General features: G+C 34.4%; 3 protein-coding genes and 1 long non-coding RNA gene across 12 annotated transcripts; 3 read left to right on the forward strand and 1 right to left on the reverse strand.

Moving 5' to 3' along the window:
• The first annotated feature begins 1,362 nt into the window (after positions 1-1,362).
• On the forward strand, positions 1,363-6,183 carry LOC105322058 (uncharacterized). The gene is made up of 4 exons (XM_066071008.1): positions 1,363-1,602; positions 1,969-2,262; positions 2,444-2,903; positions 4,541-6,183. The coding sequence occupies exons 3-4, from the start codon at positions 2,482-2,484 to the stop codon at positions 5,334-5,336; spliced, it is 1,218 nt and encodes a 405-aa protein (XP_065927080.1). The 5' UTR covers positions 1,363-1,602; positions 1,969-2,262; positions 2,444-2,481; the 3' UTR covers positions 5,337-6,183.
• Positions 6,184-8,074: 1,891 nt separating this feature from the next.
• On the forward strand, positions 8,075-14,668 carry LOC105322057 (uncharacterized). 2 transcript variants are annotated; one of them, XM_034478057.2, is made up of 8 exons: positions 8,155-8,226; positions 9,029-9,061; positions 10,309-10,411; positions 10,744-10,815; positions 11,351-11,451; positions 11,841-12,036; positions 13,076-13,215; positions 13,522-14,668. In XM_034478057.2, the coding sequence occupies exons 3-8, from the start codon at positions 10,317-10,319 to the stop codon at positions 13,812-13,814; spliced, it is 897 nt and encodes a 298-aa protein (XP_034333948.2). In that variant the 5' UTR covers positions 8,155-8,226; positions 9,029-9,061; positions 10,309-10,316; the 3' UTR covers positions 13,815-14,668. The 2 variants fall into 2 exon arrangements, with proteins under 2 accessions (XP_034333947.2, XP_034333948.2); XM_034478056.2 differs by lacking the exon at positions 9,029-9,061 and having other exon boundaries at positions 8,075-8,226.
• Positions 14,669-15,949: 1,281 nt separating this feature from the next.
• On the reverse strand, positions 15,950-29,519 carry LOC105322056 (uncharacterized). Of its 8 annotated transcripts, XR_010709021.1 has the most exons (7): positions 28,567-29,515; positions 27,088-27,263; positions 22,006-22,240; positions 21,532-21,645; positions 19,628-20,664; positions 19,567-19,597; positions 15,950-19,536 (listed from the first exon to the last, which is right to left on the reverse strand). XR_010709021.1 is itself a non-coding variant. In XM_011420575.4 (5 exons), exons 1-5 carry the CDS (start codon positions 29,246-29,248, stop codon positions 19,733-19,735), a joined length of 2,139 nt encoding a protein of 712 aa, XP_011418877.4. In that variant the 5' UTR covers positions 29,249-29,515; the 3' UTR covers positions 15,950-19,732. The 8 variants fall into 8 exon arrangements, 2 of the variants coding, with proteins under 2 accessions (XP_011418877.4, XP_065926615.1); XR_010709019.1 differs by lacking the exon at positions 19,567-19,597 and having other exon boundaries at positions 15,950-19,566; XR_010709016.1 differs by having other exon boundaries at positions 15,950-19,597.
• Positions 29,520-34,388: 4,869 nt separating this feature from the next.
• LOC136271336 (uncharacterized) lies at positions 34,389-37,591 on the forward strand. Its single transcript, XR_010709254.1, has 2 exons — positions 34,389-34,797; positions 37,534-37,591. It is a non-coding gene; the product is annotated as an uncharacterized lncRNA (long non-coding RNA).
• The last annotated feature ends 17,435 nt before the right edge of the window (positions 37,592-55,026 follow it).

Below are 55,026 nucleotides of genomic sequence, written 5' to 3' on the forward strand. Positions count from 1 at the left end.
GTTATAAGAATTTCTCTAAGTTTACAGCGACGTCACATTTCCGATTGACAGCTTATGGAGCCGTAAACAAAAGTGAGATTATTTTTGATTGGCGCAGAACTTTTAATCAGCCAATGAAGAAGTGGGTCATGCTCTAAGTAGGTTAGTTCGTATTGAAAAAGCCAAAAATTTGGTTTTCATGGCAATAGAATCTAAAATATAATATTTTACCGAGAATACTGGGTGTGTGTGGGTAACTCTGTATAATTCGATGGTCAGTGGAATTATTAATGTAATTTACATCTTCTAACAGGTGTGCTAATCTTAATTACATTCAGCGCTGAAAAGTTTATCTTAATTGATTCAGATAAAACGCAATAGATAAGCATATAATGATGACAAACAACGCACGCTTAACAGACAGGTTTCAAATCAATACGATTCATATCAAAGTGATCCACCTTAAACAACAAATAAAACTAACAAACAAACCAGTCCTTGCAAACGTTTTACGGTGATAACGGACTCTGTTATAACGAATTGACGAATATAGCTAGTTGATTTTTGGTCCCGCAGAAGTTAAGGATAACGAAACTCACATGTTTAACAACTAAATGCTTTAAAGTTAAAAGAACTTAGCAATGCCAGTTACACACAAACATTTGAATGGATTTATTTCCCCATAAATCCATTAATTTATCCTATGACAATATAGGAATTCTATTTCATGCCTCAATAAACACAAAAGAAAAAAGGATATATACCGAATTCGCTATACATTGTAATTATTATTGTAAAAGAATTGTGGATTAGGGGAAGTAACTCTGGTCTGTAGGACTTCGCTCTATCCGCGTTTTACTATATATATATATATATATATATATATATATATATATATATATATATATATATATATAATTTCTTTCATTATAGGTCAACTATGCGCAAAAATGAAGACAGTCACTCCTACCCTTCCCAAAAAATCATTTCTCTAAAACAATGTTGAATTTACGGATTGCATTTATCAATTTAATTAAACTACAGTCGGTCAATACTGGCCACATCACTTACCATAGAAATAACACGTAAGTTACCTGTAACCGAACAAGTTACCGACGAAATGTCTTTCTTGTTCACTTAATGTTTTTAGCTACAACCCACGAATGTAATGTTCTATGAAATATACGTTCTATGAAATATCTATGAAACGTCGAGTGACAAATAAGAATCTGCGATCATATTTTAATGATTACCCTCTCTCTCTCTCTCTCTCTCTCTCTCTCTCTCTCTCTCTCTCTCTCTCTCTCTCTCTCTCTCTCTCTGTGTGTTGTTGTGTGATATGCATGGATTCCTATGAAGAGGAAAAGAAGGTAAAGAATGGAAACAGCACAGTATGTACGGATTCTAGCCAAGTGGTCAGGATGGTAAAGGAAGGAAACGGTACAGTGCAGTACATTAATAACACCGGTGGAGTTGTTATAATTGGCCAGATGATAAGGCACGACCAAATACAGATAGATGCTGGCCCCAACAAAGGAGATGTCTAAGTACAACAGATAGATTTCTCCAAAATTCTCCATATCAGGTAAGTGTTTTCATGGGATATTGGTACTAATACGCAGGGTACTGAAAACAAACTCTCTCTCTCTCTCTCTCTCTCTCTCTCTCTCTCTCTCTGCTCATATGAAGTGTATTTAGAAACCAACAAATACTGTACAGAGTAGCTGCGTGCGAAAGGCAGTCATAATAGCAAACGCTGTATAATGCGTTGAATAATATTATCTGTAAATTCTGATACACATTGACAAGATAACTTTAAACTAAATCTATATATGGATGTTATCAAGATCATAAGTAACACTCCCTTTAAATGCCCTAAATTATTCTTTTTAATTTTTACGTTGCTTATAAGAAAGATAATATTTCATATAATAAGAGGTTTCTGACTCTCTCGGAACAAATTCAATAAAACATTTTTTTCACCTTCAGGACGTAATTCAAGGTCAACTTACAATGCTCAAGGACTCCATAGAATTAGAAACTGAAATGAATATATAAAGGAGAGCGAAACCAAAAGCGAATACTGTAACAAAAAATGACATAACATGGACTTTTTAAAAACCACTCCATATCTTAACAAAATATTTAACCTTGTGCATTGTGTGAGAATCACAATGTCAACGTCTGAACTCAGATACATGTACTGAGGCAGGAGAAGAAAAAAAAGCATTTTATCTGAAACCAGTGGCGGTGGATAGATCTATGTGTTTAAACAGACCACAGGTTAGTGTATTAAAATAAGGCAGATAATATTAATGTTTTTACGTGCTGATGAAAACCATTTAATTAATAAAGTATGTATTTTATGGTTCATGATTTATATAACATCATTATGGACAAATCTATGATGTTTTTAGGTATTCTGAAGATCCAATCCTTTAACTAGCGGTTCTTCATTTTTCAGATTCCTTTTATCCATAGTTTACATTTAGGTCCATAGCCATGGATACGCTGGGCAGCCCCCAGGCCGTTATCCGTTGTTCCTTGTGTCAAGCTTGTATGGCTACCATAAACTGTAAATATTGCCACCTCAATATGTGCAAAGATTGCGCGGATAAGCACATGACGGAACATAAAGTTGAATCAGCCAATCAGAATCGTTCCTCTCTGATGTATCCCAAATGCCAAACACACGTGAATGTACATTGTATGCTTCATTGTGGACACTGTGGTATTTATATCTGCGGGCAGTGTATCTCCTCCAAGAAACATCAAAATCATGATGTTATCGGTATTTTGGAAAACATTAAGAAAGTGAAAAAGCGGGCAATGCAAAGAGATTTAGTGGAGTTGGAACAATCTCTTTTCCCCATATATCGAGAAATTGCATCAGACATTAAAGCAAAGAAATATGATCTACATAGGCAGTGGCGTAGCTGCCGTTAGGCACTTAAGGCACGTGCCTACACATGACTTTAAGACCAAAAATTAAAAATGTTAAAATGTCACATTTAAAAAAAAATTTAAAAAAAAAGCACACAGCAAATATCTTTCTTTTTCCTATTTCATAACTCTGATTGTTTAAGGTCACAAATATGTGACATCGATGATGCTAATTATTGCGCAGTCAATCCGGCAGTGAAAAACATGTCGGGCAATAAACCAAAAGTAAGAACACTGGATGAAATGTTTAAAATCATATTCATACATCGAGGCATATTGCGATCTCGACTATCATTGACAAATTTGCGGCTAATAAAAATAGACGCCTTAAATTAACTTCGTGTAACATAATGTACTACTTTAAAAAAACAACAAAGCAATATATCTGTTTTCTTATTATTATCAAAATTTAAAGTAACCATTATAACTGTTTTTGAATTATGACATTCAATTACAAAGTTTTAATGTTTTCCCTTTAATAGTAAACTAAACTATAGAGAGAGATAACAGCTTTAGTGTAAGAAGATGGGTGGATAAGGCGTGTAAAATATTTATGCACGGACGGAAAAGATACCGAAAAATTTAAATATCAATAAATCTGATTTTTAAAAAAAATATCTAAAACAATAAATATTTAACATATCATCGGTGTTTAACCTTTTTAAAAATATGTTCAATACTTGGTATATGTTGACTTAAACAGGCGTATACGTTTATCAAAACTCCCAATAGTGTCATTTTTTTTACAACTTAAAGGTCTTTTCTATTATGTAGTGAGTCTCTGCTCCATATTTTTCTCATAGACTAATTAAAGTTTTATGAAAAACAAACCGATTTCAATCAACAAAAACGTGGAGAGATGACCCACTATACAATAAAAATACCATTTTGTATCTCAACAATTAAACGTTTTGAAAAAAATAATTCAAGTCCGTAAATTCGTGGCAAAAGTTCAAGGCACGCGTAATATTTAAGCAATCTACTTTGTTGTGTATAAAATGGCTCATAAGTTATAGCACTAGACATTAGCTAACCTTCTATAAGTAGGGTTTTTATGTTGTGGGTTCGATTCCACCAAAATTTAAGGTAATGTATTTTCTCTATCGTTTGTTAAACATAATAAAAACTGAATTTATTTAGAAAATGTGCTTTTGCAAACTTGTATTATGATAAATTTGAATTGATTTAATTGGTTAAATAAATTCAAAATTGTATTTTACGATGAAACCGAATGGGCATTTGCCCTTTTTTTATTTTCCGTTCTTCTTCCCGCCATTCACTTTGATAACGCTTATAAAAAAAGACTGCTGGTGAAAACAATGTTGGATTGTATTAAAAAATGTTTTTTGCCTTTTTATTACAAAAAAAAATCTTTAAAAAAAACTCAAAATTTTATGTGCGAAAAGTGCCTAAAATTTGTTCCTGTGTGTTTTATCAGGGACGTATATATCCCTGGTTCTATAAAACATGAAATCCGTTTTCCGTCGGGGGGCTTCGCCCCCCTGAACCTCCTACGAGGGCGCTGCCCTGGACCCGCTGGGGGCTTTGAGTGGCCCCCAGACCCCTCGCCGTAGTTGGTGCCTATACTTCATTCTAGCTCTAGTTACGCCACTGATAGGAATTCACGAGAGTTGACAACATTTATTGACAAACAGGGGGAGGGCTTACACAGAGAAATAGACAAAATAATAGCTATATGGAAGGAAAAACTCGCTGAAACGGATTCAAATTATCAGGCTTGTCTCGGTAAACAGGAAGCTGAAATCACACGTACAATTTCTGAAATCACACAGAACGTTGCTGATTTAAAGAAAATTTTCGATTCTAATGATGTCCCCCTACTGTTAAGATATACATCCAAGAACGCTGAATTCAAAGAATTACCCCCCAAAATCACAGTTACTTTACCCAAATTCACACCTCGAGAAATCAACTCAGAAAGAATTATTGAACTGTTTGGTTCCCTGTCAGCATTATCATTCACAACAGTAGCAGTAGAGCATTCTTACAACAATTTGACCCAAGAAATTAAGACTTCTTTCCCTGAAAACTTAGATATAGAAATACCCAATCCTGTAACAGTCATTAACACGGGGTACGAAAACATATACAGTGTGTCCTGCTTGAATGATAGGGAACTATGGACATGTGGTGATGACAAAATCATGAAACTCTTCAATCTTCGAGGAGAACTAGTTAAGTCCATTCCAACCAATTCAGGGAACAAGCCATCTGACATAGCAGTGACAAGGAGTGGAGATCTAGTGTATACTGATTTCAAAGACAGAACTGTAAACACAGTGAAGAATGAACAGATACAACCAATCAGACTACGGGACTGGCGACCACGTGGTGTCTGCAGTACCTCCTCTGGTGACCTCCTGGTTATCACAATTAGCGATGATGATGAGTAAACAAAAGTTGTGCGTTATTCTGGCTCAACAGTTCTCCAAAACATACAGTTCGATGACAAAGGACAACCTCTATATTCTTCTGGCCGTTACATTAAATACATTACAGAAAACAGAAACTCTGATATCTGTGTAGCTGACAATGGCGTCCGAGCGTTAGTGGTGGTCAATCAGGCAGGCAAATTCAGATTTGCATACACGGGTCTACCCTCTACTACCAAGGTATTCTATCCACGCTGCATTACCACAGACGGCCAGGGTCGGATCCTAACAGCTGACAAACATCTCCGAATCCACATCCTGGATCAGGACGGACAGCCCCTCCGACTGATAGAATACCTTGATCTCCACGACCCCCGCTGTTTGTGCGTGGACAGCAAAGACAATCTCTATGTGACCGAATGCCGCACAGGGGAAGTGAAGAGAATCCAAAACTATATGTGAGAAACTGTGTTGGTTTTGAGTTGTTCCTGTTCTAAATGGAAAAAAAGAAGAAATAAACATGCTGTTGTTGAACTGTATGCCGACAACCGGATTGTTTAAGATAACAATGTATATTGACTGAAATAGAAAGTAAAAGAACGAGTATCTATAACATATAAACAAATGGATTACTATGTAACGCATGCTTCGTAATGATTTTGTTAAAAGTTGTAATTTACCTGCTATATCCTTAAATCAAAAAGTTATGGTGAGATTTCCTCATCAAAATCGTCCTTTTGTTATCTTTATTGTTCATCCCCTCCAAAACCACTAGATACAACCAAACTCGGCAATAGCTTCTTTGAGTGAACGGTTTTCATCTCCAAACAAAAAACCACGTCTTGTTTATTGGGATACTAGTATATTAGGGAAAATAAAATGAGAATTAAAATGTGTGTTTAAAATTCCTTTCGCCAAGAACCAAATAATCTACGATTATCAGATTATCAAAAAAAAATTGCTTGCGCTGGTTATTACCTGGTTAATTTAATAAAACACTGTTGTGGATTCTTTATTTCGTATAATTCAAAATAAATGAAAAGAAGGCTACATATAGTTTGAAATTTTTTAAATTCAAATTATTGTATTTTCAAACAAAAATTGATCAATGACATAGCGAAACTTCAGTTGATAGAAATAATGTGTACTAGCAGGCAGTTAAATTAATGTAAAACAAAATTTAAAACATTGAATTATGCATAAAACAAACAAGATTTCAATCCCGCACAGAAGATATATGAGCCATTTCTGAGAGTGAACCGGAGTCATATTGTTTTAATTTTAATTTAACTGATATAAAAACAAGCTACATTTCGTTTTGATTTACCACAGCCATGATTGTGGACTGTATGGGGACAAATATGAAAATAACAGAAACATAAAATCAAGCTTGGGAATGCAATAGTAATATTAGGATATATTTGCTAATATACATATATGAAGGGACACAAAGTGATTTAGAAAAACAAAAGCATAAACAAAAAACAACCCCCCCCCCCAAACCATCAACCCCCCCCCCCCCCAAACCATCAACCCCCCCCCCCCCCCAAACCATCAACCCCCCCCCCCCCACAAAAAAAAAACAAAAACAAAAAAACAAAAAAAAAACAAGGCACATATAATCCAAACCAACACAATTTGATATTCTTTTTAAAGAATGGCATTAGTTGTTTTTTTTTGTAAAATTGAGCAAATAAACTAGTATACAGAATCGTGAAAAGATAATATCTTTGAAGTAAGTGCTGTTAATGCATGTTTGGTTGTAAATTTGTTCAAAGTTGGAGCCTAAAAATAGAAGGAAACAATTTTAACTGGCTTTGATTTCCAAAAGAAATTTTCAAAACGTCAATACATTCACACTATTTACAGAATCCTGTTTTAATGTGATGTATGAAATAAAAGTGCCGTATACAGGGAAATACTTGCCCCTGTTTTATTTTCGCCTATTTCGTCTTTGTTGTCTGCGGGCAAATTTAAGACTGAGCGAATTTCATTCTTTCAAATAATATCTTTTTTAACACAATTGCATCTCGGCGAATTCAAGACGGGGCAAATCGTTTGCAAGTGTAGAAGGGCGAAAATAAAACGTTGCGAAAATAACCCTGTATATACATAGATATGGTTCGGCAGCAGTTTTAATTATCACTATCAAATAAGAAAGTTCATCGTGGGAGTTTGTCATTAAGAGTCAGCGAATACACAACAAGGAAGAGTTACAGTTGGTTACCTAGATATATCCGTGTGTCCTAATTTACTAACAAGGTCTCAGTGACTTACCTCACTGTATGACGATAACACAACATTCGCCTACATATGCATTTTAATTTTTCTCGTTTCGTTAAACCGAAACTTTTATTATTCAAACCTACAAATAAGCTTTTGTGAGCTATGTTTCTGCGGTAACAAGAAACTTGATTTTTGACGAGGCTTAAGCTAAATTATAGTAAGATTTTATTTTTAGAACGGTGCTTACATTAGTACTTTTTGAAATACAAGGACAATTAAAAAATATTATTTACAAAGTTGCTTCGCAGTCACGGACCGGAAGATCATTGCATTTTTAAGAGGGTTTGAGTGGATACAAATGTTCAGAGACAAAGTGGTTATGACCGCAAAATATCCGATGTCGTTTATTTTTATCATAAAGTTTAAATTTCATGAAGATTTAATCCATGTCTCTTGGGTCTTTCCGATGAGCAAAAAGATCAAGCTCTGTAAATAAAAACTAGAAGTCGCAATTGCAAAGTACTTTTGTTTGACAAAAATCTAAACATTCAAATGATTCACTTCCAACTCTCCACACGCAACTTCCGGTGTGTCATTTTGAATGACCACCACTGAAGCGTAACCGGAAACCCAGGGTCGATCCGATTGCTCACTCATCATCAACACAACTGAATTGACGAGCACTGTAAGTATATTCCCTAATTTTACTTCAAACGTTCTGACTATCCGTACTTTCCTGTACTATTCGGACTTTCCTATCATTCTAGTTTTAACCCATTGATACAATGTTTTCAGATTCTGATATTTTGGTATCATAACAACACTGCTTATTGTGTTCTGACCTGAAGGATACGGTAACACAGAACCGTATACAGTCTTATGAAATACGCACACGTATATTATTATTATACAAATGTAAATAAAATTTTGGATTTTTAAAATTATGACAGTGGTCTGATTTCAAACAACTAATACGTACGTCTTTCAGGGCTTTTATTTCTATACATCATGCAAGTTTTTAATGAAGTATTTTTTAAAAAATTGAAAAAGAAAATTCTGTCGTATGATTATAGAATGTGTTTATGAGGATAAAATCAAATAAAAAAGAACATATTTGTCGTTATGAATGGAATCAAGCTGTGTAAAGAATATAAATATAATTCATCATTGGTTTAATTTTTATTCAATGTTATAATATAATCTTTATATTTTGCAATCAGTTTAACACTATGTCAACTGTACAGTTATATATTAATTTTTTTTTTTATAAAAGAATTATACGAATCATTAAATAGTACTTGTAACTTCAGTATATCTCTTAATTTCAATGCCAGTTTGGATTTTTGAGTATCAGCTCTATAATACGATTTATATTTATTTCTCTAGTACATGTATGTAAATATGTATACACAAAATGCGATAATATTTACCGAAATGGGTTTTAAACTTTGTTACACATACTGTTTCTTTTTGCCTGTTTGGTACAGACGATTAGGCGTAAAATAAAACAACAACAATTGGTAAATAGTGTATATATATTATATGAATGCAAATAAATAATAACCCCCGCATGTCCTTAACATCGAGATAAAATTTTAATTGATTGGATAAAAGGAAATGAAAACACATTAAAACTCACGGAACTTATAGGGGCAAAGTCTGGGCGAACACGTCACGATTACTGCTATTGGATGTCTGTAGCACCGGTAAGTGTCTAGCTCTTGTGCAGGAACTGTAATATATATATATATATATATATATATATATATATATATATATATATATATATATATATATATATATATATATATATATATATATATATATATATATATATATACACTCAACGATCTGAACTGTCATTGGAGGACTAGATCATTGGTAGGTGTCTGTTGTAACAGGGACTGAATGTACTCGAGTGGAACATCTAGGACATGGTGCTATCAACTTTTTCTCCAGCTCAGTACTCCCTTGAGTATTTCATTCAGCAATTCAATCAGTTCTGTGATATTTTTGTTGTGTCGTGTCATTTAATTAATTACATGTAGTGCTTCATTACAGAAATATGTTTAGAAAATTATCTGCCAACTCTTTCCTCAACATAGTATATCTTTCAGTATAAGATTAATTTTATTTAGTACGTGAATAAGCTATGAGACTCTCTGACTAGTTACTGTGCTTAATTATGGGAAATCTTGCATTATCATTTAAAAACTATTTTTGTTTAAATAAAAGAGTTTATTTGGAGGGTGCATTCTATTTCTCTCATCCGATTGCTTGAATGGCATAACACCCTTAAACCAGTATGCATGGTATGTTACTATTACTGTGACTAGTGAATGAGCGATATTGTTCCACTAGAGTGGTGCATGCACTATACTAGAAATTGACGTTAGTTTTCTGTATCATACAGTTTGGATTTGGCGCTACAAACGTTTCTAGTTTAAATGTTTTTAAGTAAATGGATTTATATTATTGAGTACATTAAACTTTCAAATTATGCTGTTGTTAAAATTAAAGGAAAATTTTGTTTATTTTTTATGACATGAAGAAAAATTCCTATTGAATACCGTGTGCGTTAGTTTGTTTAAGAATCTAATTCAAAAGAGTTCACCAAAGAATCCTATAGACAGTTTATCAAACAGCGTAAGATATGGAACTTTAGATATGCCCCTATATTGATAATCAAAGTTTACCGAATTTACTTCGTGTGATGAATATTACCACTGATTTATTTATGGCAAATAAACCTTTTTCTTTGTTGCAGGGTACATAATGGGGGACCGGTGGTTTATTATGATTCTTCTTCTTGGTATGACGACAATATGCTTATCTCAGACAGGGGATAATGTCTGTACACGCCTCGTGGGGTGAATATCTTAGAGCAAACTCAAATCATCGTCATCATCATCATCATTAAGTTCTTCATCAATTTGTTCATCAAAATCTTCATCATCATTAAATTCTTCATCATCGGCAAATTCATAATCATCATCATGTCTACATCATCCTCCTCCTCTACATGTATCATCATCATAATCAACATCTTCCTCTCCTCTTCTTCTTTTTCATGGTTTTTGTCTTTAATTTTAACAACTGTTAAACCATGAATTAAATTCAACTTTGCTGCTATCTTAAACACATTGATTATTGAAAGTTATCTGGGTTTGATTTCTTAAAAAGTATCGGGCTCTTTATTCAGACACAAGGTCACCTACCTAACAACAAAAACAATATCAGAGAAAAGATGTTCCTCTACCGGTGTTTGCAAAACGTAAGTATACTGAAGAATTATGAAAGACACATCGTCAATACAACAGCGTATGAAGCATAATCATAAAACTGTTTAAAATATTTTGTTTATCGGTTCTTCTTGGTAAAAGGGTTACAATAATTTTAGAAGAAGGGAAAACACCAAGAAAATAAAGCCCTCTTCAGAGGATAATGTATTTTCACGTTTATACAAACAACGCATTTTATTTGATCTATCACCAGATTTATTTGAAGTTCACATGATTTTCTAGTACAAGGTGGTAGCAAGTAAGATATCTTTATTTACGATCAGTAAGTTAAATAGAAGGAAGAGCCAGACTTCCAAATATGGAAGTTACTGTAGTATTGAAAGTTTGGCGTCAGACAGTGAAGTGAAAGTAATCGGTTACTTAGTACTAGTACTTGTGGTTGAACATGCGTCCGATGCGAAGTTGAAAACAGATTTTGGTCAAACATATTATACATCTGCATGCATAAAACATATTGCAGGAAACCACCATTGGTTATGATACCTGGCCCATTTTGTTTTGTTCCAGTGTGTATTCTTTGAAGAAGGTGATTAAGATCCGCCTCCAGTACTCCATACAGAGGTACTGCTGTCCGGGGTTCCAGCTGCAGGACGATGTCTGTGTAGCAGGTATAGGTCAAGCAAAGGTCAACCCGACATACAAGGTCAAAGTCATATATACAAGATTTTGTGTCGTACAATATTGACAATAATATTATAATATATATCATTTTGATAGAAATATGCATATACTTTATATGTATATTTGAAATATATGACCAGAAATTACAAGGGGTATGATAATACTTATTATAATATTATAATAAGTTATTCATTTTACGGGTATAAACCTTTTAAAATCGTTACACCAATATCATTTGGTCTTGTTATAGTATTTATAAAGACGAATATCATACATGACATGTACATCACCAAACCTTGTTTTTTGTTCTTTTTTCTTCAAGATGATACAGGATTCTTTGTATAAAAAATAACTGTCTATTTTACCCACAATTCAGTCACGACGGTAACTTCGACAATAGCGCCCCCTACAACAACTCCTGGGGACGTGGTAGGGCCGATAGAGGGCGCTCTGGAGGAGGGTGATGTCGCCGGCGTGCTGTCAGAGGGCGCTGTCATAGGAGTGGTGCTGGCGGTGCTAGCTGTCATGGCCGCCGCATTTGTAGCCGTCATGTTAGGGATCCGCAGAAATAAGTAAGAAATCTCGGTGTCAACCGAGTCTATACAGTCACAATGCATGGACATTTAAAGTATACTGAGAGTGGAGAATAAAGCAAAAATTCATAACGATATGTGATTAAACCATTCTTAGTTGGTTCTTACAAGAATATAATAACGCTTGTCAGCATTGCCGAATATAAGACAGATGTCGTCGATCAGATCTTGTGTTGCATTAAGACGACAATTTCTTCTGTCGACCCAACGAACATTCTTTTGCTTGCATATAAATTTACAACTAAATTAAAAGCTGACGAAATGGGGTGAAAAAATGCATTGTCGATTTATATGTCACATCTGTACACAGATTCATTGAAAAGTCTACTAAAAGTAGGCAACCAGATATTTTTTTTTTTAACTGGGTCCATATATAAAAAGCATGCAGAGACATAAATAAATTAATGTTATTTATGTATCTGGTAGAAAGGTATTGAATACTGATTTAAAACAACAATTTGTTTTCGCAAAAATAACGGGAATTACAATTTCATGTAAGATTGTATATTAAAACGGCACGCCAATCTACACGAACACATTAATTTATACAGCAACCGCTCATCCTAGTTAGAGTTATCTCTCGTTTGTTTGGTGACTTCTTTGACGAAGAAAGACAATTCCTATGACATTAGTAATGTTTATAATATTGTCTTGATATGTAATATAAGGCTGGCAAATCTGTAAGATATAATAATATACATGCAATACATGTAAATGTAAAACAGTATATAATCAAAAACGTTGTTTAAAAACTTCCTATATCAAACGGAATTGCTCATTATTTAGAATGTAATTTCTATATAGTGGAATGCAGTGTACATGTACATGTGTGTATCTACTGTATATGATTAAATTAAAACTTTTCTTAAACTAATGTTGGTATCATTGTAATCATTGTAATCATTGCAAACGTTTGTATTGTGTTAAAAATGGCAGGAAAGAGCGATCTCTTTTTAACAACTTTTGATATTATCATCCTGGTAATAAAATTTGATTAAATCTTTTTGTTTTACAACAGGAGCAGGGACAAGGAGGCCATAATACAGCGCGAGGTTTACCGCGGTCAGTCCATCAACGATCCCCATATAGACCCCGACATGCCGACAGGGGGCGCCTTCCATAACGATCTCTACTACCTCGAGAACAAGGCCGCTAAAGGTACTGTGTAAACTAATGTTAAACATTAACTGACTTACAAAGATAATCATGAATTGCATAAAACCTAAATGTTATACATTAAGTGATCAAATTGAAATAAGTTATATCAAATGGAGAAATAAATGCGATTCCCATAGCTGCATTTCCTTTCACGTTCTAATTGACTGATATTGCGCACAAGTACATGTACATGTAGCTATATATAACTTTTTTTTAATAAAAAGGGCGCGTCAGCACAACTTTAACCATTTAACCATTGTTGCTGTATGTAGTACAAACCTTTTACCAAACCCTTATTCTTTTCAGGAGAATCTTTCCAACCTGACATGTACGACCAGCTCCATTTATACGGAAACGAGGCTGACGAGGCGTCCCACGACTACGAGTCGCCCGTCAGAGCCCACACGGTAGGTGGCACCCCGACAGCGCTGTACACCAAGGCGAAACAGACTTACCCGAGCACGAAGTCCGAGGGCCATCTAGCTGCCATATATCAGAACAAGAGCGACGTTTCGAACAAAGTGCGAGTGTTCGAACGGCTGGCGTCCCAAGACCAGACCCCCGGGGAGGGGATGGTGTACTCAGACGTGCGTTATTGACCAGAGTTCTATCTCTGTATGGATGCCCTCATTTCTTGTATCAAGACGTGACGTGATGATCAACCAGTGTACTTTTCAAAAGACTACTGAATATTGTCAATGAACCAAGTTAAAGTACTACTTTAGTGTACCTATATTGAAATTCGTGCTTCTTTGTTAGTCTTTGGTTTACTTATCACGGTGGGGTACATAGAGTTTCGTACTCTGCGTACATTTTACCATGCTCTCTCTACTTTCAAGAGTAACGTTGGACAACTCTGCATAGGATATTGACATTGCAGTCTGAGCTATGGTTGTCAGTCTGCGGCAGTGAACATGTTACACCTTAATGCGTACTCTGTTTTGAGGCACTTACTTACAACAGTGCTTTTCTTAATCTGCAGACAATGCGTATTTTTTGTTCCAAACTACTCAGTTTTATGAACCATGCTTGTTAAGATATCAAAAATTGATCTATTATTGCGCTTTATGAGGTCATATAGCGAACTGCGATGATTGCGTTTTATGAGGTCAAAACGATTACCGGTATTTATACCCCCTAGAGAGGAAGTCTTAGAGTTTTCATCGAATTGTAAGGCCAAGGTCAAAATTGTACATGTATGTAATGGGACGGTTGCTGAATCATTGTATTGATCGAGAAATAATTCCTAATAATTACTGTTCTTGTATTACGTTTCGGTGATTTGTTGAAATAAACATATCAAATTTTGTCCCACCAAGCGAGGTATACCTCGCCATTGTTTTTTTATAAATAAATGTAGTTTATTTATGTCTGTTGAAATCATAGCCAAACATAATGAGGGAGGCTGTATTTTTTTGAATGACAAAGATAATAAATAATATATAAAGATTTTTTTAAGTATAAAAAAAATCAAGTGTTATATTTACTCGCATGTGAGGTCAAGTGTAAGTCAACAAAAATATACTACTAGACAATTGTTGGATGTACAGCATATACACATTATAAGATTTCTGGATTGATGAATATCAGCAATCATGAAGTTCGGAGGTTTTTATAAACGGTTTCTTTTTTACTGTTAGAATATAAGATATGCGATTCAGGGGAAAACTATCATAATTCTATGCTATATATTTATGTGTTCTTGATGCACATTTTACTACACTTAACTGCATGTGTTGGACGTTTAATACCACAATACGGTTCTAATAATAAATCTCACTCGGGATACACGAGCGACTGACTTCAAAAATATTCCTTCTTATAATAAGATTATTCCCTCCACTATAACCACTATAATTCTTACAAATTATTTTGTTATAGTTTAGGGAATAATTGTACTATAAAAAGATGATAATTTATATCACCAGGCGCCTGTGTCCAGATGGGCTGCTGTTATAGATCATTCAGTAGAGCGTTTTGTCCATTGTGCGTGTGTGTATGTGGGGGGTGTCGCATGGGGCAGGCCATTACTGACTTAAGGCATCAAGTCAAAAATAATCCCAGTAACGGTCATTACTTCTAAACAAAGTGGAACATTTTCTAAATCCGGCGTCGAACACAACAACATGGAGTCAGGAATTCAGTGGCATTACTAACATAATTCTTACATCGGACAGTGGCAGTATTGCCAAGACGTCTGTGTACGGTTGTTTGTTTTACGTCCTCTTGAGATAATATGTTTCGATTTGAAGAACAGATACCAGTAAAAGGCTAAATGAATTACATAATCTCGCAGAGAGGTTTTCTCCATTTAGGTCTAGTTCAAGATTTCTGGATTTAACGATTCACCCCAAAGATCAACTTTATATTCCAATTTAAGGCGCTTTCCAAAGGAAAAATTGCTGTGTCGGAGTATGTCGTTTCCCCATACTCTATTTTGTCACGTCCGAGGAACGAACCCATGGTCTTTCACAAAGGGCGAGATTTCTAACCGACAGGACCATCGTATAGCCCAACCAGTATAGCAGACGTAATCTAGTCTAAGTGTACGCTAGTAAATCGTTCGGATGAATAAGACAAATTATGTACAATCGCAAATTATTGGACCTTACCGACTCTTCTCGGTTATATTTCCAAGTCTGCCGGAAAGGCCCGAGAAGTAGCGACTGGATTGAACAATGTCGGTCCAGTGAGTCGCTCCATGCCCCTCTCTTAAAATTAAAAACAAACAACATTTCACACTTTAGATGTATTTTAATAAACGATAAATACTTATAAAACAACGAGACGATATTTACAAAAAGCAAGAAAAAACGTCATAACAAAACACGTGACAATATAAAAGTCAACCTCAAAGGTGGCAATCACGTGATGTAACATGTCCATTTGGCCTCGTAAAAAGTAAGATAGGCACCTAAGCTCAGGTTACGCTGTGATTATAAGGATATACACATTACAGCTATAATTCTCAATGAGACATCTCAAGGCCTAACATTGATATCGTCAACAGTGATATCTTAACATCATAAAACAGTAATATTTAAAACACCGTCAAAAACAGGTATCACAATAAAAACGACAGAACATCAGACTGCATTACTTAACATCAGACTGCATTACTTAACATCAGACTGCATTACTTAACATCAGACTGCATTACTTAACATCAGACTGCATTACTTAACATTAGACTGCATTACTTAACATCAGACTGCATTACTTAACATTAGACTGCATTACTTAACATCAGACTGCATTACTTAACATTAGACTGCATTACTTAACATTAGACTGCATTACTTAACATTAGACTGCATTACTTAACATCAGACTGCATTACTTAACATCAGACTGCATTACTTAACATCAGACTGCATTACTTAACATTAGACTGCATTACTTAACATCAGACTGCATTACTTAACATCAGACTGCATTACTTAACATCAGACTGCATTACTTAACATCAGACTGCATTACTTAACATTAGTTCTTAAAATTCTCCAATTTCTTTACTAACAAAAACTGAAGAGATGGTTTCAAAACTAGAGCTCTACTACGGCCAAAAATCTAATTTACCACCTCAGTTTTGCTTCACACAGCATGAACTTAAATTAACAATCTTTTGGCTCTATTCCAATGAAAAATCCATCTTCAAATAATTATATCAATCTAAATTACTAATAAAGCTTAATACGTGATGTTGCGCGACATTTCGTTAAAGTCAAAGATAAAAGAATGAAGTTTCTCAGAGGTAAGATGCGCTATATCTCAATCGTTACTGTGACATCCGAGGAAACCAGATTGGCCTTACACAACACATCCGAGGAAACCCGATTGAATACCAATAGTACGTGTACTTAATTCTTTGGTGAACATTTGTAAAACTTTGGCTGTGAATGGAATACATACCAATAACCCCGTGAAAAACATCCCAACCTTTGGTGCGTTACTAAACCTATTTTCATACTAAATTATCGTATTATCTTTGGTCCATACTAAAATGGGAATGAACTTATTACCTGTGCAAAAAAAAAAAACAACATATTTACATGAAGTCTCGTTTACAGCCAAGTGCTTTTTGGCAGATGGAAATTTATTGTCAGACTGAAAATGGAAACGAAGATGCCCATTTTGGGGTGTCACTGAAGACAATATACGCAGATCTGGGGGTGGGGTGTTAGGGGTGTGGACCCCCTCCTGAAAATTCAAATTACGAAATTAACACAGTAAGTTACCCAAAAACAGGCCCGGACCTCCATGAAAAACAAAATTATCCTTAAACCCTCCCCCACCCCCACTGAATTTTTTTTGATCCGCCCATTGAAAACCAATTTCATTTATCTGAAAACCTAATAAAGAAAACCAATACATGACAGTCATTTTACTAGTAACAGTATTACCAGTTATTTTACATGTTCATAACTCAAAGGGAAGTTAAAAATATTCATCATATTCTTTCTCAACTCCTCTAAACATCTGTCAATGCATACAAAATATCATATCTTTAGCCGACAAAAACATGAAATAAAACAAATTTTAGTACATACATGTTACTCCAATCATGTTCCTAGATGGATTTGCTTTAATACTTATCAATTCAGCAAAATTAGTTTTCTGAATTATCTTACATTTAACTGACTATAGATCTTTTAACAGGTTGAGACCAATTGCCCAAAAAGGATTTTGATATAATAGCTGGATGGGGATATAATATCCCAAATGGGATATAAATCTACAGTGCAAACAATGGGATATCAAAGAATATTTAGTAATTTTTGTCATAAATCTGCACAAACATACATTAAATACAACGACTTTTGGTAAACAGGTTTTTCTGAAACTCTTTAGATTGATCCCTAAGAAATTTTGGATATACTACACGTACCTGATAGATCTCCCAACCTGTAGAGTTACCTGTACCTGCTTATCAAAAGCTGGTTAATTTTATGTACTTTAATGCAGATTTACAATATTTTTTGCAAAATCATTTTTTTTATTTTTTGCACTGTAATTTAATTTCCAACTTTGGACATTATATCCTATTTGGATGAATGGCCCCAACCTGTTTGAGTCCCCTTCCTTTTTTGCGATTATAGTGAACACATTTTCACCGGATTTGTTAGGTATGCATACTTATTAACAAATACCACAGTTACAACAAGAAAATCAAGAACATCTGTGAATTATTTACATAAACAAGATGTATGGAATGTCATATAAAGTTGTTAATCTGTTGATCAAGCAAATAAGTGGTTATGTTTTCATCAGTTGTATATACGTATATAATGTCCTATAATGCATGACACATTTAAATTTAATATAAAAACCAATATTGATATCAAAAATTGAAATAAATTACCAAAAATTTAGAAAACAGTTTCAAAAGACTTTAATTTTAAAAATCTTCAAAAGATTGGTTTGATGTTTTTTTTAAATTAGCTATAAATGTTAAAAAAAGGCTAAAACAATTTTTTTTCACTATGGTTTGTAACAAGTGTATATTCTGTACATTGGACTTAAATCAGTTTATCTTAAATCATCAATATGCTTATCAGCAAATCATTTAATTCAAAAACAGTTATCATCAATTCACATAATCTGTGATGCATGACCAGTTACCAGTCATGCATGACATCACTGGCCTTGGTCCACTCATGGCTGAACTTTGCTCAGACGTCACGCATGACATGCAAAGCCTGGTCCGGCCAATCCTGACCTTTATTCAATGACCCCTATCACAGCCTGCAACAACCATGTCAGACACATTTCTCTTTTTTACACGGAAATACCAATCTTATAACATAACTATGTTGTTGTGTTTCAAACTGGATGCAAGTACACAAGTAGACATCTTTACTAAGGTTATAAAAAATACAAAAAAAATTGTTACATAAAACATGTTACACTTCATAACAATTATGGTAATATTATTTATAATAATACTTTCTAACAAATCATTTTTTTATATCATTACAAATCGTTTATCTGATGTTGGATCTGAACCGTGGATGCACAAGCATAGACTCCAGCAGCTCTCAAAATATCGGAGTGCGTGAGCAGGGCCACATCTGATCCAAACCAGGGCAACAATAACGCTACAGCGTAACTCTTACATAACTACACTAACAAAAAACAATAACAATTTGGAATAGGTTCCTATGTACACCAGTCCCTTAACAGACACGTTTGGCACCACTTCTTCTGAGAGACAACACATAAACAGCACTAATACTTTGATTTCTACGCTTCCATCAATGTTGTTTCACCGGCTAAGAGAGCTTATAATCACAGCTGCTGCTTCTTTCTACTGCACATGACCTACAAACATTTCATTCTACTGCACATGACCTACAAACATTTTCATTCTACTGCACATGACCTACAAACATTTCTTTCTACTGCACATGACCTACAAACATTTCTTTCTACTGCACATGACCTACTAATACTTCTGACCACTTGAAGCAACCTTTAGAAACATGACCTTGAGGTTCTGTCTCCTGGAGGTCGGTCATCACTTGTTGGATGCCTGTCCACCCTCCCTGCCTTCCTCTGTACTACGCAGCACCGAGGAGGCCATACTGTTAGCGAACGTAATGAGAGGACTGCTGTGACTGCGATGGACTGGTCCAAACGGCATGTTTCTGGTGCGTGGGATGCGGTCGTACAGCGGGGAGTGACTGATCATTGGGACGTTGTAAATGGATGTAGGCTTAAACTCAGAGGTATGCTGGAACTTGGGAATTAGGTCGTTCTTCAGCAATGGTGGAATGGTGCTCAAGGCTGGCTGTTTTCTCGGTGGAATCTCGTACTCCTCTCGTGGAATTCCCGCATTCAGGTCCGTTAGGCTTCTCTTTTTGACCGGTTTGTGTTTATCCTGCAGCAACTTTGAGGACACCTCTGGTTTCTCTGTTGCGGACGAAGGCTGCTGAGTTGCCAATTTCATGGTGCTGCTTTTGTTACTGAGAACAGACAACACAGCCACATCTTTTTCATGCTGGGAGTAGAAAATCCTGGACTTAAGAGGTTCTGGAATGACCGAGGGAGCATCCTTGCTGTGTACAAGGACCTGCACATTGTCCATCACCCCAGACAACAAGATGGAACTCTCGTCAGGCACTGTGATCTTCAAGGGAGCAATGGCATCGGAGGAGCAGTGTGTGTGGTTCACACTCTCAAACTCCACCTGTTTGACCGCCACCCCTAGGTCCCCCGCCCTGTCCTCCAACATCCTCTCCCTGCTGTCCTGATGGACAAACCGAGACAGGGGATCTATGTTTTTGTGGACCACCGGGGCTGGGGACCCAGACTTGTTTTTGGGGGGTGGGGTGGGGGAGTATTCCCTCATCTTGTCCCCATTCATCAGTCCTAGGTCTATCTTTGGTTTGATGTCCCCCCTAGCCTCACCATTGGATTGATCCACGGGACTGCACATTACCACTAGGCCTAGAAAGATATAATGTAAACAAATGTAATGTAGTGTAAATATAATGTAATGAAAGGTAATGAAACACTATTAACAGTAGACCTACAGAGATAATACATCACACAAAGTAACTTTTCACCAAATATTTACGTCCTATTATCAACACAAAAAAATTATTGCTGAATTGTTTAATCTTTCACGCATAAAATAATAAAGAAATATAAAATTTCATTAATATAAGAGTAAGTACGAAATAAAAACATGAATTTCAGAATAATCATAGTTATCAAATTAATAAAAATATAATTTTTCTGTTGACAGTCAAGCTTTAAATGCATTATGTTTATATTACACTGGTATATAACCTATGTGTCAATAAATAGCCTTGAATAACTATATATAACTACTTGTATAATTGTATATACATTGTACATATTTATTTATTTACTCAACATCAATATAATAATTCCAATTGATTATAAATACATGTGCATCATTTATTGTCTACACTGTCATCAATAAATTGTATCACAATAAATGAGGAGAGGCTGGTGACACCAACAAGAGACCAATCACAATTCTCCCAGAGACTTTGTCAACCAATCACAATTCTCCCAGAGACTTTGTCAACCAATCACAATTCTCACAGAGCCTTTAATTGTCAACCAATCACAATTCTCACAGAACTTTTGTCAACCAATCATTATTTTTCCAGAGCCTGTGACAACCAATCATTATTCTCACAGAACCTGTAACAACCAATCAGAATTCTCTCAGAACCTGTGACAACCAATCATAATTCTCACAACAAATCATTATTCTCACAGAGCCCATGACAACCAACCATAATTCTCACAAAACCTGTGACAACCAATCACAATTCTTACCTCCACCATCGTACTCTACGCGGAATGTCTTCAGCCACTCCACAAAGGTACGAATGTCCTTGACCTCCAAACTGTGAACCACATCAAGGACTTTCATTTTGGCCTGACGCAATCCTAGTTGACACCAAAAAAACCCCAAAATATACAGCTAATTGTGCCACATACGTTTCACATATGTTTAATGTATGTGGCACATTTTGCTGTATAGATACTTGAAGACATATTTTTCTAATTTTTAGAAACTTTATGCAACAATTTCCTTACATTTTATTGTATGTACAGTAAAACAAGGACTGTTATAGCAAACTCACTTAAAACAAATTGACTCTTACCTTGCTTTACTGACATATTTGATTTCATATCAACTAATCTTATCAAGCATAAATTACATGCATAACTATCAAATGAAATTGTGTTTTACTGCAGTAATTAAAAATATATGCACATTAAAAAAAGAAAAAAAGAGAATCTCACCATCTTTGGGGTCGTCAAGGTCATCTGGGTGGTTGTCCTTGACATCAGAGCACACTGACCCCTCTCCGATCCCGGAGTCAGTGCGGGAAACCTGTCTGCGCTGGTGGAGGAGTGGGGAGTTCCTCCCAGCCTCAATCTGGGCCTTCCTGACTGCCTCCAGACAGATGTTCTCAATGACCGGAATGTAAGAACTCTTGATAGCATGGTTTGTGTAGTTCTCAAACAGCCCTGACATCTGTGGTAAAGTCGGAAATTACCTCATAAATTCACATTCTAACAGCCCTAGTATATATCTGTGGTATAGTCGGAAATTACCTAAAAAATTCACATTCTTACAGCCCTTAGGCTAGTATAATTCTGTGGAAATTATCTTTAAAAAATCACAATCTATCAGCCTCGACATCTGAGCGAAAGTCATATATTATCTTTAAAATCATAATCTAACAGCCTTGATATATATCTATGGAAAAGTAAGAAACTATTTAAAAAATTACAATCTAACAGCCCCGACATCTGTGGAAAAGTCAGAAATCATCTTTAAAAAAATCAACAAATCTATAAATTTTAAACAATTCGTAAGAATTAATCTTACAACCTTAATACACCTTTACACCATTCACAACCATGTAATTCTAAACTTTAAGTACTTCGTTAATACTTACATGTATATCGCATAAAAGTCAGATGAAATCTAAAGCAAGCGATTACTTAGACCAGTCAATTACATAATCACAACAAATTTCAAATACCAATATACTTCCATGTTCACAACAACTTTTAATTAAAAATATTTTTTAGAAATGTTCTCAGGTGTATCTAGCTTTCCCGATTTAAAACAGAAACATGATGAGCCATCACATGCCACTGAGTACCAATAGATTTCTATTTTTTCTGCCAGAAGTGCCCAATCTTCAATACCTGTCATACTTCTGATAAAATTCAATAATACTACTGTGAACAATCCCATAACTTCACAGAAAGTTCTAAAGTGAATTGATTACATCTACTCTACCAGTATGTAATTAATCAATTTCATTCACAGCTAGATGCAGCACAAAATTCCTAGCTTAGGTTACAGTGTATCGAATGAAACATTCCTTATGGTAAAATAGATGTACTAACAGTAGTTGGCAAAGACCAAATCATTGAATATATTTACCTATTTATTTACCTATATATTTACCAGTCTAAGAATATCAACGCATGTATAACATAATAGAGTTAAGCTATGGAGGGGGGGGGGGGGTGGGGGGTGGGGGGGTGGAAGGGGTCATTTTATATAATCTTCTTACAAATTTGTAAAAACCATCAAAAGTTCATATCTAATATCAGGGTTATCTCTAAAAATTGAAGTAGAGGGAAGAAATATAAAAACAGAATGGGGGTCTGGGGGTCTTGCTTATAGCTACATTGTGTTGAAATGCAATAATCATGATAATAGGCGGGTAATTAAGGCATTATGGGCGGGGGAATTCCCCGCCTCCCGGGTCTTAGAGACAACCCTGAATATGGAGGGATCCAAGGGTCCTGTAAACTTCAGTTAACACAGCCCAACCCCATCTAGATTTGGGCATGTCTAATAATATTTGAATTTCAAAAATTGTCAGTACAGAGGTAAAGTTATGTCTGCATGGTACTTATGGAAATTAAATTGGAATGGTGTATGTAAAATTATGACTCTGCAATAGAGGATCAGAGTCTTATTAATGCTTGTCATTTTGTCTCTCAATTTAAATTTGCCTGTATACAAGTACAATAATTGTGTGTTTTAAACCCAGAGTCTACACTTTTATCTGGTCAAATGAAGGTCAGAGGTCAAGGACAATGGTAGAGGTCGAATTCTATTAACTTCCATACTAATGGAATGACTGCCTATGAATGAGACAGTATTTCACAGTTACCATGCATCTTAAAATGTTTTCCAAATCGCTGACAAACTTGTTAAAAATGTAAAAAGCTTTTAAAAGTTTATTGGAATATTTCTTAATTGTTTCATCAGCAATTGCATGTGGTTATTTCTGTAGGGTTTAAGTGAAAGTTTTTATTTCCTGTCATCTTCAAATTTTAACCCCACAGGGACATCTTTTAATTTGTACATATGTAATTACCTACAAGTTGGTTATTTCCTCATCATTCACTCCATGCGTGAGCCTTACTCTTAGTCTTTCAAGCACTTTAGATTGATTTTGAGGAAATATCCTTAAGCTCTATCACTGTAACACAGTACTATATTGGGAGTCAGTGGGTTTCAATGAATTGAACACTGAAATCCTGACTAAAGATTTAGTCAATTAAGGAAATGATTCAAAATATATACTTGTTATAAGTATTACTGTTAATTTTATGAAAAAATTGGTGTCATTATCTAGTATTATATTTCTTTTTAGGTTTCTCCACCCTTGATGTTTTCATGGTTTAATCCATGTAATTGATTTTTAAATGTAAAGATCTTAAATATGTAAACAATCAAACTTAACTACAATATTGATATGTTGCTTACATATTTTTAATGCTGTTGGAGCTAACACAGGCACACAATTAGACTGAACGAGCAATCATAGCATCAATTGCTCCCCAATCGAACATCACACAAATTCTTTTATAAAGCATTTTTACAGAAATTAATCATAATTCTTTATTTCATGTATTTACCACTTTAAGGCCATTTGAACTTGACAGTAGGATTGTTATCACATTTACAGTGTATTTTGATATAATTGTTTAAGTAAACCATGAAAAAACAATTAAGCAACAAAAAATGTAAATTAATTACTGTAAATTCCTAATTAAACGTGAGGAATTAATATCTGCGTAAAATCGTGAGAAGCAAATATCGTGGATTTTAAAACCTCGCTTTTATTTATCGGGCAGATGCAAGCTATTTAACATTGTGATAAAAAATTCTCTGTTTGCGATGTTTTATTTCCGCGATTTGATGCAAACCTGTTGAATTGCGGAATTAAGTACTTGCGCAAAATAAGGCATCTACAGTAATATTTAAAAAGAAAAAGTAAGTAAGCTCACATACAAGTTCCCTTAATACATGTACTTGACAATGATACACATGATGAATGACAAGACTAAAAATTTTCATTTTCTACTTTACATGCTTTGATAAGATATATACATGTATATTGAAAATGTTGATCTTTTATTATCTATAGAATATAAATAGATGCCCTTTACATATGCTTCATATGAAATTTTATTATATGCTATTGACATCCTATCATTCCACAAACAAATCTTAGAAATTAGAATTTTGAAATTTTAAATGCTCCTTTAAGCTATTATACAAGATTATGAACTTGTACAAAGCCACAAACTTTTCCTTAAGTAAAACCATTTGTAAATATCTACAGTGGCATACACGTAATTATATCCACAATTTTCCCCAATGACAATATGCAGGTATATGCATGAAGGTATGGTATTTAATGATATTTTGCAATGTTTAAACTAACATCTTAAATCCATATATTTCATTGGTAGACAACTCATTTTAGCCTGTGGCTGTTTTCTTAGTTACATTTAAATGTCTGAATGGGTACAAAGGAAAATTCAGCTCCAGCACAGGTCCTAATATAGAAATGATCGAAGGGTAACTCCACACAAAGTTAAATAACACACTAGGAAGCCCCTAGTCCTGTCAATAGAGACCTTTTTTTCTAGTGTAGATATGTAATACATTTCCCCTTAAGATTATTGAGTTATTCAGGGCTTTCTTAAAGACATAAATTATTACTCTTGAAGTTTTTCAGATTACATGTATCATTGTTCATTGCATGATTTTTTATCATGTCCACAATACACTTTACCATTGCCCATTACAATACACCTGATGTATAATTATTGCCCATTACACAATGTAGCATTGCCCATATTACACAATATAGTATTGCCCATTACATGATTTATGTCCATTACACACTATTATCACATATACCATTGCTCATTACAGAATTTAGCATTGCTCATTACACATTGCCCATTACACAATGTAGCATTGCCCATTACACAATGTAGCATTGCCCATTACACAATGTAGCATTGTCCGTTACACAATGTAGCATTGCCCGTTACACAATGTAGCATTGCCCATTACACAATTTAGCAGTGTCCATCACACAATTTAGCATTGTCCATCACACAATTTAGCATCATGTCCATCACACAATGCATCATGTCCAATACACATGTAGTATGCCATATACACAGTATAGTCTGACACATAATGAAATGAGGATCTAGACTTAGTTGTATTTCTTACTTTCATATGCTCATTTTTATTTTGTAATTAAATACAGGGTGTTCTTTGATTTGTCCGTTTTGTGTAACTCATTACCCAACTTAAAGCTGACACGCTTTCTGATAAAACTTATTAAATAATGTAACCAAAGTTATTGGGAGATACGAAGCATCACAGACAATTGTATGGGACTAATGAACTACATATGTAGGTTGAAATCACTGGATGTAAATGACATGTAAGATATTGGTATACATGTAGATAGCTGTGTGAAAGAGGATAGGATCAGAAATACAAAATCAAATTCCAGATATGTTATGCTTCTTTTGTAAATTCATTCATTTCGCCATCTACACTACTATATTACTAACCAAAGCTTTCAATCAAATATTAGGGTAACAAAAGGTGGTACAAGAGCATTCAGTGTACTGAAGAACTTATCATACACATGTCACTAAACAAACCATTGATGAGATTCATTGCATCACCATGCTAAAAATCTCAAGATGTAAACCCAGGAAATGGCTCTCTCTAGCTGTCACAGTTGTAGTTAAGTTTCAATTTACAAACAAAGTTTTCACCCCGAAAAATGTTTTGTTTAAACAAAGAAACCCATTGGCCAAACTCATAATATTATCAATTATGAATACACATGCATATAACATATGTGTACATAGATTGCTTAATTTAAACCAATTTTACATACAGAGAAAATGATGACCTTCAATCACATAATACATATGCATACGGCTGTGTAATAATGGTATAATTACCTATCCACTGTATCCTTGACATTCAATTTTAACCTAGTGGATACTTTGACCTTGACCTACCTGACAGGTACGGGTCATGATTTTACTGATGGTGCTGTTTCCGAGGGGCGTGTTGTCGTACCAGACATAGTCCGCCGAGACAAAGTTCCGCTTGGGTCGCTGCCAGAACGCCTCGGTCATTGGATGGAGATGAGACAGGTACTGAAGGAAAGAGGCCACTGGGCACTTAGGGTCACCTGGTGAAGGTACCAACAGAACACAGTTAACAAGTAACTACCGGTATAGAGCCTATCGATTCCTCTCTTCAAAAACTGAAAGTTTTAGCACAAAGATTAGTTTTTAATTCATTTAAATTGGCATTATAGCAATGGCAGTCTCAGTGAAACTACATGTAACTCTTCATTGAATGAATGGCATTGCTATCAATTTGTCCCCCCCCCCCCCCCAGCAAAAAAAAAAAAAAATAATAATTAGAACCTGAAATTTATATCTAATGACTTTTTTCCAAAAGTTATCAGAACCCTTGAAAAGGGGGGGGGGGGGGTTACTGTCAATGTGTGGTAAATAAAAAATATGGTGCAAGTCTTGAATGAACTTTACATATTTTTATAATTCCTACTATGTTCCATCATACAATAATATACAATGTCAATTCATTATGTCAATATAAGAATTGCACTCGTACTAAACTCTCAAAACATGTTTAAAGAGGGGATCAAATGAAATACTTTTCAGAAAGTGAAATACGTCATTTGAAACAAATACACAAAGTAGAACTTATCTCTGCCCAAGTGTACAAAAGAGCATGTCATCACGAGTAGTAATAACTGACAATAAGTCATTAACCAAGTCAATGACAGTACAAAAAAAAAAAATGTATATATATAGAGAGAGAGAATGACCTTTGCAACTTTTTCTGTACACATACTACTGATACTAGACCCTATAAAAGTGCCTTTAAACAGGATTTCTTGCTAGTCATATGACAATAGTGTTGTAAAATTTAACAGCAACAAAACTCAATGGTTCGCCTTTGTTACCATCAAGTGGTCTTCATGAATAATAATAACAATTGCCACATTTCATAACAATGAATGAACTTTGACTGCCAATTTTTATGAAATGCTTGGATTAATATGGGATCTCTCATGGTTTGTGATGGTATACAGTCAAACTTTGTTATCCCGAACAAGACGCAACTGATTATTAATAAAAACTTCAAGATATCTGAGCATTCAAGATCTCCAAAAATAAAATACTTAATAAATAAGTGGTTGGGACTTACATATCCACTGTATTCAAGATAAAACTGGCGTGCGACCAGTTCTTCCCGAGTACCATTTCTCACTAGTACATTGTGAATTTGTGATGTCATTTTATCAATTTAACACATAAACTTATAGATGAAAAATGTACTGTTCTGGCAAGAAATGGTACTCGGCCAGAACTGGTCGCACGCCAGTGTTCAAGATATCGAAGTTCAACTGTACATAGTAAATGATTTTATCCAACGAGTTGTAAATAAAGTCAAATTTATACCTGGTCGCTCGTACATGCGTTCGCCGATCTGATTTCCATGAATGACCGAGTCATTTTCACTCAGGCCCCCAATAAGTTCTTTGAAACTAAATTTGGAATTGTACTTTAACCAAACGTATCTTCTTCCCTCCATGTCTGTAGCCACCTCAAAATCAGATTTCGACATCACTCTCAGAAAATCTTTTCCACGATTGCAAATGTACAAATTGACATCGAAAAACACTTTGTTCTGCAGCGTATCTGGTTGATCCAGTTCTAATGCAGGTCCCATGTACAATTTCTTCAGGTCTTCGAATTCTATTCGGAGCCTGTGACATCGCCTAGGTACCTGTTTTACTGTCACATCAAATACACTATTAGCGAGCTCAAAGTCTCTATCTTTCACAATGTCAATTCTATGGTGCTTCATGAAATACTTGTGCAGCCCTGTCCTGATATACTTCAGGGACGACGGGAAAGGCTCCACGTCTTGCGATTTAACCGCGGTGTAGAAATCTTTCAAGTATTCTGCTATTTGTATGGGCGGCATCAACCTAAGGCTCTGCAGGTTGTGGCCTTTCGCTTCCACGTATTCCTTGAAGTAGTTAATTCCAGTGCGAATGACAACTTCAGGCTCTTCCTCGTTTCCATTCCCCTCATCCTCAGCTTCGAACTTGGAGTTAATTAGGTCAGAATTCATCATGATAACACTGTTTATACGCACCTGTACGATTCAGTTTTCCATCTTGTTTCTGTTTTCCGTGTGACGTCACACGAGCATGCTGTCAACTTCCGCTAACAGGTCATTCACGATAACTGCGACGAATTTTATCTCGGGAATTGTTCCTTCTTAGAGCAGCACAATTGATGGACAATTATGTAGTATTAATGTGATGATATTATTATTCCGTCTGCAGACGACATATGGTGCTTTGTGGTTTAATTCTCTGAAAGTAGCAACCTGTATACCCCCAACTATAAAAATGGAATGAACCTCAATAAGTTTTTGCAACATCCGGTGACCGAGTCATTCTCCCAACTAAAGGAATGACGTCAGGCGATCTGTTTGCCTTGCGTAATGGCCTACATTTGTTCTACTGCGAAAGAAAAATTTGTCGGTACAGAATTTTAAATCTCATTCACACTGTTTTATTATCCTGATATATCAGACATAAATATTTACAAAGACACAACACTTCAATGTATACGTTAAGGTAACATGTACTCATGTGAGATAACAGCATGACGTGCATTGTACATTGTACATGCACATGTAGGCCTACATGCAGTGCTTGCACATCTAAAGGACATTTCATACTTGAATGCAAAGCAACCAGTTTTTTTAATCTTTCAAGAGTATGAAATTGATTTCTTTCCGTTTGGTCATTATTAAGTACGCTGCATGACATCGCGAAACAAGACCCACTTTCGAAATCACATGTTAAACGTCACATCGAAAGGAAGACAACTCTTAAAAATATCTACACCCCCCCCCCCCCCAATAACGTTACACACAGAGGCACGGCCTGACGTTATAATAATTATTTTTTACGTAATATTACTTTCAGTGTAATGGGCACTATTCATATATTTTTTCCCTATTCATACGAGAAAATATATTCATGTTTTATTTTAGATTTTAGTATACGTATACAGGCACGTAGCATCAGGGGGGTGGGGGGGGGGGGGGGCTGCCGCCCCTTTTTTTCTCGCAGCAACTAATTTTTTTAGATTTACATATAAAAAATTGAATTATCATGGAGTTGGCCCCCCCTTTTTTTTGGAGGATTTAAAAAATTGATATAAAAATTAGGAAATTAGGATTGGAATTGCAGTTATATACTACGCCAGCCCCACCCCAACCCCCCGCACGGATTAGGAATTTGTCACCCCCCCCCTTTTTATTTATTTATTTTTTTTTTTTTTTTTTTTTTTTTGCTTGCCAAGATTTTTTGGGTGAGTCTGCCCCCCCACCCCCCCCCCCCCCCCACTTTCAAAAACGATGCTACGTGCCTGGTATATACTCATTCAAGTTAAGTAATATTAATTGATTAATGTTCCTTTCATATTTTTAAACAGTTTTCAGACTATCTGACCGGAGACAAATCTGCTGTATTCACGGATTACAACCCTCTGACGTATGTGCTCACCACTGTTAAGCTGGATGCTACCGGCCATCGATGGATTGCTTCGTTATCATCTTACAATTTCAGCATCACGTATAAGCCAGGTAAGATGAATACTGATTCTGATCTATTGTCCAGGCTGCCAGGTATAAGACTGGCAGAGAAACATAAGATTCAAATGTAATTAGAGCCATCACGGCTACAGGAGAGAGGGCGCGTGTACAATACATCTTCGCTAGCCAAGGGTTTTCTGTCCACTTTGCTCCCCATAAACCCTTGGCGGACTCGGTGATGTGATGGCGCTATCTAGCGAGCAACTTGAGTTGCGCCCATTGCATATTTACATTTTAATACGGCATTAAATACAACTTGAAAACATGTTGACTACCGTATATCGGAACATAATTAACGATGCTATTAAATACGAATTAAGTTATAACCTGCGGAAAGCACTGAATGTTTTATTCATAGTGTTTTGTAAGGACCTGTACAGGGAGTGAAAAAGTCGCCGATTTATATGAATGCTGGATATGCCATAAAATCAGGTATCGTTGTCGTGAATATTGCAGACCAAAGAAATTAAATAAAACAGAGCTCACTGAACCTTTAAAAGCAATAATCATAAGCAGGCACGTATATATCAACGGGATAGGCAACTTCTACATTCGCCATGTTTATTCCCCATGCTAACACGCGAGCCTTGACAAGTTTGTAGAACTATGGTCAATCCCAGTAAAATATGTAGGTTTTTTAAAGCGATCTGGTTGGACCATCGTTTGGGAGGCACTGTACTCGAAAACATGTGTCTCAACTTGTTTTACAAAAAGTTCACACATGTGTTTTCTTTTACAAGCACTGTGATTGGATCAGCTACTCGCAGCTGTAGCCAATCATAAAACGGAGCTTGTCACCGAGTTTTCGTAATGAAATCTGCCAAGGGTTTATGGGGAGCAAAGTAGACCGAAAACCCTTGGCTAGCAAAGATGGTACAGTACTACTCTTCCAGCATCTCCAGTCAGCTGTCAGCAGCTACAGACAACTTTCCCTAATCTAGATGGAATACACATATTGACCTGAAGAAGTTGCAAAGGGAAGATGAGTTTATATCACCAGTGATACAACTTACCAAGGATGGTGAAAAACCAAGTCCAAATACAGCTAGGAATGAGTACGAAGCCATAATTATTACACCAGAACTTTAAGAGACTAAGGATCAAAGATGACCTCCTTGTTCGACAGATCAAGACACCTGAAGACAAGTATCAGTATGTCATACCACGAGAAGTTAGTCATCTTGTCTTGTCTTACAATATCTGCATAATGACATGGGTCATCCTGGCCGAGACAGGACTTCTTCCTTAGTCAGAGAGCGATTCTACTGGCCGAAGATGCATGCAGATATAATACAGTGGATTGATGAATGTGACAGATGTATTAAGTTCAAGACACCCAACAACCAGAGGGCTGAACTTGTGAGTGTCACCACTACCCAACCACTAGAGATGGTGTGTGTGGATTTCATGACCTTGGAACCATCCAAAGGAAACATTCAGAACATTTTAGTTCTTACCGATCACTTCACCAAGTATGAGGTTGCAGTGCCAACGAAGAATCAGACTGCCAAAACAACAGCTGATGCTATCTTCAATCATTTTATAGTTCATTATGGCCTCATGCAAAGACTACATTCCGACCAAGGAGCAAACTTCTGCAGCAAAATCATCACAGAACTTTGTAAAATCACTGGAATTTCTAAATCAAGGACTCTAGCTACACCGTACCATCCAATGGGCAATGGAATTACAGAGCGCTTTAACAGAACTCTTATTTCCATGTTAGGCACTCTAGATCCAGAGCAGAAACACAACTGGAGAAATTACATTTATCCTCTAGTTCATGCATACAACTGTATACAGCCAATGACTCTACTGGATTTTCACCTTACTATTTAATGTTTGGTAGAGAGCCTAACCTTCCAGTTGATTTAGAATTTGGTATCAATGGCCAGGGAATGAACAGTCAAATTTCATGCCAGTTTATATATAGAAAATTAAAACAGAATCCACAAGAAGCATATAAACTGGCAGAAACTGCTAAAAATAACTCTCAATCCAGACAGAAATGTCACTATGACACCAGAGTCCGAGAAGTTACCTTAGTAGAGGGTGATAGAGTTTTGGTCAAAGTGGTGAGTTTTGATGGAAAACATGAAATTCAGGATCGATGGGGAAATCATCCAAATATCAACCTGAAGTAGCCTAATAAAGAGTATTAACCAGTATTTAAGGTCCGTAGAGAAGATGGTCAGGGGAGGATCAGTCAGTCCTTCATAGGAAGCTACTTCTGCCGATTGAGACGAAGTTAACTTCTCCCGTGCCAGCTCCCAGAACCAAGAAACTGCGGACAGTCAGAGATCAGAAAGTGGAAGAAGGTGAAGAACCCCCTAATCAACACAACACAGATGAGTCTGGTGAAGAGAATGATTTTCTTTATTTTGTAGGAAAAACCCCCTGTAGTAGAAGATGATGTGATGTGTTAGATGTGTTAGATGATGGGAGGAGCAGTGAAGCTGGAACTGTCACTGGTGACAATCAAGATAGTGTTCAGAACCTGGAAAAAGGATGCCAGAGGACGCTATCAGTCAACGGATACTGATGACCTAGAAGTTAGTACACATGTAGATAACAATTATGATGTTGTTATTCCTTTACAGATTGTAAATGATCCTGACAATGATGCTAGAGACCAAGAAGATTCAGAATCTGATGAAATTTCAGAAAATACACAAGTAAGATGATCAACCCGAACGAGGACTATGCCTAAATGAATGAATAGTTATATTTATAATCAAATTCAGTCCAGTAAGTAAATGCAATGGATTGCGAGTTTCGCACTGCAAAAAGCCAATCAGAATTAAGAAACTTTTTCATCATTAATAATTGAATAGCGAAATATTATAATTTTCTTATCTATGATCATTCAAATTGCAGAGAGGAGGAGAAAAAAGTCGCTTGTAGAATAACATTCAAGATCACTGACATATTTAGCTAACCTGCTAAGAATGTAAGTACATGTAGTATATTTATATTTTTATTTCAATTTATATCGATGAGTTGTCGTCATCCACGAGTTGTCTTTAGTTGACATGTCCCGTCGGTGAGTTTTACTTCCGATTAGTTGACTTTCGATGAGTTGTCGCATTTGGCGAGTTGTCTTTCGATGAGGTGTCCGGTACTATGTACTAAGTATGGGTACATGTATTGTAAAAGTATATTACAAAGGACTAAAGTATACACATTCTAGAGCTTATCAATGTTCATAACCAATACATGGGATCTTCATATCATTTAATATTTATTCGTTTGATGAGATATTGGCGCTTCTGATTGGTCGAAAAATAAAGCTTTTGTAATAATATTACAAGTTTCAATTTGAGTACGAAACCTGACGTCATAATGCTCTAAAATGACGTCATAATGCTCAAAAGGAGTAATATGTATGGAATATACATAGTCTTCACGTGACTGCTGTATGCCAATGATTTTCTTCAATTTAGCGGGAGGTAAGATATACATATTATATGTCAGCTTGTTCTGTAATTATTTATGTAGCGCAACAGCGTGCCGTGTGATCGCGCGATGGCGAATTTAGTAAAGCAGTACGAGCGCAAAGGCGTTGTGAAAGATGTTTTTACAAAAAAGCATAACGTCTGTTCTTGAACTTTTTGCACAGCCTATAGACATTTTAAATGAGATCAATATCAGTAATATTTGAGTGTATTTTATTTACACTTATTTGCAGATATGAGTACTCGAGATTGGTTGTCTGATCAAGAGGCCATGATAGATTACCGATACGTATCTCACAAAGAAAAGTCTTTGCTATAATGATACACCACGTAATTTCAGCAGCTATTGTTGCCTTTGTTGTTGGAGCTGTGCTTATATTGCAGAATAAAATCGACGATCTTCAAAAAGAGATAACAGATCTCAATAAAAAGGAAAATGAACTGAAAACAGAATGTGTACAATTTCAAGCGAAAGTAGAGTTCATGGAAAAATCTTTGACTCTTTGAAGGCCTCACTGGACACAATAGCTGTGCATACAAAGCGGAAAGAAGAACAAGGTAAATACATAACTCAATATAAGTATTGCATAGCTCTAATCAGCAGCCCCTTTGTCTGCTTTCACATTATCCAATGTCAAGGCCATATCAAAATTTGGTTAAAGGAGAAGGGCGTACTATGCCTTCGATTCCACGCATCTAGGATATTTAAACGACTTACGTAAATCTCCCATAAAGGAATCTTACACTTGAAGGTGTGCATCATATAGAACAGCATTATCTGACCAATAACAAATATACACTTAATATACTTTACACTTTTCTTCTTATTTTCATTTCTGTGAATATTTTCATAACAATACAACGTGATCTCACACAATCTTTGACTGTGCTACTAGAGCTAATGTTTAGTTGTTTATTAAACGTTATTTAGAATGGGCAATATCATTATGTATTTTTTTTTGTCGTTAACTGAAATTTACATGTTTTCCAACACAATCCTAGATCTATTACATTAAAATTTAAAAACAGTAATGTTTACCCAAAAGGTAGCAAAAGTGCAGAATTAATCAAAGTACTGAAGTACTGAAAACCGGACTCTTTTGGTGTGTCTTTATGCATATTGTGTAGTAAACACTGAAAAAATCTCTCTCTCTCTCTCTCTCTCTCTCTCTCTCTCTCTCTCTCTCTCTCTCTCGTGTATTTAGAAACCAACAAATACTATACTGTACATGCAGAGTAGCTGCGAAAGACAGTCATAATAGCAAACGCTGTATAATGCGTTGAATAATCTCTCTCTCTCTCTCTTTCTCTCTCTCTCATGCTTTTAATGTCGGCAACGCGTCAGAGAGCGACCAAATTTTGTAAGCGGATATAAACAAAAAATTATGATGTCTGTCTAGAAGAACAATTTTAACAGTTGCTGCCTTGAATTTTGCAACAAGCGTTATATATTCAAACCCCATTTCTTCAACACGCAGCAAAGTAGTTCATGAAAATTCATGCGCATTATGTGTCCAAAATGCATAGTCTTGTATTTAAAACACGTTATTAATAAGAACACTTAAAAGATAGACAAATCTCTCAAAATTAAAAAAAGCACATGCAGTGCCAACACTTTTGACAAAACGTGGCTCTTTGTGTAACGATTTGGTATAGCGGAAGCTTTTTACTTTGACGCTGTTTGGTTTTTTGTTTACTTTTGAATTCGAAGTTGTGCTATTTATAGTAACATTGGCGATTTGCCTGCATACAGCCAGGACTCTGCCTACAGCAGAGCCTGATTAACAATATAAGCCCTCTATAATTCGAACATCGTCTCAGCCGGGAGATATTTCTATAGTCCTCCGCCTATCACACTGAGCTACGTTGACGCATACGAATCGTTGTGAATAACTTTTCTAGTTTTACAGTTAAAAATGTTGTTTTTAGTTTTTGTGAAGACCACGAATTTGACCCATAATGGATATAGACTCCACTTGAATAAATCAATAATAGAAAAGAATGAAAATTTATCCTTTTAATAAAAGTACTTTAAGGATGGAGTCTAGACCCATTCATACCAAAATATTCCAATTTATCACAATAAATTATTAATATTAAGGTACGAAACGTCATGTGGCTTAATTTGGAAACCTATATCTCTTGTGTTTATAGAACGGAAACACGTTTTTGACATGCATCGTGAAATTTATAGTATAAACAACGTATACAAGCCAAGAATACTTATTTTATTAACACATGAACAAGTTCTATTTTATTGCTCAAGGTGGGGGATCTGTAACGCCTTGTACATCCTTGTCCAAATTTGGCCAAGTGGTTCTAGGGACGTTTTCAAAAATGACAACAATTCAAAGACGAAGAGCTAGGTGATCAGAAAAGCTCGATTAAACCTTTGGTTTGAATTCTCAAAACAAAAACCATTTCAGTCTGGGGCAAAATAATTACAAAGCGCTTATTGACGTGTTACTTTTGCTAAAAATATGAAATTTTTGACATGTTAATAGATTGATCAAAAGAAAAAGATACACGGTTAAAAAAAAAAGAATTATAAACTATCGTCTAGAAGACACCGATAATAAATCTAAATGGTGTTTTACTTTCTTTTTTATCAAAGTGTCGCTCATTAATGCGAACTTGAGTATTTGACACATTTTGGTGTCAAAAGCATCCATTTTCGTAGACATTGTTAAAAAGAGCCTAAACGTTGTAACCACCACAGTCGTTAACTCAAAAGTTCCCCGATCTACGTACCTTAAAACAAGTTAAATTCTCTATATTTCAAACTCCACTTCATTGCTTTTAAAGGCAGGTACTTGCAAAAAGTATATTACAACAGAAAATAGAAAAAAATATACAATACTGTGGATTCAGGAATATCTGTACACGTAAGTATCCGTTTTTGTGGGTTTAAAGTAATTTACAACTTCAAGGATACCTATTTGTTACACCAATGATTATGTCAATACAATATGTTAAGATTGATTGCACTTCAATCAGTATTTTTATTTTTCAAAAGTCATGAAAATTGGTATTTAACACATAATGACGAAACCACATCATATTTTGTCCGGTAGACCATGTTATTTATGAATTAACTTTACTGCAGTCCTGTAATGTTTGAGAAGATTTTTGAGTGTTTTGAGTTGCTTTCCTCTTGACACTTTCAAAGTTCATATTTTTAGAACACACGAGAATTTAAAAAAATGTAAAATAAAAATGAAATGAAAAACATGTTTTCACAAGTATTGTTTCTTAATTATATATTTCATTCTTACTTACTCCTTCTGGTTTCAGATTCAATTCATCAGAAGAAGTTACTAGAAATAAAAAAAAACAAGTTGGCAATGCAGAACAGCAAAAAAAGAAATTGGTCTTTTTGAGGAGTTTATGTATTTTATAAAGACATCGTACGAAGAAAGTAAACAAAGAGATACAAGAGGATTTTTTGGTTAACGACATTTCTCTTTCATAGGCGACCGACAGTATGTACACATCAACATGTTATAATTTATTACATTAATTGAAAATATGTTTTATCAATGTTTAAAATAGCACCAAAAACATATTAAGTAACACAAAAATATATTAACACAAAAGCCAATGTTACAAGATACACGTACTGTGTTTATTAATTGAACATGTTACTTTTTCAGCTATGCTCTATATAATATCTATAACGTAAAATTGCACAAATAACAGGGTACTTGTTCTGTAGATTAAAGGGGCAAAAAATAGCTTTTTTTATAATCACTTGCTTAGTTTTACACTATTAAGCATTTACTTATGTCGTATGTATTCTATTTTGTAAGACAAAATAATGATAAGTATGTTAAATGTATATGTTGATGTAAAATATTGACAAAGGAAAAAGAAAATATTTAGAGTTGTCATACATTACACGTTCATGAATAAAGATAGTGAGATAACCTCCACCTTAAAACTTGAGACTTAAAAAATATCAGACTATAAATTTGTATAGCATTTTAAAATGTAATTTTTGTTTATCATTTTCAAAATCTTTAATGTCAAGCATATGAGTTACTTTCTTCGTTGATAAAGAAATAGCAATTGTGCAACGTACACTGGGAGATGGGTAAAACTATCAAACGTGGTTGTTCATGTCATTAAAAAAACCCCAAAAAAACCCAGAAGCGCTTCCCAGCTGATTTAATCAGAAACGATCAGCGTCCATATTTTTGTAATCTTTTACTTATGCTGACTTTTTCAGAAATTTTATTAGAGAAAATTTGGTTATTTTAATATGTTAACACTATTTATAAAACGGGAATTTTAAAAACAAACACTGTAAACAAAATGTAAAGTTGTGTCTGTTTAATTGTCAGCAAACAAAATACAGCTTTATAAACATGTAAACTTGAAGTTTAACCTTCAAAAATAAACAAATCACATTATTTAATTCACTTTATAGAAAATAAAGCGTCTTCTCACGATTTCGTCTGCTTGAAATCAACGATCAGCATTTACCCTGATGATAGCTGTTCCTTTTCCACGAATAATGATAGTGATGTTCCAATCATTGATTATAATAAAAAATCAGTCGATTGTTATCGTATTCTAAGCGCTCGATTATAAAAGGTTTCATTACGATTTTGTTGGTAGTTTTTAATTAAATTGAGGCAGGTAAAGTTTTAAAGATAAATTTTCCGATGAAAGAAAAGTCAGAATCGTTAGACATTCGTCTCTTTGTCTCGTGAGATGATTTATCTGCTTCTCGAACAATTTTTTTCCAGGAACATTTGTTTGGAAAGTGTCATTTTTGATATAATTTATTTTAACAAGTAAACTATACAACATGACTCTTTTGATTGTCAGGTTGTATAGTTTATCTGTTAAATTAAATTATATCAGAAAGGACAAAAGCTTCTGTTGTCCAGCCAACTCCGTAGCTAATTCAGATCAAAGTACTGAAGTACTGACGGGAGTTGATTTTATCGATTATTATTTATTTTAAAATCAACGATATGTATTTTTGCATGCATGGCAAGTAAATTCCTCTAAGTATTTGAATTACGCACATTTTTTATAACATGAATTCTCCTACAAGAAATTCGTGAAAATCCAAAATTAATTAATCATGTTGTGTAATATTCAAAGAATTAGTCCATCAAACTGCTTATCAGTAATCGAAATAGTTATGAGAAATTATATGGATCCAGGCAAAATTGAACTCTAGTCTCATTCAACCAGACTCTCAGCTGTATCCGACAAGCAAGAGAGACTCTCTGCTTGTCGGATATTTACGGAGACAGCCGAACGTCTAGTTGAACGAGACTATATTGAACTCTGGCGTAGGAATACATAAAATGTACGACTTAAAAAAATATCTAAACTGTTCGTACCATTTAAAATCTGACTATTTACAAGGTATCTATAAATTAGTTTCCTTGAAAAACAATGCTTAAGAACTCATTACATCGAATTTATTGTTTAGAACTAAATGTTGTCAGCGGTGTTGATTTGTGCTTAGGTCCAAACACTGTTTCACTTTCGGTTTGTCCGAGTGACTGCATAGGAGAGTTGATTAAAAATCAACTCCCAAAAATTGTAAAATTGTATTGTAGGATTATTATAATGTCAGGAATAAATCCTTTTTGCTTGTTTAATATTTCAAGTGAAAATGACAGCAAGCGAGTCAGAAAAAAATATTTGGCAGAATATTTACAGTCCCATCGACATAACCTTCCAAAGGCAAGTGATTTTCTAGTGTCAATTGTCGATGTTAAAAATTATCGGAGGACCATTGAAGAGTGATACAGATATGTCAGATCTACATAGTTTAGGAAGATAGAGTGAATTTTTGCAAATAAAGTGCGGAAGTGTGTTAAGTTGTTGATGATCTGACTAATTCATGTGGCTCAAAAGTTCGTAGAAAATTGACGGGAGGACTATGGGTTTATGGAGGTGGGACATTGTTACAGGATTTAGATATTTTGATCCAATGTCAGATAATGCAAAGTAAGATTTTTTATCCATGCTACATGCTTCCGAGATCGTTGTTGAAGCTTAAATTTCAAATAAATAATTATGCCTGAATGGTTGTACAAATCCCTATGTGGTACTGTCGTTTGACCAAGATACCATATGAATTTGATGTCCAGAATTTTGCCATTTGCAGGGAATGTTAAAACACATTTCATTGTACCCGAGACACTTTGAAAAATGTCGAATTAGGGGGGCCAAATTTAACTCATATCATTTATAGTTCTTTAAAACGCCAAGTACAAAGGTACGAGTAAGCAACACTTAGTGAAAAGTAATTTAGTCATAAACCAAGGCTTTTCGTAACTCTAACGATTCCAAGACAGACATTATTTCAACGATTGTAATCTCACCACCTGGTAGATCCTGAAAATCGTGTTCACATATTTTTGTTGGCTTGGAACTTTTTGCTTCAACATTCTTCTATACGTTTTCATCAAAGAGGGCTGTATGAATGCTCATAGTGACATGCACAGCTTAAGGCTTCAGCAACTCCATCTTGATCTGCTCTCTTTTCACCATCATTGTCTGTAATTTTCATCAAAGAGGGCTGTATGAATGCTCATAGTGACATGCAAAGCTTAAGGCTTCAGCAACTCCATCTTGATCTGCTCTCTTTTCACCATCATTGTCTGTAATTTCGTAGTAGATTCTAGAAGTTTTCGGTTTCCTGCGCTTTGTCAGTTTTTAAAATGGGCGCACATCTAACTCAGCTGCTCTGTCGATATCCGCGTAGACTTTGCACATGTAATTGATGTTTTCTTTGTCATGAGCAATCGTTTGGCTCTTTTGTATTTGCGGTACGAGGGGTGGTTCATGCCTCGTGGTCTTCCTTCCCGCAGCCATGTTCGGCATTTGACCCTCTCTATGTCATGGAGTTCTTAAACCGCTAGACGAGTTAAGGGATTAAAAGACGTATGTTTGACAGCATTCGCTGCGCGTGTGCGCAAGGTGTCGTTGATCTGGTGAAAAAAGTTTGTTACATTGGATTAGTTTTAGCAGATCTCGCGTCATATACAGAGGAGAGCACACGTGACACGGACATTGTACTCTTCAAGAGTGTCTGCATGGGGTAGCGTTGTGCCATGCAAGTAGTTCGATTTTGAATGCTTCAGACTATGTCTCTTTATGTCGAAGTCAAAGGTTGCAACGATGGGTAGGTGATCAGAAGTTATGGAAATTGTTCCTTCCTTGATGACCATATAACTTTGTAAACTATTTAGAAAATGTTTGTCAAATAAATATTTTTATGATGCTTATTTAATACACTGCCATTACAACCACACCCTATTATGACTTCCATATTAATGAGTAGTAGTGATACACATTTTGACGTTACTGGATCCTTGTGCATAAGTTTTTATACTATTTTCAGATGTTAAATAAACGTCAAAAATATACCAGCTACCACCCTTATTGTTTATGAGTTCACTCCGTATAATACGATTTGATTCGATTCAGATATGACAAAAAGGCTTCTTATTGATTGTTTTTTAACCCCCCCCCCCCTTCCATTGTTACTGCAAAAAATAATAAAAATTATCTATTATTTGATCAAAAACTGTAAAAAGGTAAACGGGTACTTGTTTGTTCCGATATATTTTGCACCGCCTAGAACATCATGACTTGAGTCGTCTAAAGATATCGATATTAGATGAGTGTTTTACATTTTTTAACTAGATCAGATCAGGGACGTATATGTTAACATATTGATATATACGTCTCTGATAAGATTGCTCAAGTCTCCGACCAAGACATCATAGATTACCGACACGTACCTTACAATGGAGGGAGTCTTTCCCGGGTTAATACATCACTTATTAACATCAGTCATTGTCGCCTTCGTTGTTGGAGTTGCGTACATATTGCAGAATAAAATTGAAGATCTTGAAACAGAGTTAGCAGTCGTCAATAAAAAGGACAGGGCACTAGAAACAAAATGTGAAAACCTTCAAACGAAAGTAGAGTTCATGGAAATATCGTTCAAGGATTCACTCGACAAGATACTTTATGTTGTGGATACGAAGCAAACAGCAAAACAAGGTAATATTCAAAGAAAGATAAATCATAACTGTGATTAGCAACCCATCCTTCTGTGACGAATACAAACAAGAACCCCAAATATGTGCCTTAACGGTCACATTACCTCCATTCACAGATACTATTTTTTCACAGTTGCATTTCTCTATTCCACCAACGTTATAGTTTCCAAAAAGTAGTTTATTAAGAGATCCATGGGCAACATCGCTCACCTGAGCAGCGGGTTCGTTATGATCTAAAAAGTTACTGTGAAAACATCCGTGTTCGTGCTGGTTCAATACATGTAAATACCATTTTACATACCACTTACATGGTACATGTACACTTCATAAATCCAAAACCGTGCACAACGTTGTGCAAAATATATACACAGTATTTTATATGGATGAAAATGTAGCTACGATGCGCCAACACGAATTTTCCATTGAGCTACAGCTACAAGTAGTTCTGCAGCTATTGTTAGGGCAAACATGGGGAAAAATCCAAGTTGAGATCTTTTTTAAGTTGTCCGAATAGGGACTTTTTCATATGTGACTCAAATCTCAAATTTTTTTCAGCCGTTTTTATATATTTTTAGAAAACCAGCCGAAAATAGCCTTTTATGCAAATAGAGTTACGGATCATATTAATCTTGGCATCCACCGAAGTTTGATTTTCGGGAACGTCGTTACTAACGATGGAAATTGTTATCAATTCTCCACCGGACTCTTCATCCCGAGCGTCTCTGGAGTTTATGTGTTTGATGTTCGAATTCTCCTTTGTTCTCCCGGTCATGAGTTGCGCACGCACCTCGTTGTTGAAGGTGAGGAGATGGCTGCGTATTATACGGGAGGATCATCTCACTGTTCTAATGGCGGGGGAATGACGGTCCTACACGTGGGTGCAGGAGAAAGCGTCTGGGTTAGAGTTGCCACATCAGATGGTGAAAATAACATAGCATGGGAGAGCAGCTTCTCAGGATTTTTGTTGTATACATAGTTTTACAAAGTGCAATAATAAGTCATTGCAAAAGGGGAATCGTTTTGCTTTTACAAATTTTCTTTTCTTCTAAATGCAACTTAGTTGGAAAACGTAAAGATAGCATACACCATTATTTTTTTTAATAATATTAAACATTTCTGTATTTTCCGTTGGTGTTTATTAATTAGTAAATACTACATGCTATTACAGTGTCGTGTATTGTTTTTGCTTTTATTTATATTTTTTTTAAAGAACTGCCTGAAGAGCCAGGGATGGCAAAAACGTTTGCAGTCTGATCGAATTGCGATTTTATTCTGGATATATTTTCTTTTCAGTTATATATATTTAATCAACTATAGTAAGAAGATTTTAGAAAAATTTCTTATTAATTCTATTAAAATAATTATGTTACTCGTTTCTTTAAAATTCGAAACTTATAAAAAATTCTTAATCTTGAAGTGTTTAAAAAATCTTTCTCCATTAGTTCTAAAAAAAAAAACCCCAAAAAACAAAACAAAAACAAACCAAAAATGAATACTTATCATCTAGTAAATAAAAAGTGTAAATGTAAGATCGATACCTGTTCTTTCTAAAATATTTAAAATGGGTTATAAATTCAGTAAGGTCCATGCGTTTAAGATAATCAATAATAGCTGAATGTTTTTAAAATTTCAAGTAGGTAAGACTACTGTGCTCTCTGAAAAAAGACGCCATGATAGATTACCCTCATGTAACTTACAAAGAGAGTTCTTTGATGATACACCTCGTAATACCAACAATAAGTGTTGCCTTTGTTGTGATTGTTGCATACATACCGCAGAATAAAATCGAGAATCATAAACATAGTTGGAAGTCTCTATTAAGAAGGAAAATGCACTAGAAAATGTGAGAAAGTTCAAGGAAAATTAGAAGTAATAGAAAAACATTTGAAGGAGTATTTGAAGGACTAACTCGACATTAAAGCAGTAGAAACAGACCGGATACAACACGAGGTAAATACCTATTCAATAAGTATCTACCGTTTTCTACGGTTACATAACCCAAAATAAGGAGTGATGATCCGCTCTTCTTTTCACAAACCCTTGACAAACAGAAGTTAAAACCAGCCTGACGTTTTTCAAAATAATCGGAATTAGGCTTTTTGAGAAGAGAAGAGGATCCCAGTCTTTTGCATTTGTTTTTAAAATATGATAAAATATCCAGGGAGTCTCATTTTAGCGTTAATTTATGCATCACAACGGATTCTAGTACACAGCTTCATGATATTTCAAAACGCAATTCAAACTCAGCTACAATAGAAAGTAGGATGCATGCCAATATAGAATCAAAGAAGAAAGAACCACACTTTTGAAATTTATTGGTTCATCAGCGATAACAATCATACTTGTTTGTACGATGCAATTTATTGGATGAAGATCTGTTAGGATTGTCATCGAGTTTTTAAGTACTTAGCAATCTTCACGACGATTATTATCGACCTTTTTTTCTTACTCGATTACTCGTTATAAAGAGAACTAAAATTCCAAACATTTTTTAACGCAGCAGATTTGGAGCTACGAATGGAAATAAACGTTTTCTTTTCTCGGCATTTTTTATCCGTTAGTTACACTCTGTTTCATCGGTGTCTCTTGCAGTGGCGTAACTAGAGCTAGAATGAAGTATAGGCACCAACTACGGCGAGGGGTCTGGGGTCCACTCAAAGCCCCCAGCGGGTCCAGGGCAGCGCCCTCGTAGGGGGTTCAGGGGGGCGAAGCCCCCCGACGGAAAACGGATTTCATGTTTTATAGAACCAGGGATATATGCGTCCCTGATAGAACACACAGGAACAAATTTTAGACACTTTTCGCACATAAAATTTTGAGTTTTTTTAAAAAGATGTTTTTTGTAATAAAAAGGCAAAAAAACATTTTTTGATACAATCCAACATTGTTTTCACCAGCAGTCTTTTTTTATAAGCGTTATCAAAGTGAATGGCGGGAAGAAGATGGGAAAATAAAATAGGGCAAATGCCCATTCGGTTTCATCGTAAAGTACAATTTTGAATTTATTTTATCAATTAAATCAATTCAAATTTATCATAATACAAGTTTGCAAAAGCACATTTTCTAAATAAATTCAGTTTTTATTATGTTTAACAAACGATAGAGAAAATATATTACCTTAAATTTTGGTGGAATCGAACCCACAACATAAAAACCCTACTTATAGAAGGTTAGCTAATGTCTAGTGCTATAACTTATGAGCCATTTTATACACAACAAAGTAGATTGTTTAAATATTACGCGTGCCTTGAACTTTTGCCACGAATTTACGGACTTGAATAATTTTTTTCAAAACGTTTAATTGTTGAGATACAAAATGGTATTTTTATTGTATAGTGGGTCATCTCTCCACGTTTTTGTTGATTGAAATCGGTTTGTTTTTCATAAAACTTTAATTAGTCTATGAGAAAAATATGGAGCAGAGACTCACTATATAATAGAAAAGACCTTGAAGTTGTAAAACAAATGACACTATTGGAAGTTTTGATAAACGTATACGCCTGTTTAAGTCAACATATACCAAGTATTGAACATATTTTTAAAAATGTTAAACACCGATGATATGTTAAATATTTATTGTTTTAAATATTTTTTTTAAAAATCAAATTTTTTGATATTTAAATTTTTCGGTATCTTTTCCGTCCGTGCATAAATATTTTACACGCCTTATCCACCCATCTTCCTACACTTAAGCTATTATCTGTCTCTATAGTTTAGTTTACTATTAAAGGGAAAACATTAAGACTTTGTAATTGAATGTCATAATTCAAAAACAGTTATAATGGTTACTTTAAATTTTGATAATAATAAGAAAACAGATATATTGCTTTGTTGTTTTTTTAAAGTAGTACATTATGTTGCACGGAGTTAATTTAAGGCGTCTATTTTTATTAGCCGCAAATTTGTCAATGATAGTCGAGATCGCAATATGCCTCGATGTATGAATATGATTTTAAACATTTCATCCAGTGTTCTTACTTTTGGTTTATTGCCCGACATGTTTTTCACTGCCGGATTGACTGCGCAATAATTAGCATCATCGATGTCACATATTTGTGACCTTAAACAATCAGAGTTTTGAAATAGGAAAAAGAAAGATATTTGCTGTGTGCTTTTTTAAATTTTTTTTTAAATGTGACATTCTAACATGTTTAATTTTTGGTCTTAAAGTCATGTGTAGGCACGTGCCTTAAGTGCCTAACGGCAGCTACGCCACTGTCTCGTGTAATTTTTAAGCAGCTAATTATAGATCTCTTTCGATTTTGTAGTTCAAATCAGCGTTTTGAGTAAAAGTACTTGTGAAGACATGTGCTTGAGGAGAACAATTTATGTATCGTCTTATCACTCTTTTATTGGATTAGGTGTTTGTAAAATCAAAAGTTTAGGCATACATGTATCAACAAGCGCGTCAGAAGACTGTTTTTCTAACCTACAAACATATTTCAAGGCTGGTACAGTTTATTACCAATCAGTGAAGAAATCACAATTTCAAGATGATGATAAATTACAATAGGTATTTCTACTTTTAGAAACTGCTATATATGTGAGTTTGCATTCCTTGGACGCTTATAAGGGAACTTTAAGTAAAGAACTATGTGCGGTATTATGCATTTTCCCTCCCAAAATTAAAGTTTTTTTTTTAAAGCTTTTAAAATAAAATATTTACATTCTACTGTGTTTTTCCATTAAATTCTGTGATCTTCAAATGCCTCTAAATGCAACAAGTAGTCAAAGGTCAAATTGACGAGTTTTATTATGACGTCACAAACGTTGAACGCTGTAAACTGCAACGTCACAAGCGAAAATCAAAGTGCACGCTCGTGGCTGTTACTGTGGCTCTTCCATTAATATTAACTTACCCTTAGGATAAGATCGGAATTTTAAGGTATAGTTCACATTTGCAGACAAGGCAAGAAGTTAAAAAATGTAAATATAAGCATTAAATCATGATTTTTTGAAGTATACACTCTCATAACTGCCGCGGTGTGTGCATACAAATTTTCATAACGCGCTAACGCGCGTTACTCAATTTGTATGCACACACCGCGGCAGTTATGAGAGTGTATACTTCAAAAAATCATGATTCAATGCTATAGTAGAGGATAGTTGAAATCATATCGGAAAAATTTGTGTAAAAGGTTGTCTCTACAGTGACGTCATAACGAAGAAATGACGTCATGCAGATTGTCTTATTTTCATAAATTGATGTTTTGTAGCAAACTATGGGTCTTTTCCGAAGGTATTTCGACTGGGAAACACCGAGCACAGGCTTGTTCAAGTGCCATATTTTAGTATGATTTGTATATTTATATGAAGGAAAACATATCAAAATAATTATTGTACTTGCGCTCTATACTCCCGATTGCAAACTATAAAGAAATCAAAGTACTGAGAGTACTGAAAGACGGGGTCTTGAAAGTTTGAATTTGTAATTGTCCTGGCTTTCCACGAATATGCTTCCAAAATTTACGAGTTTGAATTAGTTGTTACAATCTATGTTAATTTGGCTTTTTTGCAATTGTCTGATACTTTGTCTAAATTTTACTCTATTCCGGCCTTCACAATTGTAGAAAATTGACACAACGGTATATTATGTAAAATAAGACCCCAAGGAATTTTTTTTTAAAAATACTACTAACCGGGAAAATCATACAAATATATCAAAGTAGATAATTACAATCATTAGATTTATTCAATTTTGTGATCCAAGGGAAAATCCACAAGTCGGACGGTATCTGTAATAACAGTTTTATGAAAACCCCGAAAACTCTAAAACTGCTGAATTAACAAACAAAGTGAACATTTATATACCGATAACAAACACAGGCACCTGGCGTTAGAAATATTTTTTTTACAATAAGATTCCAAGAACTTTGACAATAAAAAGATGTGTCACGGTCGCCATTTTGATTTTTAAGACCGACTTATCTGACACGATTTTCTTCATTTGCGATTCATGCAAAATTAATAGGTAAAAATAAATCAGTTCGCAACTTGCTACTTTTTTGTGTAAAATCGTGCATCACCTACACGACTTACGATACAACCGTTCCTTTCATTAAAAATCATACTCCGAAAATCAGAGACATAAATAACAGAGATTGTCAACCCCGCCATTAGCGTGTAAATGTTACGGGACCAACTTTACTTTGAGAACTACAAGTGCAACAGCAATCTTGTATAAGTCATTAAATTTGAACCTGATAGTAAACATGAACATGAACCTGTAAATATTTTAAGCATGTTTTATTTATGAAATATTTACAAAAACTCTTTATTTAGTTTTTAAATTATTTTTTAAAAACTTATTGACTTTTCAGAAAGTAATGGTAATGCATTACTTTACTCATGTAATGGTAATGTAATGCATTACTTCAAGAAATTAAGTAATGGTAATTTAAATGTCCTAATTCATGAAGTAATGGTAATGTAATGCATTATTTTACAATGTAATTCACCCCAAGCCTGATTTCCAACTAAGGCGGAAAACATGAACATTAGCATTTAACTTCGTTCTTCAATCGATAAGAGTGTATATATTATATGATGTATAAGTCTTCTAAAATGTATAATCTATTATAGATTTTGCGTACAATGCATTGTTTAAAATTTAAATTCAGTTTAATCAACTAAAGAGCCAACGAACGAGAAGGCAAATTCAGACTTGTTTTTATTTTTCTTTGTGCAAAATTCCTTTAGAGACGAACAGCAGTCATACCACAAGTAGACTGGAAGCCAATGAAACACCTATTTAATTTGTAAAACATCTGTGTATAAACCGTCCCGATTTTAACTTCGGCTTGCGCATGAAGTTTGGTAGTATTAAGGTGAAAGATTGTCAAAATAAAATTCACAACTTTTCAAAAATGGCACATTGCGTTTGGGAACTTTAATTTCGATTCCACCATCAACCTCTTCTATTGATTAATGAGCTCGTACACCAACTGAATTGTCAACGCCGCTGTGCATTCAGTTATATAACTCATTCCACATTTGAACCCGAGCAAGAATATTTTGATCAATAAAACTATTTGTTTATTTTCTAAATAGAATTTTGTTTATACACAGAAGACTTAAAAAGATTTAATGCGTGTTTTTATAATACATATTTACTGAAATGCATGAAAACTTTCTGCACTATTTTCTTACGCGTAGACTCAATTCATGTGTTCTACGCGTGCCTTCCGGTTTCAGACTTCGGCTGACAGTAAACCAATAGACGGGGTCACGTGACCCCGTCTAAAAATGATAATCTTTTCATTTGTTTCCAAAATTGCGGGCGTTTAGTCATTAAGGTGGCGTCATAGATAAATAGCCACTGATCAATGATGACTTAAATCAAGATTAAAGAGGCATCTTCTATTCAATGATTTATGAAGATATGATTTTCATTCGACACTAATTAGAAATTGGTTAAAATTGGCGGCATATATTTGACCATACCAAATATAGTCCTTTGAAGTTTTGTCAGATTATGCCCGTATAAATTACTTGATTCAAATGTTTTTTAATGGGTTTTATTTAACTGGATTGAAAGTCATTTTTAAAGTCCTTTTTAGTGTCATTATTATTTTGCGATTTGCTATATCTTGATACCATATTTGCAAGTACATTGATTACAATAGAATCGATTTCAAGCTCGCACAGAATTATCTATAAAATATTCTGTTTCTTTTATTCAAATGGAATTCGAAGTTTTGGGACATGTTGTTTATATTGTTTTTAAGATGATTTGCACTTCAGTGAGTATTTAATATTTGGATCAACACATCAGAAAATCCACAAAATTGGTATTTTACACATATCAACAAAACCATTCAAGTGATTTTTCCGGTAGACTTATGATATTTTGAGTTTTTTTCTACTGCAACTATATTGTGTTTAAGAAGATTAATGAGTGTTTGAGTTGCTTTACACTCGAAACTTTCAAAGTTCATATTTCTGAAGAGGATTAAATTTAAAAATATATATATAAAAAAAGATTTAATTTTTCAGCAAACGAGGTTATTAACCAATAAAAGAAGGAAAGTAAGCAATGCAAAAGGAACATCTAAATATGGAAAAGAGAGAAATGATGCCTTTTGAACAGTATGTTAATTTGAGAAAGAAGTCTTACGAAAATAGTAAACAAAGAGATAAAAGAGGAGGCTCTGGGATTTCTCTATCAATGACCACTATCAGAGAATTTAGCATAGTATGTACACATTAATATGTTATAATTTATCCTATTAATTGAAAATGTATAGCTTTTTAAAATAGCACCAAAAACCATATGTAATATCAATTCGTCAACGGAATAACCAATGTTACCAGGTACATGTACTGTGTTTGTCACTTTTTAAGCTACATGTATGCTGTAAATGATGTCTATAACACATTGTATAATAGCATGATACTTTTACTGTTGATTATATGTGTAAAAAATAGCATTTTATTGAAGTCATTTGCTTGGTTTTCCAATATCAAGTATTTATAATGTATGTACATGTATTCTATTTTGTAAGATGAAATATTATAAGTATGTTAAAACACTGACTAAGAAAACGAAAAAAAAAACCCAGTTTTTATATATATTATACATTTGTGATTTAAAATATATTGCGATAACCACCCATCTTAAAATATGAGACTTTATAAAATATGAGACTCAAATTTCATATTGAATAGCATTCTTAAAATGTAATTTTCGCAAATCATTTTCCAAATCTACTGTCTAGCATATGATTTTCACTTTCTTCGTTGATTAGAATAAGTAGCAATTTTTAAAAGTCCACTGGAAGATGAGTAAAAATATCAAACTTGGTTGCTAACGTAATATAAAAAACCCATTTAATTACAAACCAAGAAAGTTCATATTTTTGGAACCGCTTTTAGAATTTTTAACATAACAAATTTTGTATGATAGTTCAAAATAAAGCATCCTACTAATCTTAAAGAAACATGGTTAAGCACAAAGCTAATATCTACCTAATATCGATTTTTTTTTACACAATTTAACATATTAAATATAATAATAGTAGCTTTTGAAAAATTTCGATTTTCAGATGTAAATGAATCTGGGTTAAAAATGAAAAATACAATCATTTAATGAAATATGAATACTAATTAAATGAGTTATAAAATTGTATAAAAAAATAGGTAAGGAAAATACAAGCACACACAAGCACGCGCAAGCACAAACTACAACTGTAAATGTTATGAGTTGCTCGCTATTGAAGGAGTAGTCTCAATATTTTGAAATAAGTTTCGTTTTATAGGTTTAATGTTGTGTAGAAACATTACATTGGTCTCAGACTGTCTTACACATATGTAGTACTTCTTAAAATGATATGAAGAACTAAGGAACTATAATTGAGATATATGCTTAATGTATACGTTTACTCAGAATGAAAAAAAAATCCACTGATGATAATGAAAAACCATCTATTGTGTGTTAAAGACCCATCATTGTAGTGCTATTTTTCCCTTTCACAAAAGTAGATCAAGGACCTACTTTTTGAGAAAATGGCCGCTGAATATTTTTTGAAAATTTACGAAAAGTCCCTAAAATTTTTACACTATGTTTTCTTAATTGTGAAAATAATACAAATTGCTAAACTCTTTTAAAAATGAAATACAGTTTATGAATGGCATTGACACTAAACAGACACAAAGCATTAAGTTTTCATTCACAATTTTTATGATTATTCCAGTCCGAATTTCCTCTATCAGTTTTCAAATTCCTACCCTTTTTGTTTCAATTTTACAAAACATTTAATCATGATTATACTAAAACATGTATAGCTTTAAGCTTTAAACTAGGTCAATTGACCTTACTTTGCTGGCATAAAAGTTATATGAGGTCAATGATTTGATTTTGAGATATGCTGTCTTTTATCGTTTTTAAGCATTTTTCAATATTTTTGTAGTGTAAGTCATTCGAATATCTAAACGAAAAAGTGAGATAAAACCAACAGAAAATATGGGAAATGATGTTCACTAACAAATAAAATATTAACTTTGAATATTACAGTACTACCAAAAATATTTCAGTGAAAAAGAAATTTTGAAAATTTTAGTCCGAATTTCCTCTGTCTTGCTAGAATTCATGTTTGAGCCTAATTCCATAATGTGGTAAACATATCGAATGGTTTGTCAATAATAATTCATTTCATTAATATTTTTTAGTGTTTAGAACAAATTTTACGCATGACATTGAATGTATGTTAATAAACGTTTATTTTATTGAGTTCAGTCAACTATTCATTTAATTGATTTAATCTTAATCTCTTTAGATACAGGAACATTTATCGAACTTAGGGAAGAATTTCTTTAAATTCAAACATGTGCAAATGTACAAATAAATGTAAATATTTCCCCTAATAACACATGACACTATCCTAAAACTAAGATCCGTTGTTCACTTTGCCTTAAAATCAAAACACTCGCCATTTTTATGACCAAACTAAGGACTTACGCCTACCAATTAGTAGGCGTACATTTTAACCAAAATTTAGTCTCGACTTTGTTTCCGCCTTTTGTGAAACGCAACTGGTTTTGAGGTTAAGTCCTACAATTAGTTCGGACTAAGCTTACGCCTGGGCGTAAATTTTTTTTTGCGAAACGGACACCGGGCTTTTTGACCAAGTCGCCGTGGAAAAAAACCGTCACATACCTTACAAAGGGAGAAGTCTTTGCTGGAATGATACAACACGCAATTGCAGTGATTGTTGCCTTTGTTGTGATGGTTGCATACGTACTGCAGAATAAAATCGAGGATATTGAAACAGAGATGAAAGTCTTCAATGAAAGGAAAAATGCAATAGAAACAAAATGCGAGAAAGTTCTAGCAAAAGTAGAAGTAATGGAAATATATATGAAGGACATACTCGACACCAAGGCTATGGAAACAGATCTGATGGCAAAACAAGGTAAATATTCAATAATACCTCTAATTATTACTCCCGTTTTTTACGGTCACCAAGCCCAAAGTCAAGGCTACTAATCCTCCGCGGGGGTGTTAAGGAAGCATATGGGCAATTTAGCGTCTTATTTTAACTGTTATATTGAAAATCTTGAGATTGAATAACTAAGTTAAATCAGATCAAAAACTTAGTATTATCCTTTGAAAAACATGTCAATACAATAAAATCGGGTAAAACATCCCTGCCACTTTGGTGCATTATCACCTGACAGCTAAAAATAGCTTAGGTATATTCCTTAACATAAAATGAGATAGCACAACACTACCCTGCGGTTTCCATTTATAGAACAATACTCATATCAAACGAAGGCAAAACATCTCAGTTTTATCAAAACCGCTGCTTGAATCCTATTTTCTCCTTGATTAAATTGTTATTCATTCGGTTCTTAAAATACCTTCCCAACTTTTATTCAGTTTGTAGGGAAAACGATATGTTGCATCAAAATAACACATAATACAGGATTCTAGCAGCACATTTTAATTCGAGCATTGGTCAAACTATCGATACGTGTAAAATTTGCAGTTCATAATATACGGGGTAGTGTTGTTTTAGTCAGATTATTTATCTTAAACAAAGACAGAGGAAAGCCTGGCCGAGAAAATAACGCAAATTTACATACCTTTAAGCGAATAATTGATAAAACTTATATCTCTCCCAGTATTTTTTTTATCAATTCTCAATAAATCACACCAATATACTTTATTAATGTTTTAATTACCTATATTTTAAATCTGTTTACAATTCTAAATTTAAATTTAAATTTAAACGATATTCAACTTACAGTCAATATTTCAACAATGTGTAAAGCTTCGTAATACAATCTAATTTGTGAAATAAATTGTCTTCAGTATTTTTAAAATTTCTTTTTGGTCTCCTTTTCGTTGCTTGAATTTAAATACGTACATAATAACTAAAATTTGTCATTTTACAAAATTACATGTAGCTCCTTTTCGTTGCTTGAATTTAAATATGTACATAATAACTAAAATTTGTCATTTCACAAAATCACATGTAGCTCAGATTCCACATGCCCCCTAACACCCTCCCCTCGTCTCTTCTATTTACAAACACTGAGAAAAAAAAATTATACCAGCCTGGCGTTTTTCAAATTATTTGAAATTAGACTTGTTTAGGTGTTCTTCCGCGGTACGCTATATTATATAAATAGTGCCTGTTTGGGAGGGTAACAGTTGAAATTGACACCCCGAGAAAACCATTGTCAACCGACGCGAAGCGGAGGTTGACAATGGTTTTCGAGGGGTGTCAATTTCAACTGTTATCCTCCCAAACAGGCACTATTTATTTTGTTATACTGAATGTCTTTTTTAAAATTTTAAAGAAAATTTTACTGCTTTTATATAGGAATAACGTGAATTCTACAGCGAACCGTACGCGCATAATTTTCGCGCATGTAACATTTTTTAATGTTACCCGTTGCCAAGTGCGTTGCTAACGCTGAGAGTAATAGTAAATATTATTAACTGCGTCTTAACCAATCAGATTTCAGTATTTAACATGAAAGTATAACAAAATACTTTGTCCCAAAGCTTTGTGAGCAGAGGAGAGAATCACAGTAAATTGCTTTAAAGAATGTATACCCCACACACCTGTCAAGGAGTCTCATTTTATTAATAATGCATTATAACTGAGTCTCCATCACAGCTTTATGATATTTCCACACACAATTTACACTCAGATGCAATAGAAAATGTGATGAATGCTGATATAAAATCAAAGAAGGAAAAACCACACCTTTGAGATTTATAGATTCATCAGCAATA

Source organism: Magallana gigas, chromosome 9 (genome assembly GCF_963853765.1).
Source record: "Magallana gigas chromosome 9, xbMagGiga1.1, whole genome shotgun sequence".
Classification (NCBI taxonomy): domain Eukaryota; kingdom Metazoa; phylum Mollusca; class Bivalvia; order Ostreida; family Ostreidae; genus Magallana; species Magallana gigas.

Bases quoted from the DNA above. Each gene is read 5' to 3' on its own strand.
- LOC105322058 (XM_066071008.1), top strand. From the start codon at position 2,482: ATGGATACGCTGGGCAGCCCCCAGGCCGTTATCCGTTGTTCCTTGTGT. The intron at 2,904-4,540 runs GCAGTGGCGTAG...CGCCACTGATAG, and splicing joins AAGAAATATGATCTACATAG to GAATTCACGAGAGTTGACAA.
- LOC105322056 (XM_011420575.4), bottom strand. From the start codon at position 29,248: ATGATGAATTCTGACCTAATTAACTCCAAGTTCGAAGCTGAGGATGAG. The intron at 21,646-22,005 runs GTGAGATTCTCT...GGTGTCAACTAG, and splicing joins CCTTGACGACCCCAAAGATG to GATTGCGTCAGGCCAAAATG. The intron at 20,665-21,531 runs GTAAGAATTGTG...ATATCTTTCTAG, and splicing joins CGTAGAGTACGATGGTGGAG to GCCTAGTGGTAATGTGCAGT.
- LOC105322057 (XM_034478056.2), top strand. From the start codon at position 10,317: ATGGGGGACCGGTGGTTTATTATGATTCTTCTTCTTGGTATGACGACA. The intron at 10,816-11,350 runs GTAAGTATACTG...GTTTTGTTCCAG, and splicing joins TCTACCGGTGTTTGCAAAAC to TGTGTATTCTTTGAAGAAGG. The intron at 13,216-13,521 runs GTACTGTGTAAA...TATTCTTTTCAG, and splicing joins CGAGAACAAGGCCGCTAAAG to GAGAATCTTTCCAACCTGAC.